The 72089-nt window shown below is 34.2% G+C and overlaps 6 protein-coding genes across 7 annotated transcripts; 3 read left to right on the top strand and 3 right to left on the bottom strand.

Annotated features, from left to right (window-relative positions):
* The first annotated feature begins 4789 nt into the window (after positions 1-4789).
* LOC116006255 (ribonuclease 3-like) lies at positions 4790-7305 on the top strand. The gene is made up of 4 exons (XM_031246558.1): positions 4790-4968; positions 5083-5244; positions 6572-6770; positions 6857-7305. The coding sequence occupies exons 1-4, from the start codon at positions 4858-4860 to the stop codon at positions 7087-7089; spliced, it is 705 nt and encodes a 234-aa protein (XP_031102418.1). The 5' UTR covers positions 4790-4857; the 3' UTR covers positions 7090-7305.
* Positions 7306-29189: 21884 nt separating this feature from the next.
* On the top strand, positions 29190-30787 carry LOC116006096 (ribonuclease 3-like). Its single transcript, XM_031246367.1, has 4 exons — positions 29190-29361; positions 29483-29644; positions 29934-30132; positions 30279-30787. Exons 1-4 carry the CDS (start codon positions 29251-29253, stop codon positions 30509-30511), a joined length of 705 nt encoding a protein of 234 aa, XP_031102227.1. The 5' UTR covers positions 29190-29250; the 3' UTR covers positions 30512-30787.
* A 3844-nt stretch (positions 30788-34631) lies between these two features.
* Positions 34632-37834, top strand: LOC116007454 (probable ADP-ribosylation factor GTPase-activating protein AGD6). The gene is made up of 3 exons (XM_031248128.1): positions 34632-35759; positions 35926-36015; positions 36943-37834. The coding sequence occupies exons 1-3, from the start codon at positions 34878-34880 to the stop codon at positions 37444-37446; spliced, it is 1476 nt and encodes a 491-aa protein (XP_031103988.1). The 5' UTR covers positions 34632-34877; the 3' UTR covers positions 37447-37834.
* A 567-nt stretch (positions 37835-38401) lies between these two features.
* On the bottom strand, positions 38402-42948 carry LOC116006313 (kinetochore-associated protein KNL-2 homolog). The gene is made up of 11 exons (XM_031246636.1): positions 42813-42948; positions 42625-42707; positions 42196-42340; positions 41561-41696; positions 40563-40861; positions 39655-39736; positions 39388-39551; positions 39196-39262; positions 38983-39041; positions 38836-38885; positions 38402-38723 (listed from the first exon to the last, which is right to left on the bottom strand). Exons 1-10 carry the CDS (start codon positions 42906-42908, stop codon positions 38838-38840), a joined length of 1179 nt encoding a protein of 392 aa, XP_031102496.1. The 5' UTR covers positions 42909-42948; the 3' UTR covers positions 38402-38723; positions 38836-38837.
* A 2274-nt stretch (positions 42949-45222) lies between these two features.
* On the bottom strand, positions 45223-51410 carry LOC116007665. 2 transcript variants are annotated; one of them, XM_031248402.1, is made up of 5 exons: positions 51214-51410; positions 49752-49959; positions 48012-48342; positions 46092-47069; positions 45223-45632 (listed from the first exon to the last, which is right to left on the bottom strand). In XM_031248402.1, exons 1-5 carry the CDS (start codon positions 51312-51314, stop codon positions 45514-45516), a joined length of 1737 nt encoding a protein of 578 aa, XP_031104262.1. In that variant the 5' UTR covers positions 51315-51410; the 3' UTR covers positions 45223-45513. The 2 variants fall into 2 exon arrangements, with proteins under 2 accessions (XP_031104262.1, XP_031104261.1); XM_031248401.1 differs by having other exon boundaries at positions 45223-45653; positions 51214-51407.
* Positions 51411-59340: 7930 nt separating this feature from the next.
* On the bottom strand, positions 59341-62112 carry LOC116006472. The gene has a single exon (XM_031246858.1). The coding sequence runs from the start codon at positions 61064-61066 to the stop codon at positions 59567-59569; it is 1500 nt and encodes a 499-aa protein (XP_031102718.1). The 5' UTR covers positions 61067-62112; the 3' UTR covers positions 59341-59566.
* Between the last annotated feature and the right edge of the window lie 9977 nt (positions 62113-72089).

The raw sequence follows: 72089 nt of genomic DNA, 5'->3' as shown, positions 1-72089 counted from the left end.
TATGTTGGTTTTTTTTTATAATTAATTGTATTGTATATAGTCAGTTACTTTTTCTATTAATTTTTATTTTAGTTGGTTAATTATTATTTTTCAGTCTTGGTTTCTTCCTTGTCTTATAAAAAGTAAGGACTAAGGACTGATCTCAGCCGTCCATCAAGGTTCAACATGTTTGAGGGTTTTACTTTAAAAAAAAAAAACATAGCCAATTTTATAATTGTTGAAAACTTTATAAAGTGGCATTCATTTTATAAAACTTGAAAGTTTAGTAATGGTAAGATCCTAGTCTTTGATTTGTCAAGATGGAGAGTGCGAATGTGTTCACACTTTTACAGGAGGAAGTGTACGTTCTCACATGAACCATCGCGCACACACAAACATATGATTGAGCATATTTGATGGATGAGATTTCTTAAGCATTGGTGGTAGATGTAGAGCTTATGTTTCTCAAGCTAAATATACACGTACAATTATGCTATTTAATTAATTGTACACTGCCAAATTCATATGCTGAAAAGAGAAATTAAAAATAATGATAGATATGCACAAAGAATTTTACTCACAAATTTGAATATTAATTAATTTGAGTTACATTTGAGCCAACTAATTCACTAGTAATTCAATCACTTTAATATATTAAAGTATGAAAATTTATCTATGAATAGATTTTTCCTATTTAGGCAAACTAATTCATTTCTTCACATTTCAAAGAAAAAAAATTCATTTCTTCACATTAAACTCACCAATCCATTGCTCACTTTTACAATTTATGTTTTCCTATTTAGTTACATACATGATGGATTATTATCACACCATGCACATAAGGAATGTTAATTAAGAGGTGTTTGCATAAGCATTTACATCAATTTTTAACCATATATTAAAATCCTTGCCCCTTTCTAGTAAACTATATAGAGACTTCCTATATAGGGAATTGAGAGAAATATGAAAATAAGAGTAATTTGAAAAAGAGATTCAGATCCAAGGCTTATATGGAAATATATTTTCTATATATTTTCTTGTGGAATTTGACCAACGGTTATTCTTATCTGAAAAATTATAACGTTGTTGCTTCAACGGGTATTCTTATTTGAAAAATTATAACGTTGTTGCTTTAACTGCTATTCTTATCTGGAAAATTATAACGTTGTTGCTTTAACGGCTATTCTTATCTGGAAAATTATAACGTTGTTGCTTTAACGGCTATTCTTATCTATCTGAAAAATTTTAACGTTGTTGATTCAACGGCTAAATGTGACATAATGGTGAAAAATAATACCGTTCAACGGCTTAATATTAAGTACCTGACGATAAATTCATACTTATTTCATGAAAATCCTACCATTGCTTGATTTGCAACGGCTAGATGTTAATTTATAACGTAATCGCGAAAATTCAGGCAATTGTTTTGATATCCATGCCCCCACACACATTTATATAAAAACGGCTACCCTATTGTTTACTCATCTGATCTAGGGTCTTATATATACCCTTCATTTGATAGGATCTTCAATTTTACAATCTAACATAGTGAGCTAAGCTAGGGTACAGTCAAGATGTGTCCTCGTCGTCCACCCCGAAATGCAAATCGTGCAGCTTCCTCCCCAACACAAGGTGGTTCCCATGGCCAATCCAAAGCCACCAAACGTAAGCGTGACCCGTCCTTCCCTTCGCCAAAACCTCACTACTATCGCCTAGACCCTAATGTGGCTCAAACCATAAAGCCCAGAATTTCCCCCTTATGCATTTCCAAAGCCATAGACCTTTTAGGGCCAAACATTGAGATTATCAACCCGAGTCCTGAAATCTCAATCGTCGATCATTGCTCTGCTGAAGCCAATCCTTTAGAAGTAGGTGTGCACTACAACTCAATCAAGTGCGGCCTTCGTTTTCCCCTACACCCTTTCGTCTCAGAATTCCTGAATACCCATCAAATCATACCTGCTCAGTTAGCACCTAACGGATACAAATTCCTAGTAGTTTTTCTGAACATTTGTAAGGAATGCGATATTCCTCCCTCCCAGTCTCTCTTCCATTATTTGTTCACTGTTGAAGCTGGCACAAAGGTTGAAACCCAGAGCTTTGTCACGGTCTCCTCCCGTCGTGGTCTTAAATTTGTGACGGGCATTCCCTCCTCCCATAGTGGCTGGAAAGAAAGGTTTTTCAAAGTCCGACTCCCAGAGTCTCAAATATGTTTCCCTAATGTCTGGGCCACCCGTGTTATCCATTTCCCCATGCCAGAAGAAACGCCTGAACTCTTATCCCAAGCAAAGAAAATAGCCAGTGTTCCTCGCTCCTGTAATATCTATGCCAATAAGGAGAAAATTGACATCCTATATGGGCTTAAAGAAGCTGAAGCTGATGAAGTTGTAGCAGATGAAGCACCAAATGTAGAACCCATACCAGTAGCTGATCTTATGGAGCCCAAACCCGAGGTTATTGAGGTTGTGGAGGAATCTACTAAAGAAATGGCTGAGAAAATCAAGGCTTTGGAGGCCCAAGTGTTTTTTGCTAGACAAGCTGGGGTTGAAGACTTCAAGAAGTCCAAAGAATTTGAGCAATCTGCACTACAGTATATGCATCAAAATGTGGAGGCGTTTGTGGGTTGGGAGCTTGCTGATGAGGCCCGTCGTGAGGCTTTTTTCAAAATTGTGGATGATCATCCTGCTTCCATAGAGAAGAAGGTCCGAGAAGAAGTAGCAGCCTATTGCAAAGATTCATTGCCATAAGTGTTAATTAATTAGCTTATGTTGTCTGTGGCATATATGCAACTCATGCGGCGAGCTGAGCTTCCCTCATTTTGGACATAGCCTTTTAGAAATTGTATTATGGGAGGTCGTTTAATTTAGTATTTGCTGCTTTAATTTAATTTATTTGTGTTGTTTTCTTGCTTATTTTCGATCCATTTCTTACCAATCACTAGGTAATTTAACTCTAATTTAACAGACTCTATCTTTAACTTTTCAATTTAACATAGTGAGCTGAGTGAGGGTCAAGATGTGTCATCGTCATTGAATGAATCCATGTTCGCGGTTGGTAGCCCGATGAACCAACGTTGGGGCCGCCCCCGTGGATAGAGAAAAATGCTCTACACATCATTGAATGTTTCAGTTGAAAAAAAAAAAAAAAGAAGCCAATTTTATATAATTGTTGCAAAATTTTAAGTTTGCAATATTTATAAACTAAACTTACCTATTTTTCCTTTATTTTTCAGCCACGTACCCTCAATCGTTGATCTACTTAGATGAATAGATCATATCAATCCTCACTTTTACGTGAGATCAGGTTCTCACTTGAACCCTCCTTTTGTAATGAACTTCTTAATGATTTTTGAAGCTTGAAACTAACAACATAGCTTATTTCATATCCCTCTGATAAGGATCCAACACATCCCACAAGTTACAACTGCCAACAAAATGAAATTATCAATTCTTTCTTAATTGATCGATCAACTAATAATTGACTTTTTAGGTGATGAATGAGGAAAATCGGCAGCCACAATACAAATGTATACACTAAGTAAACTTTACTTTTTGACTCTATTCGATAAAAAATTACAAATAAGTAAAGTTAGGTTGCCACAACTAACAAACTTTAAAAAAAAAAAAAACAAAAAACAAAAAACAAAACAAAACACTAATAATAAGCTACAATTGTCTATCAACAATAGTTATTGCGAGAATCGTGGTCCACACAACCATGTGGATCACAGTCCAAAAACAACATTATTTCGTGTAATATTTTTTACGAACTCACTACAACATACATTTTTATAAGACATTATGTACATTATTCTAATACATAAAGTATATTATTTTAATTCATAAAATTCAACGATATCATTTTGAATCCTGATTATACAACTGTGTGGATCAGAGCATTCACATTAGGAGTGAATGCACAATTATTTAGGAAATAATACCAACATGGCAAGTGAGAGAAGAGGTAAGAGAATGAAAAATCATCTCTTGCAAAACAAAAGTTCATGGCAGAAAAGTGAGTCCCACACAACTTTCGTGCGTGGCCATGGTTAAAAAATCGCTAAACGCTCCTCGGGCGCTCGGGGAGCGCCTAGCGCCTAGGCGGGAATTAATTGGTGCCTAGGCGCCAGTGTATTTTTTATTTTTTAAAAATTTGTTTTAGTATTTTTAATTTTTTAAAGACTAATAATTATAAATTATATAATACTTTAATAGTTAATACTAAAATATTAAATATTAACCTAAAAAATATTGAGAGTTTATACAATTTAGAGTTATTTTGCTCAAAACGATGTTATTTTAAGTGAATTAACTCACTAAAAAAACAAAAGAACAATAGTTAATTGGCCGACTAGACGGCCTAGGAGGTGCCTAGGAGGTCTAGTCTGGGCCTATACTAGGTGGTTAGCGCCTAAACGACCTAGCTAGACAGAGCTTAGACGGTCGCCTAGTCGGTCAGTCGCCTAGACCACCATTTAAGGTGATACGCTAGGTGGTCGACGGACGCGTAACGCCTAGACGGAAGTTAATCGAAGCGTAGGCAAAATTTTTACAACATTGTACATGGGTGTCACTTTATGCGCCCACGCGCATGCTCTCATAATTGGCCTTGGGTCAACCAATTGAATTATACAGCAGCATACTAGCGGCTATCAAACAAGCTACAGCTGGCAAGAGTTATGGTTGGATTGGTAAGAGGTCAAAACTGCCCGCTAATTTGGACCAGTTTGAAAGCACACGCATTATTGAATGCAGGGATATAGTTGGACAAACCTATAAATATAAGCCCCTACTACATGTACTCCAGCTCACTACTCGGCAAAATTTCAGTCTACTTTCTGCTTTTGCGATAAATTGAAGAAGCTAAGATAAGCTAAGCATGAACACATTTATCCCACGCTTTCTTCTCCTTACACTCTCTCTTGCTTCACTTTCGTCGCTCGTCTTCAGCGCTGAGACCACTCCCGATTACTTCTTCATCATTTTCCAAGTATGTATCTTCTTCTTTCTTTAATTTGAGTTTACAGTGCTACACAATACAACTAGCTAGTAACAATGGTGATTTATTTTCTTTATAATTACTGTAAATCTTGTGGTTAATCAGTGGCCAAAGTCAAAATGTGAAAGCAAAGAAGGTTGTTGTCTCCCCAAGAAAGGAAAGCCTGTGTTAAATGATTTCATCATTTCTGAGTTCAAAGGAGTTTATGCCCAAGAGGGGTCGGTTCCAGAAAATTGCACAACCACAACCAAATTCCAGCCATCTAAGGTAAACAATAATTCTTTTAATACTGAGCCTGGGTATGTAAATGATTTCAATAGAAGTATAATCTTCTTGGGTAGTATATTAAAATAAGAATTATTGGAATATATATATATAGGGAGGAATGATCAAATGAGAATCATTGTTCTTGTGTGAACTGCATAATTAGACTTTAAGGGTTGCACAATCAGGCACTATAAGTTGCACAACCCAAAATACAAAAGTAGTTACAGAAATGCGAGTTTCTAGATTGCACAATCATTTATTCATGAATGTACAATCAAGCATTTTAAGTTGCACAAAAGCTAGTTTGTATGTTTTCGCGAGAAGTGGTTATCATATGATCCTGATTATATTTATATGAAGAGAGGTGTCAGCATAAATAAGAATTAGTGCTTAAGAGAAAGCTAAAGAGCCATTCTAATCATCCATCTTAAAGGTCAATTGTTGTGAAGCAAGGAAAAGCATAATGAATATTTAGTAATTATCTCAAATTTTGAGTGTGCTTTATAATACTATTAAGTATAAGCGTCTTGGGTGTACGTACTTTACATATCATTAAATGAATTTGTAATTTTGTCAAAATGCATTTATGGAGTCCTAGATATTGAATATACTTGTACATGTCAAGAAATGCATTAGTAGTGTTGCCAAGTGCATGTTCCCACTTGATCGCAAACTTTGACCTGATTTGTATCATATATGTGTGTATGTGTTCACATACACGCGCCCCCGCGCGCATATATATATATATATATATATATATATATATATATATTGTATTTTTTGTCCTTAAGTTATATGGTAATTGTATGATTCGTCCCTACTTATTGATCGTGATGCTCACTTCTCATCCATGAGATATAATTGACATTGTAAATTTCTTCCTTTATCTAATAGGTTGTGCTCACTTCTCGTACTCTAAGCAATAACCGACGTTGTAAATTTCGTCCCTAATGTTAAAAAGATAAAGTTTACAATGTCAGTTATAGTTTAGAGACGAAAAATGACCATGACCAATAAGTAGTAACGAATCTTACAATTACCCTATAACTTATAGACAAAAAGTACAATTTTCCCTTTAAATTTGTTTTTTCCATCCTCTTTTTCAATTTTAAAAAATAAAAGCAAAATTTTATAAGGAAATGACTTTTGTTTTCATTTCTATATTATTTGAATTCCATTCTAAGGTACAAAAAAAATAATAAAACAAACAAAATAATTGAATCTAAATATGATACTAGCTAAGATTTAAAACTAAGGAACTAAAGTTGCCCTTATTTTGTTTCTTACTAAATCCAACTATTTCCTAAGCAATTGTAGTTTATTATAGATTGCAGATTTAGTTCCAAATTTGGGAAGGTATTGGCCGTCTCTCACCTGCCCTAGAAGGGACAGTAAGAAGTTATGGAAAGAAGAATGGGTGAGGTATGGCAGTTGTGCAGAATCAGTTCTTGATCAGCATGATTACTTTGCAGCTGCCCTTAGAGCACAAAAGCAAATTAATCTCCTCAAACTTTTGGGTGATGCAGGTAATTAACTATCTAATTTAATTAATTTAGAGCAAATTTACATTAAATCTCCAAGTCAATTATATACGATCCCAACTCAATTACAGGAATCATACCAAACGGAAAGTATTATCCAGGGGAGGCAATCAATGAAGCGGTAAGGAAAGCGGGATTAGGGGACGTGGCAGTAACATGCCGAGAAGACGAGAATGGTTTGAACACCATTCTGGACCAAGTCTTTTTATGTGCTACTCGAGAGGGCAACAAGTATACATGTCCCGGCGCTTTCTGGATTTGTGATAGCAGAAATGGCAATAAAGTCAAGTTCCTTAAACCTTAATTAATTACTTAGAGAAAATAAGCTATTGGTACATGGCTATTCAGCATGCAGTAGTTTTGTTGTACCATAGTGATGAAAATAAATCATGTACTACTACATTATTAATAAAGTTCGATGGGGCTGAGTTGACTTTATTATATAATTCGATAAGTTGTATTCATTTTTAAATGGATTCGAAGATCATTACTCTTTTGTACAAAATTGAGAGATAAAAAATGTTATTTTTCCTCTAACTATTCCCTGGATAAATTTCACTCTTGTGTAATAGCTTCCAAACCACATAGAAGAGGTAATCGCATTAGGAGAATGTCGCATTAAACTTCAGGCACTCCTGTTTAATAGCTCGCACATAAGTTCAACCAAAAGAGTGTTGGCAATAATCAAACTCGTAACCTTTAAGTACAAGACTCATGCATCACCTTGATCACCCCTTTTAGGTCAATGCCATTTTTTTTTTGGAATTATATGGAAGTGTATATAAAGAAGATTTTTAAATTTTGTAATGAATAATTTTATACTTATCTTATAATTTATTATTGTACCTTTTAACATGTTTTTATTCTTTATAATTTGTTATTAAAATTTATGATAACATAATTTCTTCTCCGCATTGCTAAAGTTAAAACAACACCAATTAAGTGAAACGGGAAATTAAAAATTTATCCTAGTAATAATACGTCTATGAGAAAAAAGGGCCGTGAATGTTGAAAAGTTTGGGTTGGAGGGTTGGATTTATCTATTTATATTAATGAAGAAAAAGTCCATAGAAATCTTGTTCGGACAGAGTCTATAAAAGTTAATGACTGTTTGAATACCAATAGACTTTTAAAGACTCTATAAAAGTTTGAATCGAATACCGGTATACTTTTAAAGAGTTTTGAAAAGTCTGGATCCAATACTGGTAGACTTTTAAAGAGTCCTTAAAAGTCTAAATTGAATACCACCAAACTTTTAAACTTGATAAAATTCTTTAAAAAGTCTATGAAAGTCATAATTGAATACACCCCCTAAGTACAAAATTTCTTAAGGAGACACAAAAACACACAACACAAGACACATACACATGTTATATATTTATTTATTCTCAAATCTGATTTATGTAGATAATATATGTCTTATATTTAGGCACATAATTTCATAATACAAGACATACATTCGTAAAATAAGACACAATATGTTGTGTGTGTGTGTGTGTTTTTTTAAACAAAAGGAAACTTGATCATATATTAATCCAAAATGTTCGAATAAGACAAGAAAGGAAAACAACTAGGAATAAAATCAAAATACTCAATAAACTCATTTAACGGACCACATAAGGACATCTTTGCCACCGAATAAGCATGTAAATTCCTTTCCCTATGCACAAACTAAAACGAAACCGAACCCAATTGATTCGAGAGGATGCGAATATCCCGAATCAAAGCCCCGAATGGAGTACGAATATCGCCCATCGCCACTGCTCTCGTCACCACTTGCGCGTCAGTCTCAAGAATTACTCTCTGCCATCCTTTCGTTTTTGTCCAACTCAACGCTTCCCGGGCACCCATAGCTTCCGCCTCCCGAACCAAGAAAAGACCCCCAACCTTTTCCATTGCTACTCCTTGCACCAGGCCGTCATGATCACGAACCACCCATCCCAAGCCCATATGTTGTGTGTTACACAACTGCTAATCTATTTTTTGTACAAAATCTATACATTATATTGTTGTGTTTATGCACACCTTCTCTTTAGGTATTGTATTTCTTTAACAGTGAAGCGTAAAGAAAGAGAAGCCAAATTGATATCCATCTATTGACATTATATGGTGTTGTATATTAAATTTATAAATGTAAAGCAATATAATTTTTAAACAATATAAATTGATGTTAAAGTTGAAAGGTCGAAAAATCTCTTTTGAGGTTTTGTGTGTAAATTAAATGATGAATCAGTATAACATGTTACAAACATATATTAACTCTTCAAATGCTTCATCAATTATAGTTTTAATTAAAGACAATACTGCTCTGAACTCATGAATGAAAATATATATTTGTGGAAAACTATAATGGTGATGCGAACTTTAATATTGATGTACCTCAATGTTTATCGCTACGCCAAAAACTATAACTAGTAACGAATGTACAACTTTATTTCCTTATACTTACTTGGTAGTGAGCGTCACAGTCTAATGACAGGATGTTGGACTCATCTCTTCAAGTCTCCGCCCAACACAAACTAAGAACTTTTCCAACTAAAAAAAATATGTTGAAGAGAATATGATCACTTTAATTCAAAGTTTTGGAAGAAAAAGATGCAACATCATCATATCATCCAAATGTCTAGAGTGATGTATTGGAAAAACACAACAAAATAAATCCTACCATGCCTGAACATAGTCAAAAACCCATACTACAAATTAAAGCCCCTTCACCACTGCAAGCTAAACAGACATACCAATTCATACATTACTACAACATAAATTAAACCTCAAAGCAAAGTATAACCACTGTCCTAGTGGTCCAGGGCTGGAGGGGTAGAACTAGAACTAACGTCCATTGCTGCGAGATTCCTGGGAATCTTCAGTCTAGTAGCGTAGGGGTCGTTAGGGTTGGGGATTAAGCCTTTTTGGAGGAAAAAGCATAAATGTTAATATTGACCAATGGATTATTGATAAATTTCATGTGAAGAGATCGAGATGAGTACTTTGCCTAAATAGGAATTGAAGTAAATGAATTTTTATATATTAAATGAAAACTTTTTCAAAAAAAAAAATATATTAAATGAAAATGAATAAAAACAGATACATATTAATTAGTATTCTTTACATGCATGTAACTAAAAAGAGAAAAAATTATAAATACAAATTGAGCAATTGATTAGTAAGTCTGAATGGAATCAAATTAAAGACACTAAAATATTTTACCATAAGGAGATATTAAATATCTATTTTGTCAAAAATAAAAAAGAATATTTCATTCTTTTTAAATTTATTGTAATGATGAATGGCCAACTCAACAACTTTATGAAAAATAGTCAAAAAAAAATTTTTGATTATAAATTTTTCAGATGTAAAATTATAATTGATACTTTTTATTCTTGTTTTCTAACCGGTTATAAATCATGTAAAAAACAAATATTGATTATAAATTATTTGCCCTTAATATATATATATATATATATATATATATATATATATATATATATATATATATAAACGATGTATTTTGTTCCTTTTTTTATACGGTAATAATATATATGATAATAACATGTTTTGATTATAAATTATATTATTCAAAAGTAAAATAAAAAATAATGCATTTTATTCATATTCTGTTTACGGCAATAATCTATCTATACTCTATATATACTATATATAAAAATAAAATCCTCCTATTTCATTTTCCCGCCCAAACTTTTGTAGTCAATTAATTAAATATTTTATTGGTCAAATAATTAATAAAGCTTATTTGGTAAGAAAATGTAAAATGAAAATTAACTAATATCTATTAATTGGTAATATTGTTTCATATTGTTTATATATTCACGTATCAATCAATCAATATTATTAATAAAAGTAAAATCATTCAATCAACTTTCCCGCACAATCTAATATTATTAATTAATTGGTAAAAGAATAATAAAGTTTAATTGGTAACAAAGTTTAATTATTATTTACACCAATAATAATAATTTGAATACTTATCTATACTTCTATATCTATACTACTATTAATAAAAATAAAATCATCCTTTGTGAAATTCTCGTCGAAACAATAGTAAAGATAAAATGGAAAAGAAAACTGATTTCACTAATTGATTGAAAATATAAAAAAAGATCCTAATGAAAAAAGAAACGGAAATTAGGCAAATTAATTGAAAAATGATATTACTAAATAACTGAAAATTATTTAAAAACTTAAAAAAAATAATTACACACTTTTAAAAACCTTAAATTATTTAACTTTAAAAAATTAATTTAACATGGGTTGTTAGATTTTTTATAATAATTATAAATTATAATTAATTTATTCAAATGTGGAGGATGAGGAAAAAACTAAATATGATATGGTGAAAATGAATATACTTAACGTATAAAAGTATAATTACACATATATTAGTGTAATTGACTAATAATAATTGCCTAATAATTATTATGGTAGTGAAGCTAAACATTGGTCGTTGAATTTATTTATATAATAATTATAATTAAATTATTTCTCATTTTTCCCATATTTATTTTAGTAATAATATAATTACATAAGTCATATTACATATCGATTTTTTTAAGACAATTGTAGACAAACAAGTTACATATTATTCAATTAATTGAGTAATACTTTTACACTAATTTTATAATCAAATAAATGTACACGTCCAATATTAAAATTTTTTATAATTTCATCTTTATTTTTATTATCTAAATATATTATAAAAAATTTATCCGTGCATCGCACGGGTAATTGGACAATTATTTGCTCTAATTCAAGGAAGAAAAATATCAAAAAACATAATCGATCCAACCAATTTCATCAATAACGCTATATAATTTTCGATGTTATAACAAATTCATTCCGTGTAATGCACGTGCGAAAAATACTAGTTTTATGAATACAAGTTTTGATTATAGATTATTCATCTGTAAAATTTTTAAATAATTTTTTGAAAGGAAAATTTTTAAATAATTTTATTGTGAAAACATATTTTAATGTGATTACTATGATTGGAATGTTTGGAGAATATTATTTTGAATGAAATTTCCATTTACGATCTCACAGAATCTGAGTCCATAATATAATTTGTCCACTCAGATTTGATATATCTAAATTTTTGATTAACCTAATTAACAATACTATTTTATGACCTAGGTCCATGATATGATTTGCTGGACCTAGCCTAAGGTTGGCTAAACCTCGTCATGGACCCTTCGCCTCACATTCTATTTTTGGGAATTTTTTTTTTTTTTTTGGGAATTTAGCTGTAATAAAAGTATATTTTGTTTAAAAATATATATATATATATATATATTTTAAAAAAAATTTACATACAAAGAACAATCAACAATAGGCTATATAAAATAAGAACGTGTCACAAAAATAAAAAAAAAAAAAAAAAAAAGCAATACGCTACATAAAATAAGAATGTGTCACACTGCACAAATTATGTCAAAAGTGGGCAGATTCCTTGTGCGGACCAGCATTTGACCATGTCTGCTAAATCATTGAATTATTGTGATTTACCTCCTTCTAGATGCTTTATCGGGCTGAAGCGTGAGAGGCCATTATAGTTGGAGATTCCACCCTTGGAAGAAGAAGTAACAAGTTACGTATTCAAAAAATCTAGATAGACTAGGATAAACTGTCAATCCTGTAGTGAAAATATTGTATTCAAGTGTAATAAAACACGGAGAAATGTTAGAAGCATAACACTTAAAGACGTGCAATAGATGGATTTTCCTACAAATTTCTTATTAACTTGTATTAGTAACATGGGTCTCAAACTCTCAAATAATGTTTTTTTTTTTTTTTTTCAAAAGATTGAATCTTCAATCCCAAAGGTTCTCATGTCCCGACTCGACAGAGCATCTAGGATGATGTAAATCATGGTAATTCAACTGAACACAAAAGTTAGAAATTTGTTTACTGTGCACAAGGAACCCCTTAATTAGTGATGAAAATAAATCATGTACTACTACATTATTAATAAAGTTCGATGGGGCTGAGTTGACTTTATGATATAATTCGATAAGTTGTATTTTTTTTAAATGGATTCGAAGATCATTACTCTTTTGTACAAAATTGAGAGATAAAAAATGCTATTTTTCCTCTAGCTATTCACTGGATTCTGATTAATTTCTGATTTATTATTATTATTATTATTATTATTATTATTATTATTATTAGGCAAAAACTTGTGTGAGACCGTCTCACGGATCTCAATCCGTGAGACGAGTCGGGTTATTTATTAAATGGGTCAACATGTGCATCTCACGCCCTCCTTTCATCATTTCTCTACAGTCGATGTTTCTCTCTCTATTTCTACTACAGGGATCATCCGCTCCTATCTCCTTCGCTCAAGCTCTCCGTCTCCGTCCATCTCCAATCCTCTGCTCAAGCTCTCCGCCTCCTCTAATCGATCTCCTCCAACTTCGGTAAGTATTGCAACTCGGCAAATGAAAATTTCACTCACCAATCTCACATCTCCGATCCTCCGCTCCCATCTCATCCGCGTCTCCGTATCCTTCCATCTCCAATCCTCCGCTCAAGCTCTCTACCTCTCATCTCCTCCATCTCCATTTCTGCCGTAGCCTCCAACTTCGGTAAGTATTACAACTCGGCAAATGAGAATTTCTCTCATCTCAACTATGCTTGAGTAGAAACTGCAATTTGTTCCAGAGTACATGTTTGGAAGCTTGTGAATAATTATTGTGATAATTTGAGTAATTCTTATTCCAACTTTAATTACATTTAGATTGAGGAATGCTCTGAAACAGAACCACTATGTTCACTTCTCCCTTGCCAAAAACTTCATATTGAATTTAATCCACATATATGCTCAATGATTACACATAATCTTATGTATTCTTAATATGACTCCAAGTTTTAGTCTTACAGAGAAAAACAATACTTTAAATAAAGAAAACGAAAACAACAACATCATCAGACAGATGTGGAAATAACAGATATAGTCAGGAAAGCAAGAATAATATGTCACTAAATGTTCACAGTATTAGATTTGTGCTAAAAAGGTATTGTGTTTGATGATTAGAGTATTGATTATTCATTTGTGCTATGAAGTACTAATTTAGGGTAAAAAGTGTTAGATTTAGTGCTTAAAGTATTATGTTTTATACGGGACCTTGTAGTCCAGTGGCATCAAACCCTTCCTTTTATACGGGAGGTAGTGGGTTCGAGTCTTGGAGGCAATACTAACTCTTCAATAGGTTGAGAAAGTAGTTACGAACAGATACTGCATTATAATAGAGTTAGTAGTATTCAAAAGGTTGAGAAAGTAGTTACGAACAGATACTGCATTATAATAGAGTTAGTAGTATTCAAAAAAAAAAGTATTATGTTTTATTCTTAAAGTTATGATTATTCATTTGCACCATAAAGTAGTATATTTGCACCATAAAGTATTAGATTTAATGCTTTAAGTGTTGAGTATTTATTTCTGTCATGAAGTAGTACATTTGTGTTATTAAGTATTGTGTTTGATGGTTAAAGTATTAGATGTAATGGTTAAAGTGTTGAGTATTCATTTGTGCTATGAAGTACTAGTTTTAGGCTATAAAGTATTAGGTTTAATGGTTAATGTATTGACTATTTATTTGTGTTTAAAAGTACTAGTTTTAAGTTATAAAGTATTCAATTTAATGATTAAAGTGTTGAGTATTCATTTGTGCTATTAAGTAGTATATTTGTGCTATTGTAATACCCTGATTTTTTACTATGGAAAATAATTATTAAGTTGGGAATGGTATTTATTTTCTTTAGCATAAAAAGAAAATTCTTTTTGTTCTTGTAGAGATTTGAACACAATCCCTTAATTCTTCATCTCAAAATCTTTACCATCAAGCCATCTCAATTTTCATATTTTTATTGTAAATTAGTATGTTGATATATTATTTTATGGTATATTTATTTAATANTATACTTGAATTATTTGGAAAAGTCTGATGAAGGTTACGTTATATTATTATTAAAAATTCTAGTGTACTTTCATTTATATATATGTATATGTATGTACGAGAGGTAGTGTGTATATATATATATATATATATATATATATACAATGAATGTGGATCCCATAGTGTCCACATTAATTCTACATGTGAATAATTTTGGTCAACCTAATCATCAAATCAATTTTCCACAAATTAAGCCTTTCCATAACTTTAATTTTCCTTTTCTCCTAAGGGTTACCAAGATTAGATAAAATCTCCTTCATTCATTCTTTGTTGGCCGAAAAGTTCTAATTCTTCCTACTCTCTTCAGTTGGCCGAAATTTCACTACTCATAAAAAAAAATAAAAAATCTCCATCATGGGTCAAGAGTGTTGAGGCTTTAATCTTTCATTTCAAAAGGTGGATTATCATGGGATCAAGAGTAGGTTAGCTTGAAGTTTTAAGGATTTCTAAGAAAAACAAGTAAGTGTTTGTGTCCACTTATTTCTTCTACTCTGTGAAATTTGCATTTCAAAGTTATAAAAGTTTATATATTTTTGTAAGTGGTTCCGCTTTATTTTTCCATCGTAAATTGTATGCATAAGTTTATGAAATTGTTAGAATTTTGAGTTGATGATGGATGTATGAATGTGTTCATGGATTATGAAATTTGTGAATTTATTCTACAAATTCAAACATATATATTTATATTGTCTACGTGAATTTTTGGGTTGATGATGGATATTTATATTTGATTTATGTATGTGATTGTCGTGATATAATAAAGCAAAGTATTCTGATTTTATTAAATTATTTATATGCATAAACGAAATATATATATATATATAGTGATATATGATCTTTGTTATGTACTGTACGTATATAAATTAATTTTATGTTTTTAAATATATATTATATATTATATATAGTATATATGTGAGGTATATAGATTTTAAAAATATATATATATATTTATATATAATATTTTAATTGTTTATGTCGTAGGATGTAAATTTTAGTATGCTAAAGTATAATAGTTAGTGTATTCTACCAATACACGAAAATATGAGTATATTTGGCATTGTGCATATTTTACAAATTTATGTAATATGTGTATTTAGTATTGTGCTGAATGTGTTGATGTGGACTATATAGTTCTTGATTTGCTACTTGGTGATAATGAGGTGATAGTGTACTCATGCATATGTGTTTGCGTGAATAAAAAAAACAATTAGTATTTTGAGTATATTACTCCCTTTGTTTCATTTTATCTGTCCTACTTACTATTCATTGGTCAAACCAACTCTTTCTTATTTGTTTATTTTCTTTATTATTTTTTACTTATTTTAAAATTTATTTTTTTGTGTTTAATAGTATTTTTAATGTAGTTTCTAAATATATAAATTTTGTATATTAATACTAAACTTAATATTATGAAAAATTGTATTAAAAATAACTTCAGTCAAGCCTCGTTAACCGAACCAGACACATAAAATGGGACGGAGGGAGTATATGCTAAGATATTTAAAAAAAATATTTTGGAAAATATTTTGGAGGAAATTATATTTTAAAGAATATATTTATATATATATTGTGGAGAAAAATAAAATATTTTGGAATATTTTAGAGAAATTTTATTTTGGAGGACATTATGTATTTTCTTGGAGAAAATTATGTTTTGAAAAACATTTTGGAGATTTTTGGAGAAAATTATATTATGGAGAAAATGTAATTTTTTGGAGGAAAGTACTTATCTATGGAGAAATGATTTATTCTATAGAAATCAGTATATTGTGTGGTGTTCAGTAAAAGTGAATTACTGTTCACTTGGGCCAATTACTACTCATTGGGTTTGGAATCCCATGAGGGTGTATCACATAGGTAATGATCCAGTTTCTAATTTTATAAGGGTGAGGTAGCCAAAAGTAGCTCATTGGATCATATACTACCTAGTGGCTTAGAATCTACTAGGGGTGTACACAAAGGTTTTGGTTCAGTTTCTAAATGGATTTTGAAGAGATGGTTGATTCTCCATTTATAAATATTAAATTCTCCGTGTATGTATGGAAATTGATTTTTGAAAAGTGTATCTCCACATATATTTTTGAAAGGTATATTATTTTGTAAGGTTACAAAATAATCTCTTTTGAGAAATCTACTATATTATTTTAAAAAAAAAATCCAAAACTTATTTTACAGGGTGGAGTGAACCTTACTTAGCAATGTTTTGCTAACCCCGTTTGTTTTTATATGTTTTGAAAATTATATTTTGTTCAGGTAATAATGGTTGATGAAGGATGAGAGCATGGATATAAGATTGATCAAAGTGATAGATTTATTTCAAGGAGAAAGATTGAAATTGTAATAGATAGATATTGGTTTACTTAGACAATATTTGTTTTGTTTTATTACCCTGTGATGATTATATTTTGGTTTAGCCTTAGCACTTAGGTCTGTTAGCTGCCTAAGTGTGGTGGTAATGCCCTCAATAAGATAAGCTTCCGCATTCTAAGTTCTGTTTTAAGAATTACTTAATTAATTGGTGAAAATAAGAAAAAAAAAAAGGGCCGTTTTTGGGGGTGTTACAGCTATTAAGTATTGTGTTTGATGATTAAAGTTATAAATATTCATTTGTGTTATGAAGTAGAATATTTGCAGCTGCTAGGTAATGGAATGGAATAAATTGAGAATGGAAGTATTGTTGCATTAATGTGCAATGTTGATTTAACATTAATATGAAATTCTGAAATGCTATGAGCAATGGTAGTGGAGATATGCTAACAGTAGGTGAGTTTCATCTAAATACTGTGCTTGCTGCTGGTTTTAATAATGCTTTAAGATAGTGGATCTCTTTGTCTGCTGGTTTTAATAATGCTTTAAGATAGTGGATCTCTTTGTGGGCTGGTTTTAATAATGCTTTAAGATAGTGGATCTCTTTGTGGCTGAAATTGTGAATCTAGAATGGTTGCTTTAAATAATTTCTAGAATTGGAGGTCATTTGATTAGATGGGTTTAATGGTTTATATGGCTTGAATGTGCTTGAAGTTGAATGTTTGTTTTGCTGCTGTTTGAGAGGCAATACAGTGTGCTGCTACTGGAAAATAAAGGGCAGTAATTTGCTGATAGAAGTGTGTACAGTTTAGTTTGAAAATTCAATATTGAATTATTGTTTGAGATCGGGTTGTTTTAATTGTAAGTACTATGGCAGTATAGTCTGCTCGAATAGAATAAATTGGATAACGAAAGTGTTTGAGAATGGTTGAGTTTGATTGGGTTGAGTAAGGAAATTATGAGAATAAAATGGGGTGGCAGTGGGTGTTGCCTTGTTGCTGCAATTTAATTGAATTTCCATAAAATTGCCTGCAATCTAATTGAATTTGTTTTTTGGATTATGAATATAAATTGGATGATGAAAGTGTTTGAGAATGATTGAGTTTGATTGGGTTGAGTAAGGAAATTATGAGAATAAAATGGGGTGGCAGTGGGTGTTACCTTGTTGCTGCAATTTAATTGAATTTTCATAAAATTGCCTGCAATCTAATTGAATTTGTTTTTTGGATTATGAATTTGAGGCTGCGGCGGAGATGGGAGGAGTCAGAGACAAGGAAGCGAGACGTGTTGTGAGATGCAGAGGGGTGAGAAGAGTGAATAGCGTTGATGCAAAGAGAGAAACATAAAATGACACATGATATGCACATGTTAACCCGTATACTTGTGTGACCCGACCCGTCTCACGGATTGAGACCCGTAAGACGGTCTCACACAAGTGTGACCCTTATTATTATTATTATATGGGCTGGATTTTTTTTTTCATAAGGCTTAAACAATAGGGTGATTAATTTATATCGTGGATCGGAGTCCACATAGCATTGTGGATTCATATTTAAATTAAACTTAACAGATTTTGTAATTTCTCATTTCTCATGTCTCAACACAAATTTTAATTTATTATAGGTACAGATTTTCATAACGAGACATAAAAACTCACAACGCAAGACATATACACATGTTATATATTTATTCTCAAATCTGATTTATGTAGATAATATATGTCTTATATATAGACACATAATTTCATAATACAAGACATACATTCGTAAAATAAGACACACAATATGTTGTGTGTGTGTGTGTGTGTTTTTTTTTTTTTTTTGAAAACAAAAGGAAACTCATATATTAACCAAAATGTTCGAACAAGACAAGAAAGGAAAACAACTAGGAATAAAATCAAAATACTCAATAAACTCATTTTTGCCACCAAATGAGCATGTAAACTCCTTTCCCTATGCACAAATTGAAACGAAACCGAACCCAATTGACTCAAAAGGATGCAAATATCCCGAATCAAAGCCCCGAATGGAGTACGAATATACCCATCACCACCGGTCTCATCACCACTTGCGCGTCAATCTCAANAACAAGACAAGAAAGGAAAACAACTAGGAATAAAATCAAAATACTCAATAAACTCATTTTTGCCACCAAATGAGCATGTAAACTCCTTTCCCTATGCACAAATTGAAACGAAACCGAACCCAATTGACTCAAAAGGATGCAAATATCCCGAATCAAAGCCCCGAATGGAGTACGAATATACCCATCACCACCGGTCTCATCACCACTTGCGCGTCAATCTCAAGAATTACTCTCTGCCATCATTTCGTTTTTATCCAACTCAACGCTTCCGCCTCTCGAACCGAGAAAAGACCCCCAACCTTTTCCACTGCTACTCCTTGCACCAGGCCGTCATGATGACGAACCACCCATCCCAAGCCCATATGTTGTGTGTTACACAACTACTAATCTATTTTTGGTACAAAATCTATACATTATATTGTTGTGTTTATGCACACCTTCTCTTTATGTATTGTAGGGCCTTTGCACAGGGTCCTCATATTTAAATTTTTTTTTATGTATATAGGGTATATAAACAGATGAGTCTTTTTCCTTCGGCAGTTAGGCGCAACCCTTGGCTAATTAAGTAATTGCCTAATTCCCTAATTGACTATTATTACTCCTATTCCTATTAGTACATAGTACCTTAGCTTTGAATTCTTTGATTCCTTTCATTAACCAACATTAGTACATTACATACTCAGCTTATATTTAGTTTATTTACACAAATCTCACAATTATAGCCTAACTAGGTGTCTAGGTATTAGGTAACTTTCTAATTGATGCAAGCATCAATCAACAGACGATAGAGACGCAAATACGCAAATATCAGCCGGCAGTAGTAGCACGCAAATACGCAATTAGAGCAAACAGTAGACGGCAGACGCAGCTCAACAAAATTCTTCAATTCTTCTTGATCACTCAAGTTCTTCAATTCTCATAACAGGTAATTAAAATTACTAAATATTTCACAATTCTTGTTTATTATTTTACTTACATGACTTAATAATTCTAATTTCAGAATAATATATTCAAGAATTTGCCTGGGCGTGTAATTTTTTTTTATTTTAGTTTTGTAACTTTTTTTTTTCCTCCACTCTCATTTTCTATTTCCTATTGATGAAGGCATTAGGATTTTATAATTATGTCTTCTAGAAAATATTCATCCGGTTTGACACAACTTTTTGAATTAGATGTATTTTTTATATAATATTTATATTTTAAATTTTTAACCCAACTTTTTGAACAACAATTATTATATATACAAATTACTTAAAAAGGAGTCCAATTTAAGATATTGCACATAACCCCAATTTTTATTGGAACAACCCCGTGTATTGTATTTCATTCTTTAACAGTGAAACGTAAAGAAAGAGAAGCCAAATTGATATCCATCTATTGACATTATAAGGTGTTGTATATTAAATTTATAAATGTAAAGCAATTTTTAAACAATATAAATTGATGTTAAAGTTGAAAGGTCGAAACATCTCTTTTGAGGTTTTGTGTGTAAATGATGAATCAGTATCACATGTTACAAACATATATTAACTCTTCAAATGCTTCATCAATTATAGTTTTAATTAAAGACAATACTGTTTGAACTTATGTATGAAGATAGTTGTGGAAAAATATAATGGTGATGATGTGAACTACTTTAATATTGATATATCCCATCCAATGTTTATCGCTACGCCAAAAGTTATAACTAGTAGCGAATATGTAATTTTTATTTCTTTGTACTTACATAGCAGTTAGCGTCACAGTCTAATGGCAGGATGCTAAACTGATCTCTTCAAGCCTAAGACCAAGACAAACCAAGACCTTTTCCAACGGAAAAAATGTAGAAGAGAATATGATCACTTTAATTCAAGTTTTGGAAGAAAAAGATGGAACATCATCCAAATGTCTAGAGTGATGTAATGAAAAAACACAACAAAATAAATCCTAGCATGCCCAAACATAGTCAAAAACCCACACTACAAAACCCCTTCACCACTACAAGCTAAACCAACATACCAATTCATACTTCACCACTCAACTCCACAAAATTTTTTATCATCCACCCTAAAAAATGGCCAGAATAGACAAAATAAAAGGCAAAAGAGGCCAAAAAATTATATTTAAAATTAATAACAAGACAAGAAATGCTTGAAAAGTCATGTTGCATTTAGATTGTACCAATTGTTATTCATGAATCACCTCACTATCATGTTTATTGTTTTCACAAATCGCTCCTTCAATCCTAAAAGCTCAAGAATCTCATCTCTTTAATACTATATTCAACACCAAGCCCAACAAAATAAACTAACAATTCCAAATCAAACATAGCACCAAATCCATTCTTATGCATTACACAAAAATCTTTATTGTCAAGAAACCATGCTCAAACTCGTAACTAAAAGAAAAGAGATAGTTTAAAATAATAATAATAATAAACATTGATAAAAAGATATAAAGTGAAAAAACCAACTATGTTTCCAAGCACGACATCCTATCTCTACATATTCACAATGAAACTGCACAATTTATTATGAACTTGCAAGAAGGATTGTGTAGGTTTTATAGAAAAACATACTTATTTAATAAATAAAGGACAATACATTACCAATATATATTTTTAATCCCTATATGAAAGTCACATATGCTAGACGGTTCCAACGGGATTTAAGGATAAACCTCAGCCAAATTGCCCAAAATATCCATCGGAATAGTTCACAATCTTTTGAGAATATATTACTACAACATAAATTAAACCTCGAACCTAAGTATAACCACCATACTAGGGATCCAGGGCTGGAGGGGTAGAGCTAGAACTAACGTCCATTGCTGCGAGATTCCTGGGAATCTTCAGTCTAGTAGCGTTAATGCCATCAAATTCCACCATGAGGCGCTCATAGTCATAGATCGATTTCTGCATCTCCCATTTGCGTTTGAAATAGTCATCGGTTTCTAATTCGTCTCGGATCTTCTTTGCTATCCAAGTAGGATTAGCATTCAAAGCTCTGAAAAAAGCCTCTCGTCGGGACTCGTCACAAAGTTCCCAGTTCACAAACGCCTCTAGATTGTTATGGATGTACTCCAGTGAAGATTGCTCAAATTCTTGCGACTTCTTGAAATCATCAACCCCAGCTTGTCGAGCAAAGAAGAGCTGGGCCTCCAAATCTTTGATTTTCTCACGCATCTCTCCCACAATCTCAAACCCAGGAGGAGGGGCAACATGATTAGCCTCCACTGCTTCCACCTGCTCAATAGGATGTGAGTAAAGATGAATAGTAGAGAAAATTATGAGCATCTCAGTTGGTCAGTCCCTACCTAGAGTTGATTAAGTTTGACACAAGGTTGGCTCAGTACACACCCTGCGGTGGCAACCTATTAGGTTGATTTATCTTTATTAGTCAATTAGGGTTACAAAGGCAGTTGCCAATTAGGGTCACAAGGCGGACTCAGTACACACCTTGTGGTTGCAACCTACTAGGTTGGTTTACCTTCGTTAGTCGATTAGGGTTACAAAGGCAGTTGCCAATTAGGGTTGCAAGGCGGACTAAATACACACCCTGTGGTGGCAACCTATTACGTTGGTTTACCTTCATTAATCGATTAGGGTTAGAAAAGTCGAATTTACCGTATACACCTTCAGATAGTAATAGCAAGTATGCTGGTCACTCAAAAAAATTAGGGAAAAAAGGGAGATCCAACCTTAACCGCCATAGGAGCTTGATGAATTGGAATAAGTGAGTTATCAATATGAGGAAGAGGAACTACGGGTGCGGCAATAAACCCATATAGGATGTCAATTCTCTCCTGGCTGCCATAGACCTTACAAGAGCGAGAAAACATGGTTATTTTCTCTACTTGGGACTTGAGTTCAGGTGTTTCTCTCGGGGTAGGGAAACACATCATCCGGGTGGCCCACACATTATGAAAGGACATTTGAGATGGTGGGACTCGAACTTTGAAAAACTTATTTTTCCAACTCATGTGGTTGCCTGGAAGATCCGTCACAAATTTAAAACCACGACGAGAAGAAATGGTGACAAAGCCCCGATTTTCAGGAGCTGTGGCAGGTTCAACATTCCACAGGTAATGGAAGAGAGTCAGAGAGGGAGGAATGTGACATTCCTCACAAACATTCAAAAAAACCACCAAAAATCGGTACCCATTAGGTGCTAATTGAGCGGGTATAATCCTATGGGCATTAAAAAATTCTGACATGAAGGGGTGTAGAGGAAAACGAAGCCCACACTTGACTGAATCAATGTGTACCCCCACATCAAAGGGATTGGCTTCCACAGAGCAATGATCGGCGATAGACATTTTAGGATTTACCAGGACAATCTCAACCTCCGACCTTAAAAATTTTTTGGCTTTAGAAATGTTGGCAGAGGACACCTTGGGCATTATGGTTTGAGCAAGAGAAGGCTCGAGGTCATAGTATTTAGGTCTTAATAACGGAGGGAAGCAAGCATTACGCCTCCATTTGGGAGATACTTGAATTTGAGAAGCCATAGAGAGTTGAGATATGAAAATAAGTAGTAAGGATTGTTCACTTTATATAGGGTTTATACAAGTGTGAGTGAGGGAAAAAAAATTTATCCAATCGGAGAAACACGTGTTCGGGATGAACTGTTGCCTAAGCATTACCCATTAGGCCAACATGCTTTTTTTCATATTTCTCTGATCTCTATTATCGAGATGAGTAATTTGCCTAAATAGGAATTGAAGTAAATGAATTTTTATATATTAAATGAAAATGAATGCTAAAAACAGATACATATTAATTAGGATTCTTTACATGCAGTGTGGTCCATTATTGTATATGTTACTCGAAAGGATAAAAATTATAGATACCAAAACAAATTTGATTATTAATTATTCAAAAGTAAAATATAGATGATCCACTTTTATGGAAATAATTTATACTAAAAAGATATTTTGATTATAAATTATTCAGATGTAATTAATTGATACTTCTTATTCTGATCTTGTTTTTTGACCGGCTATAATTCATGTAAAAACAAATATTGATTATAAATTATTTGCCCTTAAATATAAATGATGTATTTTTTTCTTTTTTTTTTATACAGTAATAATAGTTTATATGATAACATATTTGATTATAAATTATTCAGAAGTAAAATAAAAATAATGCATTTTATTCATATTTTGTTTACGGCAATAATTTTTATGAATACAAATTTTGATTATAAATTATTCATTTGTAAAATTTTTAAATAATTTTAATTATATTCTTGTTTTAGTTAATAATATATAAGAACGTGTCACAAAAATCACCAATAAAAAATATAATAGCAATAAGCTACATAAAATAAGAACGTGTCACATAAGCTATGTCAAAAGTGGGCACGCAGATTCCTTGTGCGCACCAACATTTGGTCATGTTTGCTAGGCCATTGAGTTATCATGATTTACCACCTAAATTATTTGTCAAGCTAAAGTGTGAAGGGCCATTAGAGTTGGAGATTCAACTCTGGGAAGAAGTAACAAGTGACGTATCCATCTAGACAAACTAGGAAAAAGTGTCAATCCTCTAGTGAAATTATACCGTGGACCGTGGACCATGGATCATGATTGATACTGCAGTTGTGTTAAACTGATACTGTAGTGATGTATACGTATACGTACATGTATATGTATACATATACATACATGTATATGTATACATATACGTACATGTATATATGTATACATATACGTACATGTATATACGTATACATATATACATATGTGTATACATATATACATACGTATATATATGTGTATATATATATATATATATATATATATATATATACTTATTTATTTATATTGAAAAAAGTGTATCAGTAATTAGTAAATTGTATAATGCATTCTGTATTTGATTATATTTTAGGACTTATTATTTTATTATTTCTTATTATCTTAAACAAATTACAAATGCATTAATATATGTTTAAATTATTTAAATTATTTTAGTATACAATTATTGACTTTTTATATTATTTGTATTTAAATTTAAAACTTTTAAACTTTGGCGCCTGCGAGTCTAAAAACTTTCGTCAAAAATATCGATTGATACCCAAAGTCTACTATATTTCAGAATATTCATTGGATACCCAAAATCTATCGTTTGGGAATATCTACAAATTTCCAAATCCAAATTCTATTGACTGTGATATTTGTTGATTCAACGAACTTTGCCTAAATTTTTCACAAGCATAATATATCACTACATGAAAAATCAAATTTACTAATTAAAAATTTTGTTGGTAAATTATTTAAATTTATAGATATTTAATTTATCAAAGAATTTCTGTAGGTAAAATATTGAAATCTATAGATATTTAATATGTTATTAAATCTATTAATTTTTTTAGTGTATTAAAATCATGGTTAAAAAAACCCTAGGCGTCCGTGCATTTTTTATTTTATTTTTTTAAAAAAAATTGTTTAATTTTTTTAATTTTTTAAGATTTGGTAATTATAAAGTATTTAATACTTTAATAGTTAATGGTAAATATTAAATATTAACCTAAAAAACATTTGGAATTTGAACAATTTAGGATTATTTTGCTTAAAACAACGTCATTCTAAGTGAAATAACGCATTTATAAAATAAGGGAACAATAGCTAATCGGCCGACTAGGCGACCTAGTCGGTGCCTAGGTGGCGCTTAGGCAGCCTAGACAACCGATTATAGTGATACGCTTGGCGGCCAGCCAGCGCCTAGCGCCTAGGCGGGATTTAATTTGCAGCACTGATATAAAAATAACTTATTTGCTTATGCTTAAAGTTAGACATTATTCACATTATCATAATTAAAACTTGAATTTTACAACAAGCTTTAGATTTTGATTGAACTCAACATATTATTGGTTTGGATATTTTTATTTATGTTATATCGTAATACAAGTTTAGTCTGTATATCGAATATTGAAATTTCACATGTATTAAACTTTAATGTAATTTTCAAAAAAAAAAAAACTTTAATGTAAAAATTATATATATACACTTCATCCAAATGAATAATATATTCAAAAATATTTTAAATATTAGTTTAGAACAAAATTGAAAGAAGAATTTACCAATTAGCCGATTGCTATCAACTCCTCCGAGAGCCTTCAATGATCCAAAATTCTTGATTTGAAGATGTGTTTGAAAAAATCGGATTCATATAGATCTGTAATGCTAATAATCTCATTATAATCTCTACAGTTATCCTTAATAGTTAGCTTTCTTTTTGCTAGGTTTATGAAATATTGTTAATGGATGCCCCATCTTCTTTATGTTTGGACTATGTATTTCTTAATTATCATACTTAATTGGCTCATTCCCATCCATTCTACCAAAAACAAATTTTTTTGTGTCATTTTCTGTAACAGCTTCATATTGTGCATTAAAGCCAAAAACATGTTAGTTAAAAAACGAAGACATAATAGAGTGATAGAATTCAAGTGTAAGTCTGTCATTCTGTTTTTGTTTTTGTTATGCCGTTTATTTTTTAATAATGTTTACTTTCGTTTCGTATTTCGTATAACTACACTACAAAATCAAGCTATTTGGAAACATCAAGGAAAACAAAATCAAAAATATCAATGTGTACTACAAATCTTAGAGCTATAGTTAATGGCATTCACTTGAGAGTCATGGAGTAAGCACTCTAGTGTCTATTGGTTGACTATAGAACGTGGATATTCCCTGGACAAATAACAATGCATTAGCCAGAGCCTTATACAGCTTTTTCTCGTCTTGGCGGATAGGCCAGAAGTAGAGACAAAAAACAGACCCCATTAGTGAAAGAACAATATTGTTGTTTATGATTTGAAGAATCGACAGAAAAGTATTGTTGTTTATAATTTGCATATTCGAAAGTATTATGGGGAGGTTTCGATTTGCATTTTTATACGAATTGGAGTAATGACGGAATAATATTGTTGAATAAGAATATGAATTTTAATATTGTTGTATTGTATTACAAATAGGAATTATAATGTAAATTTGTAGTACTAATAGGAATAGGAATAATATTGTTGAATTGGAGTAGTGACGGAATAATTTTATTATTTTATTTGAAAAAAAAATGTTATCATGCCTTCTAATTTATAATGATTGACATGGAAAATTTTACTACAATATTTTATAACATTTGCAATTTAACATGTTTTTTTTAATAACAATTTAATATAGTTAATTACATGATACAGAGTATTTTTTTTATAATTTTTCAATTTTAATGTTGTATTGTATTACGAATAGGAATTTTAATGTAGAATTGTAATACGAATAGGAAAGTAAAAAATATATATATATTCTATTAGGAATTATATGGAACTATATGTTTTACAATATTAGAATGGTATTTTAATGTAGAATTGTAGTACGAATTTAAAAGTAGGAAAAAATATATTCTATTAGTAATTGTATTACACTATTTTACAATATGGGTCACACTTGTGTGAGACCGTCTCACGGATCCTTGTTCGTAAGACGTGTCGGGTTGGGTCAAAGCACCATGCAAATGTCATACTTATATGCTCAAATATAACACTAATCAAGAATACAATTTTTGTTATTTATAAGAGAAAAAGTAATACATTTTTCATAATAAGTAATGTTGACAAGTGTCCCTTATTTATAAGGGCAAATATAATATTTTTGAGAACAAATGTAAAACTTTTAAATCGAAATGTAAAAGTATTGTATTTTTCCGTAAAAGTATTACATTTACCCATATAAGTAACAAAAATTTTGTTCCTGATTAGTATTACATTTGAGCATATAAGTATGACATTTGTGCATATAAGTGTTACATTTGTATCTTGACCTGACCCGACCCGACCCGTCTCATGGTGAGACGGTCTCAAACAAGTTTTTGCCTTACAATATTACGCAAATCTTTTTGGGCCGGAAGTTAAAATTGATAATTTTTTTTATTAATAGTATAGATATATATAATTAGACAACTATTTGCTCCAATTCAAGCAAGGAAAACATCAGAAAACATAATCAATCCAACCAATTTTATCAATTACGCTATATAATATTCGATGTTATAATTTATATAATTGTATATCGATCCAAATATTCTTAAAATATTATAACAAATCCACAGACGAAAATACTAGTACAAAAAAAAAATAGAGAACAATTTTCTAAAGTAAATAGTCTCTGTTTTTTTTTTTTTTTTGAAAATTAAAAGTGTGAATTCATTAAGAATTTAAGAAAAATGAATACAAGAGGGGACATAGTTAAAGTTGATCGGGTGACCAGACTAGAAATCTACCGCCCTAGCTAGAGTATGCGCGAATATATTTGATGATCTATGAATATAACAGAAGAACACTAATTCAAAGTGTCTTATCATTTTTTGAATTTTATCAATTGCATAGCCTGCATATGAAATATGAATAGTCTTGAGCCGGGGAGTTTAGCAATTGGCATACGTTCAGGCAATCCATTTATAAGATGACACGTTGTTTCCCATTATTTTTAAGCCAAGACAACGCCTCCTTTACTGCCAAAGCTTCCGCCAAATAAGGGTTATCCATGATTGCTCCTTTGAAATCCTTGGACCCGGATAATACCATTGCGCGCCGAAGGAGGCTCGAGTGTTTGCGTTGAAGACTGCCAAGTAATTAACCGTCCCTTTAATTCTCTCTCAATTGTTCAACTAATTTATTTTGAGTACTATTAACTTTATTACATGATAATATATGTTTTATACTTTTTCTATGTGTTACAATCCAAAGAATCAGTATTTCACCATTAGAGTTCGATCTTGTTACCTCCCTCCAACGAGAGTAAAGGTGTTTTCGAGCACAAATTGCTTGACAACTATTCAACTAATTTGATATACTACGTGATAGTATATCAAACAAGCCAGATAGGGATACTACGTAGTACGTACTATCAAACAAGCACTACAGCTGGCAAGAGTTTTGATTGGGGTTGGTAAAGGTCAAAACTGCCCACCAATTTGGACCAGTTTGAAAGCGCGCATTATTAAATGTAGGGATATACTCGGAACAACCTATAAATATAAGCCCCTAGTACATGTACTCCACCTCACCAGTCGGCAAAATTTCAGTCTTCTTTCTACTTGTGCGATAATAAATTAAAGAAACATGAACTCTTTTATCCCACACTTTCTCCTCCTAACACTCTGTTTTGCTTCACTTTCGTCGCTCGTCTTCACCGCCGAGACCACTCCCGATTACTTCTTCATCATTTTCCAAGTATGTATCTTCTTCTTCAATTCCAGATTACACTATACACAATACTAGCTAGCTAGCCACTAATAATGGTGATTTGTTTTGTTTTATTACCCTAGCTAAATCTTGTGGTTAATTTAATCAGTGGCCAAAGACAAAATGTGAAAGCAAAGAAGGGTGTTGCCTCCCCAAGAAGGGAGAGCCTGCGTTGAATGATTTCATCATTTCTGAGTTCCAGCCATTTTATGCCCAAGATGGATTGATTCCAGAAAATTGCAACACCACAACCAAATTCCAGCCATCTAAGGTAATTAATTAAACTTGTTGATATGTTTCTTATTGCATCGCCTCGGGCCCACATCCTGACCTGATAGGATCTGTGAAGATTGGTAAATCATAGTGACTCAACCATCATTAGGTGGAAATTAAAAACCAGTGTCTGGTGTTCACTGAGTGTAACTTCCACATTATGGTTTGACAGGGCTTAGTCTATGCCTTTACCTATAATAATCGGGCACCTAGGAATCATATGAGCTATCTATGCGCGCTTGTGGAGTTTAGCTGTTTCCTAAGCAATTGTAGTTTTTTTTTTATAGGTTGCAGATTTAGCTTCAAGTTTGGAAAGGTATTGGCCATCCCTAACCTGCCCTAGTAGGGACAGTAAGAAGTTATGGAAAGAAGAATGGGTGAAGTATGGCAGTTGTGCAGAATCGGTTCTTGATTTGCATGATTACTTTGCAGCTGCCCTTAGAGTACAAAAGCAAATTAATCTCCTCAAACTTTTGAGTGATGCAGGTAACTACCTAGCTACCTTAGCTTATTTAATTCATTTAATTTCACTAATTTTACTTTAAATCTCCAAGTCAACTGTTTAAATGAATTTATTACTTTTTTTAGAAGAAATTAGGTTGGTAAGTTATAAGTTTGGATAATGATTGCAGGAATCAAACCAAACGGGACGTATTATCCAGGAGAGATGATCAATAAAGCGGTAGAGAAAGCAGGATTAGGGGAAGTGGCAGTTACGTGCCGAGAAGACAAGGATGGTTTGAACACCGTTCTAGACCAGATCACCTTGTGCGGTACTCGAGAGGGCAACAAGTTTCCATGCCCCGGCGCTTTCTGGATTTGTGATAGTAGAAATGGCAATAAAGTCAAGTTCCTTAAACCCTAATTAATTACTTAGGGAGTTAGGGGTAATATAATAAACTAGCTATTGGTACATGGCTATTCATCATGCAATAGTTACATTGTACCATAATGAGAAAAAAATTAAAACAAGCATTATTGTATACTACTATATATAAATAAAGTTCGATAGAACTGAGTAGATATAATTCAATAGTAAGTTGTACTCTTTTTTTTAATAAATGGATATAAATATCTTGTTATTGTGGATATGTCGAATTGGATGTACTAAAGAAATGAACAACGTTTTAATTGTAGAAAACGATGAGACAGAGTAATAAGAGCAAATGGATTTGAACATCATTAGCCTTGTCATTGTCGATTTGTTAGATAGGATGCACTAAAGAAATAAATAAAGTTTGATTTTGTAAGTGGCATAATAATTATAGAAGACTATGAGATAGAGTAAGAGGAAACAAATTAAAAAGCATGCATTTTGGAGCAGATTTGTGGTCCTTGATGCTAATGCTTGATATGATGCAATTAATATTGGCTTCAAAAGCAATCTAGTCAGTGGTGTGTCGGCTGGCATGAATTGACAGATTCTGTTTAATTTAGAGCAAAACATATAGGGAAAATTGTATTTGATGCCAGTTACAAATATGTCAATTATCATTATTATTTTTGAATTATTAATGGTGTAAATGTTTTCTCTTAATTTTTTAAAAGGTGACATATATTGTCCTTCCAGGCTTCCACTGAATTATTAGTGGTGTAAATGTGGTTACTCGAGGTTTTTTTATTTGAAGACCACAGTTTTTTTTCCTCCATGATCTAAAGTAGTTTGTCAATGGTATTGGTTATTAATTAATTGTGTTATGACCCTAGAAGTTAAACAAAAGAAGAGGAGAAGAATCCAGATAGCTTAGCAGCGAACGGTGTCGTTTTAGGAGTAGTCTGGGAATGGTTGTGGCGGTTGCTGGGTTTGTTATTAGTTTGTTATTTGGAATAAATTCCAGTAAGTAGGAGAACTATAAACCAGAGTAGGTTTTGTAATTAGGGCATGCTTTTGGAATTGAATACAACCTCTTAGATTTCTCTATCTCCCTCTTCGCTAAACCTCTCCCAACTCTTTGCATTTCTTCTCCAATTTGTACCGTTCTCTTCTCTCTTTTCTGCAACTGCTCTCTTCTCTACCTCTCTTTCGATTGTACTTTCTTCTTCATTATTGTAAATTATCAGGGTTGTGACATTTGGTATTAGAGCCCTCACCAGCCCAGCCATGAAAGATCGGTTGCATAGGTTGGAGGCTCAAGTGTTGGAACAAGGCAATAGGTAGACAGCTAGGTTGTAGACCATGGAGGACTCCATCCAAGAGTTCAAGGACCAAATGGAGGCATTGAAGGCTGGGATCATTGAGCTGTTGAGACTAAACAAATCCCCCTATCTGTTATTGATCCATCCTCAGTTCAGGGAAGGGCTCACACATACCCACCAAGTCCTGAGGAGGGGGGCTCTGTACCTGAAAAAATACCTGACAAGGAACTACCTGACAAGGCTAGGGGGAGAGCACTCATGTCTTCCCAATAGGTCCAAGGGCTACTGAAAGAGGTTGGGTTACTAGGATGGCCAATCTGGAAGCCATGCAACTAAATCATAACTAAGGAGGTGACTACCTTATGAGGTATAAACAAGAATTTCCTCTCTTTGACTATGAACACCCTAAGTTGTGTATAGTGAGGTGTGAGAGATTTTTTATGCTTGCTACCTAAGTAGTGAGTGTGTTATGTGTGAACTTGACTGGAAAGGTGGAAAATTTTCAAGCTCAAGATATGACACGTTTGATGAGTTGCAGCTGAAAGGTCAGTGATCTGCTCGCCGACTTTAGATGTCATTGATCAAATTAATCAGTACATGTGCGACATGAATATTGCAAAAGCACGAACACATTTAAGTTGTAACTCTTTGTGTAAGGCAGAACCAGACGATGAAAATCTATTAGAAGTACACACTCCTAAATTCTTAAATAGTTTGAGATTGTATGATTTTCTTAATCATTGACATTAATTAAAGGTCGGTGCACCTGTTATGTTATTGCGGAAGATAGACTATTATCTTGGTCTTTATAACAGTCCGCGACTCATCATCACAAGATTGGCAGATCACATTGTTGAAGCAAGAATAGTTAATGGGACACATGAATGAACCAAAGTTCTTATCCCTCGAATGTCTCTCACTCTTTCTGATACGAGATTGCCTTTCAAGTTCCAACATAAATAATTCTCATCGATGCTTGCATATGCCATGACTATCAACAAAAGTCAGGGCCAAACACTATCTCACATTGGGTTATTGCTGAAAAAAATAGTTTTTAATCATGGTCAATTGTACATGGCTTTCTCTCGAGTCACTCATCCTGATAGCCTGAAAGTGTTAATTAGTTCTAGACGAGGATGGACAAGTATGTGTTGCTACTAGGGATGTCAACGGGGCGGGGCGGGGCCGGGGAATGGGGTCCCCGTCCCCGAAATCCCTCCCCATTCCCCATTCCCGTCCCCACGGGGATTTTTCGGAGACGGGGAATCCCCGCGGGAAACTTTTTTAAGTTATGTCAATTTAAAAAAAAAAAAAAAACTAATATTATGAAAAAGAAATAAGTCTTGAATCCTTAAACAAAGTTCAAATTCAACCTACATAGATTAATAAAATTAAAATATCCAAACTCTAAGATTACTACAAATATCCAAAGTTTCAAATTTTCAAACAAAATACATAATCATATATAAAATGTCCAAACACTTTAAATTGTTTCAAACTCTTCCAAAGTCCAAAGTCCAAATATAAGTACATAACAAAACAAATGAACTTCTAAGGTTTTAACTTTTAATTTCTTATATACTTAATATCCATATATCTTATTCTGACCATATTGTCTATGTTGCATGTTTCGAAATAAAATAAAATCAAATATGGTTGCTCAATTCAATGCATCAATTTTTGTATATAATGATGATTGAATCAAATGGAATCACTGTGTGCATATATACTGTTACATACGGAGTACATCCTAAAGCTATGAACATTCCGTGACGTACGTACTGTTAAATATATATAATTTATATTACATGATTTATATAGTATATGATTTGTCACTTTTAATAAATATAAAATATAATATAATAATATACGGGGAATCGGGGACGGGGCGGGGATCGGGGATCGGGGTCGGGGTTGGGGTGGGGAATACCCTCCCCGTCCCCGTCCCCGGCGGGGATGAGGAATTTTTCCCCATCCCCGCCCCCGTTCCCCGAAATAATTTCCCGAACCCGCCCCCGTCGGTGAGGGGATCCGATTTCCCCATCGGGAACGGGTTGAATTGCCATCCCTAGTTGCTACTACCAATATTGTCTACAAAGAGATTTTCAATAACTGAATAACTAGAGAACGAGCATATTTGCCCAATTTATAAAAATCCTAAACAATGATATATAAAATCTCTAAAGTTCCAGCACCGCATGCGTAAATCTACACATTAGCTATTAATTAAGCAATTATTTGCTGGAATTCAAACAAGGATAATATCAGAAAACATAATTAGTCCAAAACATATCTTCAATTGCACTATATAATATTTGATGTTATAATTTATATAATTATATATCGATCCAAATATTCTTAATATATTATATCAAATCCATTCCGTGTATAGAGTGAAAATAATAATAATAATAATAATAATAATAATAATAATAATAATAATAATAATAATAATAACAACAACAATAATAATACTTTTATCACACTATACATTCTATACTTTCAATGCCACTAGATAGGTTCTCGAACAAAAATTAATACTTCATATCTCAAAACATGGCTATAGAGAGATATATATTTGTCCAAAATGAATGACCACACATTTAGATACTTTTCTCATTGGTGTTCATGCATCTAAATCTCCCCATAAAATCCAACCATTAATAATAACATACGGTATTGGAGAAACTTTATCACACTACATGTAATTTTGTTGCTTCATCTCTTTTAATTTGTACAATTTTTTTTAATTTCTCTTAAAAATCTATTTCTTAAAAAATAATAATAATAATTAACTTGTTTTACATCGTGCAGTTGTGCACCGGCCGTGATTTGACATCACTCGGTTCGGCCATCCTCTTCCTTTACCCAAATAATAAATAATTTCTACCTTTTTTATTTATTTTTCGTCTTTTCTTTTCTTTTTTTCTCATTTCTCAATATGATTTGATCTGATCGATATTCGATACACATTTTATTTTTCTTCTTTGCGTCGCGATCTTGATTCATTCATCTTTTATCATCGCAAAAATCCGATTTCGCGACGCGATACGAGCCCTAATCTAATCGGAATTTGATTGATTGATTTATTAAGCATGGCGGCATCGCGGCGTCTCCGGGAGCTTCAAGCGCAACCGGGGAACAGAATCTGCGTGGATTGCTCTCAGAAGAATCCGCAATGGGCGTCCGTCTCCTACGGCGTCTTCATGTGCCTCGAGTGCTCCGGCAAGCACCGCGGCCTCGGGGTCCACATTTCCTTCGTGCGATCCGTGACAATGGATTCCTGGTCCGAGATCCAGCTCCGGAAAATGGAGATGAGCGGCAATGACAAGTTCAATTCCTTCATCTCTCAGTACGGGGTTCCTAAATCCACCGATATTGTTACCAAGTACAATACCAAGGCCGCCTCGGTTTACCGAGATAAGATCCAAGCCCTAGCGGAGGGGAAGCCGTGGCGGGACCCTCCCGTCGTTAAGGAAACTCTCACCTCCAATTCCAATTCCAATTCCAATTCCAATTCCAATGCCAATTCCAATGGTAAACCCCCTTTGAGCGGCGGTAGGAAAGCGACCTCGGACTTTGGTGCCGATTCCGGCTGGGATAGTTGGGATAACTACGATGATGTAGGCTATAATAACACTAATAATACCAACAACAACGACAATAATAGTAATAATAATAATAATAATAATATAAGGAGAAATCAGACGGTGGGGGATTTCAGGAGAGGCGGCGATGGTGGTGGTGCTCCATCAAGGTCGAGGTCAACAGAGGATATTAATAGGGCGCAGCTGGAAGCCTCTGCCGCAAATAAAGAAGGTTTTTTCGCTAGGAAAATGGCGGAGAATGAGACCCGGCCTGAGGGTCTTCCACCCTCTCAGGGAGGGAAATATGTTGGGTTTGGATCTAGTCCTTCCCAGATGCCTAGGAATAACAATTATGCCCAAGGGGGGGATGTTCTTTCAACTGTTTCTCAGGTAATCTAATCTATACTAGAAATCATAATTCTTTTAATGTTAACATGATCACATGCTTTTTTTGTAAACTTGATTTCTATGTGATATAAAATTGACACCTCTTTTATATGGGCACATGATCATATGCTTCCATAAAGCTTATGAGAATCTGGAATGGTTTGTGTAGGGGCTCGGTAAGCTATCAATGGTAGCTGCTTCAGCAGCCCAGTCAGCTGCAAATGTAGTTCAAGCAGGGACGAAGGAGATTACTACAAAGGTACTCTGCTTCTTTTTAATTGTGGAGTACTATATGGAACATAATTTTGTGAAGTGTCATGAGCCACCTATAGATTGAAATTAATTAATGGAGTGCCTTAGACTTCTGTCATTGTCTTGCTGTCATAGTTTACCTGCCCAATACATAAACTGTTTGGAGTCGTTTAGCCCAAAATGGATTTCTATGGGGATTTGATCCCAAATAGATGGTCTCTGTGAGGCCGATTAGTTCAAACCCCTCAGTATGATCAAGGTTATGTGTCCCGAGTGTGATGTTTCCTGACATAGTTTAGTCCCATGTTTGGTTTACGACTTTATGGACTAATTTTTCCCCAAGAAGCAACCTTATTATTGAAATGAAATTAACACTATAGTTAAGAAAATCTGTATAGACACCAAATAATGATGGTAAAAACAAATTGGCCAAACATTAAAGAAGGAACCATCACTAGACTTAGCTAGTTTAGTTATATTGGTAGAAATTGTTACACTGTTGAACTTCAGAAACTGTTACAAATTTAATTTGAAGTTCAAACATATATTTGATAAGTTTGTCTTTTAACAAAGGCATCCTCAAATTAAGTGTTTTTAATATAAAGAGGGCAATCATAAATTGAACAAGTTAATGATTAAAATAATAAAGTACAATGAAACAGTGAAGTAAAATAGAAAAAAGTGGAAGGTGCCAATCTTGAAATTGTTACCACTTGTGACACTCATCTACTCTTTCCTTTTCTCTTCATGATGTTGGTCTTTTGGGCAATGGTGGGAGTGAACTAGTTTTCCGTTTCTCCCTTAAATTTATTCAAATTTGTTGTCTTGATATTTATAATGCGTGAAATCTCAAATTGTTGTGTTTTAATGTTACTGAGCCATGATGGCAGTGCAGGTATAAATTATGATGCATGTGTTAACCGTTTCATTACAGGTGATAGAGGGAGGTTATGATTCAAAGGTGAATGAAACAGTCAACGTTGTTACAACAAAAACAACTGAGATTGGTCATATGACTTGGGGTATTATGAAAGGGGTTCTGGCATTAGCTTCACAGAAGGTTGAGGAATATACTAAAGAGGGGGGCAATGATAACTGTAAAAATGATAATTGGCAACAAAACGATAACCAACAGAATGGCTATCATCCGGAGTTTAATCAGGACTCGAAGGGATGGAGTTCTTCAGGAGCTGGGCAGTCTTCATCTGTCAATGAAAATTCTGTCAGCTCAGACTCCTGGGATGATTGGGGTAGTAAAGATACTTGGACGGAGGAACCTAAGAAGGATGCACCAGCTAGTAACAATGATGAGTGGGCAGGCTGGGATGATGCTAAAGATGATGGATTTGACAACTTTTACCCGAGTGCATCTGATGATAAACATGTGGCTTCTAATGGAAAATCAGATTCCAAGTGGACTGATGGAGGGTTCCTCTGAGGGTTGCAATTGCTATTACTTGAACCTTCCCTAAAAAGTTTTCCCTTCTAAATCTAGTTATAATGGCGTAACTTGCTGGAGGAAGGGCTTGTGAGTCCAAACATCGGATGTGTAAAATTGCAAGACAGGGAGGACTAATTGCTTCCTCCCAGTAAAAGAAGAAACCTTAGAAAAGAAAGAGCTGAATAGTTTGTTTTTTCTCTTTTTTTCTTATTTCTCTTTTTTTCTTTTTTCTTTTCCAGACCATTTTTTATGTAATTGAAATTCAAACCACATTGGACATGTAAGATGATAATTGTTTTTTTTTTTTGTTTACTTTTTTTCATTTCGGTTGGAATTTATTATTTGTTTATTATTCCTCAAGTGTATATAAACTTTTAAAACTCAACTTGCTGTTTTTCCCTTCTTGCTTCTTGCTTGAGAACAGCCACTGGAGACTGAGTTCAAATTTCTGGTACTCTGATTTTTTACTTTATGTTGATGTGGCGTGTGTGTGTGTGTATATATATATACACACATAAAATTGCTAGGCGCTCGGAGAGCATTTAGCGTTTAAGACGTCTAGGCGGAGATTAATCGGGGCCTAAGTGCGGGTGTATTTTTTTTATTTTTTTTAAAAAAATTTGTTTAAGTATTTTTAATTTTTTAAAGACTAATAATTATAAATTATATAATACTTTAATAGTTAATACTAAAATATTAAATATTAACCTAAAAAATATCTAGAGTTTGTACAATTTAGTGTTATTTCACTCAAAACGATGTTTTGATTGAAATAGTCCATTAAAAAAAAAAAAAAGTTAGTTGCCCAACTAAACAGCCTGGTCGGCGCCTAGGAGGCCTAGGCGCTCGTCGCCTAGCCGGCCAGCTGCCTAGACCACCACTTAAGGTGATACGCTAGTCGGTCGACTGGCGCCTAGCGCCTAGACGGGAATTAATCTGCGTGTAAGCGAAATTTTTGCAATACTATATATATATATTCTTTTCTTTTCTTTTCTTTTTACACCAATAAAATTTAGATGTGACGAAAATTTCACTCTCCCGTATACACCTTATTTATCATCCCCTTTCAATATAATCACACGTGCTACCAAAGCTTCTATATTGTAACTTAAACCTTGTCTAATGTAACTTAGTCTAAACAATCTAACCTACTACTATACATTCATGGACCATGGTCAATTAACATTTCAATCTCAGACCCAAAAACATAGGCTTCATTCATAATTCATGATTTCATTCTTCCTACCTTGCTCTCTGCAGCTCAGATCCACTCGCTGCTAATACAAAATGCATGAATCAAGGTTGGTGTACTCAAAACATTTCACTGATTAAGGATTGTTCACCACAGCATTATAAATGAGCTCTCGAAGGTACAGATTAACAGACCTCTAGATGGTCGCATCTGGGTCTTCCACAATTCCAGTGACTCTACGGTCCTGAAAATGAGTAACATATAAGGTCACCAATAGGAAGAATCATATATAAATCCAAAATAAATGGCAAAGGAAAGCAAAAAGTAATCAAGGTACAAACCGCATCATATATTGCTCTTTGGTTCTGCCAAAATTTGAGAGGAGGCAGAAGCAATCTCCCTGTAGAATATAAAAAACACATCAGCCTATAGTTTTCTTTGGAAGAAATCCAACAGCATGAATGGAGTTTACAATCATGGTGTGCCAATGAGTTTAAGTTGCAGTATTCATTGAATTTTGCAGAGTGAGAGTTTGCTAGCTCAGATAACCTAACCTGATCTGGATCTTTTATAACTCAGAGACTGTGGAGAGGTGACAGCTGAAACTCCATTTCGCCTGTTCTGTGCTACAGAAGATTCCAGTATTAACAGCAGCGAAGGTGATTTCATTCATATGTAATAAAAATTGCAGGAATACAATTAACAAATGAGTAATCCATACATATGCAATACTTGTCATTCTTTACCTTTCCCGGTGTTGCACTACGTGCACAACCAAAGTCAACAGATGACTGGGCACCTTTACTCGTATTCTTTTGTATGATAACCTTATTAACACCTCCATCTTTCTGATTCTCCCCCTTAGAAGTTTCATCTTCCGAGATTCCTCTAAGATTGTTGTCAATTATTTCTTTCAGAGATACATTCATGTAGCATCAGAAGCAGGGAAGTTAGCTACAACCCTAACAACAAGAATAGAGAAGTAGCTTGCATTAGAAGTGGAATCAGTCTACCTGATCTCAAATCATTGGAAGTTGAAGGTTCAGCAGATTGAGCTGAAGCCTCCCATCTTCCATTCTCCAATAAAGGCTCTTCCTGAGTAAATGAAACGAAACACCAAAAGACAGATAAGAAATGTTCAATCTATTCTAAGAGATGATCTTAACAAAAGAGAACATGTTAAAAGGACACCTATTTGGTACACATAAGGCTACTTAACTTTTCAAATTCAACTGAAATATTAACAAGAATTATGAATGGAACTGATTTTCTTTAACAAATTACTAGATTATAACTGTTGATAACCCATACTAAAGCAGTATATAACAAAATCTTTCACATAGTTTTTCTTTTTTAAAATTATTCTTCTCTTCCACAGAAAATGAGACAATAACTTCCAAGTGGTCCATATGAGTGAGTTCTTTGCTAGCATAATCCACAAATAATGGCATTTATTCAATAGTGCATTTACAAAAAGGACAGGATGCGTTAATAAGCATAAAAGACTAAGGAAAAACTCATCAAAACAGATTACAAACATCTAATTTGAAAGAGTTATTAAAGCACACAACATAGCTTTGTTAAAGTGCATAAAAATTTTCTCATACAATCATTTCACGGGGATTGTAGTCTGAATGTATATGGCCAGATTTCTGTCAATAAGTTATTAGAGATTAAAGTATGAACCAGTGAACTAAGATAAAAATAGTAAATCTTCCCACAATACAATGGCTCCCTGAAACAATTAAATTTAAAAAATAGCACCACTAGGATACATTCTGTCAAATCTCACAAGAGAACAAGAACCATTATTCTTTCAGAAATTCACAACTTATAGCTTAAATAACCCAGCAAGAAGCAATCAAGAAGTGTATATTAATATATTTATAGGTGTGTGTGTGTAATATGAAAGCTTACTAACATATGACAATTTTCTTTTTGCCTTGCTCCCAGGTGTACTTGCAATTTTACAATCAATTAATGTACCACCCTCTGAAGTTTGGTTCTGTTTATTGTAGCAAGAACGGAACCTTTGGGAAATCCTGACTGCTTTATTCGTGTTCTTTTGCAGACATGCCTTATTTTGAGTTTCTTCACTTCGGTTGCCCTTCTTTGAACCAATTTTTGTTTTCGAATTCTTTTTACATTCTGGTCCATGTGTTTCTGCACTACTGGCATCATTTTTATTCTTCCTTGTCGTTTTTCTAAATTCTGAAACACCTTTGAAGTGCAGAAAAATCACAAGTATATTTAGGATGAGCAAACATTAAAATAGAAATTTGAGAAACACAATAAACATTAAATTTTTATTCTTCCTATCTTTTTATTATTGTTATTTTTTAAAACAATAAACCAGTTTCTAAATGGGAAAAGTGTTCTCCACCTGAAAACAGGGTATTCGGAAAAGTAAATGGAAAATATTTTTCATTCATTTTGCAGAATAGAAAAGGCACACATGAACTTTCACCCAAGACCACCACCATCCATCAGCACCAAACCATAGTTACCGCTGCCAACATTCACCTTCTCAAAAACTAAATTCTGTTTTCAAATTTGCTTTTTAGGCCACCTCAAATATTTGGATATCTGCAATAACTGAAAGTCCTTATCTAACTTGATGCACACTCCTACTTACTACCCTTGCCACATTTCAACCACATTGTTATTCTTATATAAAAAAGAACAAAATTATGACATGTTTTCATATTTCTTTAAAAGGTGAATATGTACAATTTTAAAACTAATGAAAATGTTTTATAATTTCCTAGTAGAATATGAAAACTTGAAAAGTTTTATATAACTGGAAACAGCAAAAGGAAAACAACTTCTGTAGCAAAACAAGCCCTAAATTATTACAGACATGAGGTCTAAACTTTTTGGCAACGGATTATTAATGAACTAGAGTTTAGTCAAACTTACTTTGTGAGCATGAGGATGACTTCTGCAGACCAATGGCAATCTCTGAAACAACTTTAGGTGGAGATTCTTCCCATGAATCTTTAACAGCAAAGCTCTCCCAATTAGGGGGAAAGCCCAACAAAAAATGGTCAAACACCTGTTTAAGTGTTTGGCATATGTCAGATGTAGGTTGCTCACGTTCAAGCTAATGATACTACTTTTGGCATCAAAGGTAAGGCAAGTGAAGAGCATCACAATACTTCTAGATGTTTAGTCAATTAAATGCAACAATGGACAGTTGCAGCTGCCTTCAACCATCATTAGCCGTATATCTAACAGAATAAGCAGTAAGCACCAATGGGCATCAACATTGAACACTCTAGAGTTCTATTACAATAGTCCTCAAATCTTACTTTCCACTCTTTTCACAGTTACAGTTAAATTTCAACATATATGATAGTTACCTGTTGGCAACGCAACAGTATAAAAGAATTTTACTTCTTAGAAAGAAATTAAACAGAATTCTGGAAATGGCTTTTATGGATGGTTTAAATTTCTGTTATGTGGAATCCATTAAAATATAAGCATAATCCTTCTTCCTAAGAACATGATATAGCACTATAATATAATTTGGCGAAACAAAATCAGGGACTTTCCTTGGATGGAAACCCATTCTCTCTGGTACGAGTCTTGTTTATAAAGCCCTTGAGGAGAATGCATATGCCATCCATTGTCTCAAGCGTGAAGACATCATACACCTTCTCAATCGGTGCAGAGGAGAACTCTTGCCTCACATTATGCCTGTGACCAAAAATTCAGAAACAGAGGTATAATAAAACTACTGACTAAACAATTCCATCACCAAAGTGTTAAAAAGAGACAATGATTCAGACTATCAATTACCAACGTTATACACTAAAGCAATAAAATAAGAATTCACGCTTTTCATACATAGATTAGTCTGCTTAATCAGCTGTTTATAGAGCTTCGGAATCAAAAAGACAGAAACTAATGTTTCGACGTTATCGGGTCGCCTAAATTCCATTCGGGTATTTATGCACAGCTTGTGGTGAAGAAGGGCTTACCGTAAAGTGAAACCACCAACAGCGAGTCCCTTCCCGCGGGAATCATTCTCCGATTTCACTAGCCACCAATCCGTCAGGCAAACCTAAACTCGTTACGAAATAGGGAAAAGTAAACTAAAAGGAAAAAAAATGATGTTTGAAGAGAAGAATTTTAATAAACGATTATCAAACGTAAAGAAAATATTCACAGCTTTCTGGAAGTAGGACTTGGATCCGCTATCCATTTCGCTGATATCACCGTCGTTTTCATCGGCGGCATGATTTGTAGTCGGAGAAGAAGCCATAATAGCATTAGCAACAGAGAGTATTGGGTGGCAGTGTTGAAGAGCGGGAAATGGCAATGTATTCCTCCATTTTATTTTAGTAGCAACGGGTGTTTAGTTTTGTTTTTTTTTTTTTTTTTTGGTTTTTTTTTTTTTGGATACATTACCATTTACCATATTAAGTTTTCAAGTTTGATTAATCTTAAATCTCTAGAACTTTTGCTTAAGAGTCCTAGGAAGGAGGTAAATTATGAGTTATCTAAGTAACTTCTCTGTCAATTTTTGTGATCCGTGTTTAGGTTGTAAAATGTGAGGTATGTTCAATATTTCTATCTCTAAAATATATCTAATCTAAATTTTAATATTAGTCAATTAGTTCTTAACTGGAGTGAAATTTGCGTTTGTAATATAAATTTTGAGTGGATGTCAATTATTCCTGTTACCGGTGGGGATCTCTGATCCCCGTCCCAACGGAGGACAGTGATAGGAAAAACTACGGGGAATGATGCCGGTGATGTTTTCAATTCCTCGTTTTGGGATGGGGCATGGAGGGGTATCGGATTGTAGATATGTTGTATTATTATTATTATTATTATTATTGTAGATATGTTGTATCATATTTAGATATTGAGTGTGTTATATTTTGTATGAAAATTATTTAAAGAATATATTTGATATTTTGATTTGTTATTGAAAATTAATGAAGATTTAACTATTCTAAGATTAAAATTTTAATATTTAAAATTTTTTATGTAAATATTGTGAATTATACTAGTTTGACTATTATTTAAACCAAAAAAAAAAAAAAAAAACTAGTTTAATTAAAGTTTGACTTTGGATGGGGATTCACCGTCCCCAAAAATTTACTGTGGGATGGGGATGGAGAAAGATTTCTCATCCCTGATAGGAATGGGGACGGGGATGGTGGATATACTCCCTGCCTCCGGCCCGACCTCGTTGACATCCCTAATCGTCAAAACGAGTTTAGTCGTCATAGGCTCTAACTCCAATGATGAGACTTAAATTCTTTGAGTTGAAAATGTTTGAAAAAAGTATATGACAAATACTACCTACTAAAGAATTACAAATATTGCAAAAAAAATTCATTTTTTTTAGTAAGTGTATAATTTTTATCCTTCAAATATAATGATAATTCCAAATTTGATTACATAGCTTCAACTTTGATGTATTTCATAGCATAAGTTCCAAATCATGATCACTGATTGCCCACCATGGTCAAACTGAGAACGATGGTTCTCAATCTTGACCACAATAGCTCTTCATTCATATCCTCGCCTATTGGCTATTGCCTTTGGGCTTTGACATCCTTGTAGATGCCTACGATGGCCAAGTGCTAAAGTTCTATGGTTTATGTTACACTTTTTATTTATTTTATTAAGTGTATAATCTTTATTGGCTTAAATTTATTTTAAATATTTTTATTTATGAATACATTATGTTAGTTATTCGGTTATAGTAAAAGATGGACTTCACGGGACTATTTAGTTGAGGAAGGCAAAGTAGAAGAAGAATATGATATTCACAACCATTACAAAAGAAGTAAAAGTTATGAAGTTCACAATGTTAATGAACTTCACGAAGCTATTTAGTTGAAGGAGGAAAATATGGCATTCACAACACTTAGAAAAGACAAATGGTAATGGACTTCATGGAAGAAGAAGAAGAGCTATACACTAAGAGCATCTATAGTAGTTGAGATTTTTTGTGGTTTTTTATGTGCCAAGTAGGAGAGAGATGAAGGAGAGAGAAACTTTGATTCAAACAAACTTTGAAGGAAAGATGAAATGACATTCTGTTTGGGCTTGGCCAAACTACATCTGAACAAACTTTGATTCAAACAAAATATGGAGTAAGGGGTAAACCAGTTTGCAATTCCTTCAAGATAAACACCCTAAAGCAAAATCTCCAAATTCGACTTCAAACTCTGAAATTGTGTAGTTTTTCACATAATTTATACACACAAAATTTCAACCACCAATTAAGTCTCACTCTAACTAAATACTCAGACATCCAAAGCCTTGCTTCTAATCTCAACGGAAGTCTTAAATACTCAAGGAAACATGAAAACCACAGGGGTCTCAGGCATGAGCATGATGCATTGACACTAGAGTCTAGACTATGCTTTTCCTGACCACTAATTCTAAAACAAGTGTTAAATTTCTTGTGTGTCAAAAAATGATTTGGACTTAATTATCCAATCAAATGAAACTGCTAAATTCCATCAGTTCTAACAGCAGGACTTGTTTGTAACAGACACATTTGTCAGTAAATTATAATTATGATATATGATTGTTGTTTGTGAACATTCACCAGATCACCATCATCACCATTGTTACTTTTGGGTGCATTAGAAAGAAACTTAGCAGTGTTTAGTTATAATGTAGTTTCTCTAGAGAAGAAGTGACATACATTTCCCGTTCCTAGTTTTACTAAACCAGGGCAATCTCCAAGGAGCAGAAATAGACAACATCTAGCAGCATTAATTTTGTCAACAAGTACATATAAACCTTCATAGTTCTAAGTTAATCCATAAAAGAAAAAAGTGATGTGAAGTGCAAAGTTGGGTGGGCAAGGAATTCACCTTCAACTTCTCTTACATGGGAAACTAAAGCTTCATTTGAGAGCGAGTCTGGAGAGTAGAGTTAAGACGAGGAGAAGACCTCAACTGCTGTGCTGTCGATGCAATTAACTTCCTTTTTAAGCCCTTGTTTTGTTTAGCATTGCCTGCAAAATTAATTGAGATACCTGAAACAATATCAATTTTATTGTAAGTTCTAAGAATAGCAAAAGAAATCACCTAAACTATCTATGGTATACTAATGAGTATATTCTCTGCTACAACGTATGGACACTTGACCAAGGCATAATAGTATCATATTGGTGAACTTCTCTATTTTAGCATGTTACTAAATGAACAATGATATTTGTGTATGCCCTAGGACCACCGAAAAAAATATGCAGTAAATCTGAGTGCACAATAGAGCATAATATTAGTATAGAAAAACTCTGGCATTCATTTAGAAAGTGCAGCAAAAGCAACAGGGAAGAATTGCACATAGTAAGATTAATGAACTGGAAGCAGATTGTGATATCGAAATTCATAAATAGGATGCCAAAATAAGTTGATTAAAAAAGACAGGTTAAGATAATAATCAATTGAAAATGAAACCAAACTTGACATACACTCATCTGCTTCAGTTTTCTTTGAAGTAGCGTATGTTTGATTTATCTTATTCTCTTCTGCAGCAGGAGGAGACTGAACCTTAGTAACTGTGGAATCAGAGTTTGATTGGCTGTGGTCATATAATTTGCTTTGTTCCAAACTTATGCCAGAATTCGGGCCAGTCTCTCCACGAGCTGCTGAGCGTGTTAGCCTTCTTGTACTGCTAATATTTTTCACATTGATCTCTTCTGTGGAGGTTTTCTTCATATGAATATTCTCTTTATTCATTTTCAGTTCATAAAAGACACATTTATCTTCCTCAGTGGGGAGTGGCACAATCCCTTTGTTCATTGAAGAGCCAACTGTTTTCTTGCCTTCCTGAACAAAGTCGCATTCAATTTGCTTAGCTGACATATTTCCTTGAGTAGCAGTGTCAGCTTCAACACTCTCAACTTCTTGATTATTCTTAAGTGCCAAACGGGTCAGCCTCCGTTTGGTTGAAGGCTCTACCTTCACCTCGTCATGACTAGTCACTGCAAGAGACTTATGAGAAACTTCATTTCCTCTTTTTGATGCTGATCGAGTCAGCCTAACCTTTCTTTCTGTTGGTGAACAAGTAAAATTAAAAGGTGCATCTGAGACTCGATGCGTTTCTTCAGAACTGCTTGGAACTAATGTTGCAGATGCAGCTTCTGATTTTGATGAGATTCCATTACGTGTAGTCAAATCATCAGCCAAACAGAAATGCCGAGTTATTGATACTAATGAAGCAAGAGCTGCACGAGCTGCAAGAGGATTTAGAGGAGATCGGCTTTCAACACTCTCATCTTTAACAAGCATGAAAACATCAGGTGATGCTTCAGCTTTATTATCTTTATGCAGCTGATTCCTGTGCTCAGAATACCTTAAGTTATCAGTGACAGAAGGAATTTGAATATGCGTTTTGCAGACTTTATATGTGGCAAATTCTCCAGACTGGGTTTGTCCTTTGAAATCAACTGCATTAGATTTTGGGCAAAGTTATGCTTAAATCATAAAGTATTTAAATGTGGATAAACTTTGAAAGCATGTACTATAACTCAATGGAGATAAACTCTGATTGAAAGAATTGTCTAAATCAGAGCAAGGAAAAGCAATTCTCAAGTAAGGGGAACTACAAACAGGAAAAAATATGTTTTAAAGATAAGATGCACTAGACACCTTAGTGGATTGGTTAGCATAGCTGTCATTCAATTCCAGTCAAGGTGTGAAGGTAAGATTTCTAAATTTCAGGATTACAGAAACTAACTCTCTTTACTCAACAAAGTCACTGGACTGAAAATCATGGAAATTATCAAATTAGTAGCCACAATTTCCAGTATATGGAACCTTTCTTTTTTTTGAATACTACTAACTCTATTACAATGCAGGATCTGTTCATAACTACTTTCTCAACCTATTAAAGCACAAAAGTCAATATTGACTCCACTGAGACTCGAACCCACCACCTCCCGTATAAAGGGAAGGGTTTGATGCCACTGGACTACAAGGTCCTTGGCCAGTATATGGAACCTTTGTTAAAGCTGTGCATTGAACTTCTATCCAAAATCAAGACATCATGGAGTCTGTTATTACTATTGACATAATATTAACACTTTATTTTAATATTTTCATTCATTATAAGATTTTTTGAACAGTTTTTTTTTTTTTTTTTTTTTTGAAACAAAAAAAACAGTTAGGGAACAGTTAAGTTGAACAGTTAAGTTGAAGGTGTTACATTTGCCCCCACTCCTTCATGTTTTATTTACCAGTTAGGGATTCTAGACATGTTAATTTTATAATAGATCATTTATATTACTATGTACTTTACCACTCTAGTCTTTTACAGTATCTGGCTTTTATCTCTTTAATGTGAGTGAGTGACAGACATGCTAATGCATTTCATTGATGTTTATCTTTACCTCCAACCAGAGTATCCCCTGAAATTTTCTTCTCAAAAAAATCAGAAGACCTTATCTTTCCAATTCGTGCCTCTGGAAACTCATGAGTTTCCATTCTGCTTTCCGTGCTTCCATAAATAGTGGGAAATGGCAATTTTGTAAAGCAATTTGAGCTATCGAAGGATTTAAAGAAGGCACAAACTGTTGGATGAACATTAATACTTTCAGTAGTCAATTTCATGATTGCGCAAGATGGAAGGACCAATACTTCATCTCCAAGGTCTTTGTGAAGCCATTTGACTCTAAAAGTGCACCTACAGTATGTCCTTGCTGAGTGTCTAATGCGTTGTGCCTGTCAATTGTGGAACTGGGAGGTCAAAATTAATTTGATTGGAAAACAAGAGGCACGCAGGAGTAAGTAATGTTACTTCAGTTATTCCATTTTCTTTTCAAAATGTAGTACATGTAATAATCACTGTAGAACAGTGAGAAAACAATGAAGCTCAAGTCATGACTTTACAAACAATTAGATAAAGAATTGATAGGTGCAAAGTATAGGAAAACCATACTGCAAAAACTAGATCATATTGCTTAATAGAGCACACATATTGTTGACCATCTGCTAACAATGATTTAATATCTTGAACCATTAAACTTATTACTTTTGCAGTTCATCTAGGCTAAAGCAATGTGATTAGCTATGGCACCTGATACAATTGGGTCAAAACAAAAAGCTATTTTAGAGTAGTACCCTACACCTAGGGGAATTCAAATCCTCACTGGCCACTGTCGCAAGATCTACAGAAGTACGATCTCAGTTATTATCCTGAAACTGTTAAGAGGATATAACAAACAATAGTTTTGTCACTAGGTTACAATAACTTATACAGTTATACTAGTTCTGAACACCAACCTATTATGCTTATTTCCCTATAGGAACAGGATGCATTTATAGAAAAATATTACCAGCTCAAGGCATCAAATCAAGAAAAATTAAGACAACTGATTGTAAGTGAGAAGGATTGATTCCAAGCATCCTTGATTGAAGATTTGATTTGATTTTATTTCCTTTTATTTGTGGTTGCTGATTTTATTTTCCGGGAGTTGGGCAATTTCTATTCTTTTCCTTTTATGAAAGTTGGATGCTTGTCATTCCTAGGTCTATAAATGAGAATTTGGAAGTTAATAAAGTAAGCAAGAAGTTAAATAAAAAACAGAGGTGGGAAAACTCTCAAAACATTTCCAATATTTTGTTCTCCAATTACATTCAGGTATTTATCATTCTTCCCTCGATTGCTCAGTTCATCACTCAACATCCAGTAGTGTCAATCACCCTCTGATGCATGTGTTTGCCCATGATCATAACAGAACAACTATCAATGTCCAAGCTCCTGCACTACTTTTATTATGGATCTCTTTCTTGAAGATTTCTACTTAGTTAATGGCTTCCATGACACTTGGCAGAACTATCCAAATCCAAAACTAGCACATTTACATGATTTCATAAAATGTGTTCATATTCCTAAATGGTTTTAAACATATAGATGAATATATACTGTGTAGATATTAAAAAAATCGAGTAAAAATACATTATAGTCACAGACTGTACTAGAGAATGACATGAAATATTGCAAAATTGCTATACAGCCCACTCATGTTAAGTGTTAACCACAGAATATGCAATCTCCATATATTATACAGATAGAAAAGATTCAGAAGGAGGAGGAGCTTTGATGATGTAAATTAACTATAAGGGCATACCTTCTCTACTTCAGCATCGAAGAAGAGGCTCTTCAATTGTGATTTTTTGGTAGCAAGAACATGATCACCTTCCTTCACAAGAGAGCAGTCAGATCCTTGAAGAGGAGAAGAACGAATTCGAAGCCGTGCAAGTGCCACTTCTTTGTCCTCTATTAAATCTTCCAGGCAGTCATCACCATACTTTATAACCAGACCATTCCCATTTGGACTGCACAACAAAAGAAGCTCAGGTAATTTACGGAACATCTGCAAATTGATGACAAAGAGCACACTCCGTGGGATGGCTTTTCGACAGACCAGACATTAAGGTACAACTAGCATGTGTTGCAAGCTTGCAACAAGGGGCATGAAGAATCGAATTGCCTAGAGAACAGCTTAACATGACTCAACTAAGTTTAATCCTAATTTAGTTGATGGGGAGTTGTCTACATGGAATAAGAAAACTAAAAAGCCTGAAATCTACAATCTCCAATATTAAATTAAACTTGTCACAATTTCATATTAGATATTAATTCATTATGAGCATAATTCTATAATAATCATGAAACGAGCAAAAATTTCCAGAAAGAACAATAGATATTAAAATGAAACTTTTGAGATCGCATTCAACACTAACAGAGTAAAGATTAAGGAAATGAATTTATAATAGTGTTGGATTGTAAGAAGTAGCTCATTAGGTTCCATGAACAGTGGCATTTTCCTTCATCTCAGCTGACAATCTTACTGCAGTTAAACTATGAAAATGAAACTGAATTTCATGAAAATGGATTTTCTCAATAAAAAGGAAGCAAGTTGATAGGATGAATTGACTTGAGAAAACCAAAGCAGCTTCATAAAAGTTAAATAATTATTCCCAATACATTTGCAAGATTATGTCAAAGGGCATACTAAGTTGTGATGGTTTTTTGACAGATCAAACAATAAAATGCAGCTACTATTAGTTGGATGCTTGCAGGAAAAAAAAAAAAAAAAAGGAAGTATGAAGTTGGAACTGTCTGCGCACAGCTCAACTTGACTCAACTAAGCTGGACACTGATATAGTCGACGACTGTTCCCTATACAGACAACAACATTCTTCAATCACCAGCATTTAACTCAAATTGTCAGAATCTCCTAACAAGTACTAGTAATTAAATAGGAAGCATAAACTTAATTAAGTATAATCACAAAAGTAACACAAATATCCAGAAAGGAACAAAAAAAAAAAAGTAAAACGAAGATATAGCAATCAAAACTAACATAACAGGAACGAAACTGTAATAGTGCGATTGGAACAAGCAGCTCATCTGATTACATTAACAGTGACATTTACCCTAAATAACATCAACTTTATTAATCACGAATCATTGACTCAGCTGATAATCTCATCAGAGTTAAACTATGAAGAATCAAGTGAAATCAATGAAAATGCATATTATGGAAATCAAAATTAGGAAAATGGAATCTATTAACAGATGATCACCTGATAGAGACCTGACAAGGATGCCACGAGAAATCATCTTCGCGCATCACTTCGAGCTCGACAGTAGCGTTAGCGGTGTGATTGCCACCGTGCTCAGCCATGGATTCGATGCCTACTGAATGATACAATGCTAGATGAAGCACTGCAGACTAAGGCTTTTGGACTGGGTGAGTCGAAAACTCGGAGTCGAGTTTGAGTAAAGTGTATGGCGCGTTAGTCAACAGAGACCAGAGTAAAGACATGGCGCGTAATCGCATTTCTCGCGCGGTAAAACTCTTAGGGGTGAACCATGATGGAGCATGGTATATCTTACCTTGTCGAACTTGTCCAAAAATTATGTATTTATTTTTTTTGAAAACAAAGCAACCACTTATATTAATGCAAAAGTGCAGAAATAGAGTCAGGAGGGATAGTATTCCAGTACAAAGTGTTTGCAAAAGTGAAAGCTGTAGAAGCTAGGGTATGAGCAACAATATTTATACTTGATATATTATGTAGTTAATTATTTATGTTTATGTAAATAAATTAAAGATACATAATATATTATAACTACATACATATAACATGGTCATTACATACACATAATATGTTAACTACGAACACAAAATTTTAACTGCAGACACATAATATGCTGCAATTAACATATATTATGTGTCTGTAGTTACCATGTTATGTATATGTAGTTAACGTGTTATATATGTTTAATTTATTTACAGACACAAACGGTCAACTGCAAGTACAAAATATATCAACTGCAGACACATAATCTGAAAGTTATTTTGAATCATGGTCCACTACAAGGTAGATCATAGTCCATGGTATAATTTGCCAAGCAAAATCTAGATCCGTCAAAACAGGTTTTGCCGCTGTCCCATCCCTACTCAGATACGAGGTGGCCAATTTCGATTTTAGACATGCTCCTAGTTTGGCCCACTGGCCTGGAGGGTTCAGGTAATAATACCTCTCATATAAAAAGTATAGGCACATCCACACTTCCATTCTGAGAAATCAAAAGTTATGATGTTACAATTATTAAACTTTCAAGTTTGCAATAATTATAAATCAAACTTCACTCTTAAAAATTTTCAATAATTATAATATATATATATATATATATATATATATATATATATATATATATATATATATATATATATAGAGGATCATATGAGAACAAGTTCGTAAGAGAAAACTAAAAGCTAATCACAACTTTACATATGGAAAAATTAAATGCACTATAGATCAAACATTTTTTTTAAAAAAAATGTAGTGGTAGCTTCGTAATTATCACCAACTTTACTATGCAACGTGAACACAAAAATCTGTAGTTTTTAAACTTTTGTAGGGTTGCACATTTAGTATTAATGTTTTGCACATTTAGTGTTAACATTTTACATATTTAGTATTAATTAAAAGTTTGCACTTGTAAAAATAAAAAAGTATATTGAAATTACGGTTTTGATTTTAGAGTTTTATGACTGATTTTTTATTTTATTTTTGTGTTAAAGTTTGTACAGTGGAGTTGATGATAATTATGAAATTGACACCGCATTTACAAAAAAAAAAAAAAAAAAAAAATTTGATCAAATCTATTAAATTTTTGTAGATGCAAGGTTGAGGTTTCTTAAATGTTGCTAATGGCATTAATTGCTCTTATATGTTGCTAATCATATCATATTGGCATGTTCATGGTCTTGGGCATTTGGATTTGGGTAGAGCCCTCGAATATATAAGAACGGTCGGTAGTTGCTTGAATTCCTTCGGTGGATTGCACATTTATGTACACAAATATGTTTCTTTATGTGTATAAGTTGGAGAAATTAGGTTGATAATGTGAGCCAAAGAAGTGAATTTGTTGCTATTGGTGCAAGCTCACAATAATAGCGTCGCCCCCAATAATTAACAAAGCAATTCCCGTCTCCGTACACTCTAAATAGGGATTGTTACTTACACACCATACTCAGAGTAATAATGGAACACAAGAAAGAGATAAACAATCTTGTCTAATATGATATAATAAAGTTCTTCCTTTAAATACTATAAGCTTAGAAGATATAAGCCACATGCAATCAAAATATATTCTGACCACCCACCAACTTGTGGTGAATATTAAATCGGTAATAAATATCAGGATAATAGAGAACCGCAAATATTTCATGGCTTGCATTTTTCCCAACACAATTAAGTTGATTACTTTTGACGGGTTTTAAATAATATGTGAGCATTCGAACTCATGAGCTTTGGCATGAAGTTTGCTCTGATACTAAATTGAAGCATATGTTTTATTTGAATTAAAAATCTAAACTGGTAATTGAATTACACATTTATGTATGTCAATATACATAATACATATGCTCAACATACTGGATGGAAGGAAAAAACACAAACATACATTATTGTAAAGTTTTAGAGACCAAACATTTTCAAAACAAAAAAATACTACTCTCATCGTATTTATTATAACCTACACTTTACAAGAATGTCTTCTTAGGTCTAAGAGATGTGTATACTACTACCATTCTTTTTCTTTTTTTATTGTATATATATAATTGTTGGAGTGCATTGGAGGATAAGAATAATATTATTTTCAACCTTTTAATTATCTAGACATCTCGAGTCTTCTCAGCCATTTCATCTTCAGATGCTATTATATATATATATATATATATATAAGTGGTATTGTCACAAACCATACTCAACTCATTTTTCCCCTTAAGAATTGTTCTCTTCTCTTCCCCCTAATTCTACTATACATTCAATATGGCAACCCAACCTCTATTGCTCTCTAAGAGAATACCACTAAGGAGGCAGCTTAGCATGTTGAAGGGAGTATTATTAGGGAGCAGGTTTTGTACTGTCCACATACAATTATGACTTGGTTGAGCATATAAAATATCTTCATTTGGACCTGCAACAAAATGAGTAAGTAGTTTTCATCCATAGTGAGAAAATGGAAAAAACATCTTCATGAAATTGTACATCCTTAGCTTGGATACAACTAACCACCACTCTTGTCTTTAGATCAAACAACTTTCTTGTATCCTTTTAACTCCATAACAAAATCCAATAAATTAAACATGGACTTTCTGGCCCAGCCTAGGACCAAATTTGATGAAGTGGCATATGGTTCCCACACACAACTTTATATTCAAGGCTTCCAAGTTCCAAACACTCTGAAGTAACCATATTGAGGTTCTTTAATTTTGAAAACACAGCCTAATAATATAATAATATAAACAACATAATAAAGTATACAATCTCCCAAAAAAGTCTAGATGGATTATTGCTTGCTACTTTAATGCCCTTGTGACAGTAAAAATTAAATGTCTATTAGAAAGGGACAAATTATACCTTCGACCAAGATCTATCCTGTAAAACAGCATTCAAATTATGTACTTGCGGATAACATAATGTGTAGTTTCAGTTAATAGATTATGTACTTATAAATAAATTAAATAATGTACATAATATGTTAACTACAACTATACAATTCATTAATTACATATACATAATATATTAATTGTAATAGTTGTAATAGGTACATAATTTATTAATTACAAGTATGTAATATATGAACTGCAGATACATAATATGTTAATTGTAGTTTAGCAGGTTCATATTTTATTTATTATATGTTTTTTTGAAACCTTATTAATTATATTTAAATAACTAGAAAGTGTCATTGGTGTCTGCTGTATTGAATATTGAATAATAGGCGTTCGTATTTGATAAAAATAGATATTGGAGAATGTGATCATATTTTCTCTCAACCATACTATATATTCTGTTGTGGTGTATGAACACATAACTTTTGGTGAATTATCCATTTTTCTTATAAAAATTATCTTCCCATAAACCGTACATTGCAGTTGAACTCATTGATCAGTTCACTTATTGTAATCAAGTTATATTGCAAAATATAGTACACAACCTCTAAATTGTGAAAGTATATTAATACTAGTCTAAATTCATTTTTTTTTTCAATGTAGAACACAGACCCTCCACAAAGCCTTTCGAAGCTCCTTTTTTTCCAACTTCATGAGTACATTTTGAAAGTTAATTTCTTATTCAACCATTAACCATTTTTTAGAGTATAAATATACCAAATTCATTTTCACACATTAGAGAATCTTAATCCATTTTGATCTGACTCAAATTGGTAGTAGAAATCATTCAAATTGCTCACATGCTAATTTATGTCCATTTTTCAACAAGGTATAATCAGTGACAATTTATATCATGGATCAGGGTTCACATAGTATTATAGACCCTAAATTGAAACGACGAGGTACATACTTGTAAGATACATCATTTTATAACACAAGACACAAAAAATGACAACAAAAGACACATACACATGTTATATATTTACATATTTTTCAAATATGATTTAGGTACATAATTTGTGTTCGTAAGCATATAATTTCACAATATTTCATAACACAAAACACAAAAAGAAACTTACAACATAAAACACATACATATACATTAGAATTCACAGTGCACTGTGTTCCATGATATAACGATTGATAATCAGTAAAACCATAATAATTGCACACTGGTTCTGATTTTTTTATTCCAATTATTGGTCGATCGACCTTTTTCACTAAGCATTGTTATTATGTGAAAACTTGGTAAGAAAATCATGTTATAATATTTTATTCTACAATTACTGTGGCCCATATATTATGTGACCGCAAATTATGCTGTGGATTCAGGTTCACCTTGCAAAGTGGACTTGGGTCCAAAATTACGTTGTTTTTTTTTTTAATTAGTAAACATATTGCTGAATATAGAGTTGTCCAAAAATGTGTGAATGTAGAGGTTTCAAAGTGTGAATGTAGTATAGAAATCATGAATGTAGACTTATGATTGTGTGAATGTAGAGTTGTCCAGAAATGTGTAAATGTGGAGGTTTCAAATTGTGAATATGGAGTATAGAAATCGTGAATGTAGAGTTATGCATGTGTGAATTTGAAATAGAGTTAAGAAGTTTTAGCAACTTGTAGCCCTGTAATGTATGAATGTGGAGTTCTCAAGTTGTGAATATGGAGTATAGGACCTGTGAATATAGAGTTTTGAATGTGTGAATGCATAACAGTGGTAATATAGTTACTAAACATATAATCCTATAATGTGCGAATGTGGAGTTAACAAATTATGAATGTAGAGTATAGTGTATGTGAATGTAGAGTTTGTGTTCCACATTTCAGGCCAATATGTTTAGTAAAAAAAAAAACGGCGTCGTTTTTGGACCCAGGTCCACCTTGCAAGGTGGGCCTGGGTCCAATACGACACCGTTTCACAATTTTTTTTTAAATAAAACAAAAAAAAAATTAACGGCGTTAACGGCTCCTCATCGCAACAAAACACAAACTCTAAATTCACAGATCCTATACTCCATATTCACAATTTGAAAACTCCACATTCACACATTACAGGACTATATGTTTAGTAATTATAATACTACTTTTATGCATTCACACATTCAAAACTCTATATTCACAGGTCCTATACTCCATGTTCACAACTTGGGAACTCCACATTCACACATTACAGGGCTACAAGTTACTAGAACTCTGTTAACTCTACTACAGATTCACACATTCATAACTCTACATTCACAAATTCTATACTCCATATTCAAAATTTGAAACCTCCACAAATATATAAAAAAATTTTAAATAATATTTTTACAAAACTTCGAATATTTTTTTTTTGAAACTTCGAATATTTCTTTACCAATAAATCTAATATCTACTATGGAGTATTAATTTTTGGTAAATTGAACACAAATTATATGAAAAATAAATAGATATTATTAATATTATGTACAATCAACGCGTACAATTCTTGGCCAGCCACGTATTACTTCTACAACCGCAGACCTGCTCTCTCTTTCCCCCTGTACCATTACGTATACGTACCATATATTTCTGTGATTTTTTTTTTATGTATAAACAAAATAATTAAAATGTTTAATTATATCTGCTTATTTTTCAGAAAATAAACTAAACACAACAGATTTTTGAAATGCAATCAAACACTGAAAGGCAAATATTTTCTGATTTCCAAACACACTGTAAGATTATCTCGACCAAGTAACTTGTAACTCAATGACACATCTGTAGCTCTCTCAAATGATAGATCACAAACGAATTAGTAATACTAAAAAATATATATATAAAATTGATGCAACATTGAATATTTATATATTTATATTTAGTTAAAGATCTCAAATTCTCAATAAAATATACTCCTATTACATTAGTTCTTGAATTGAGTTATAAATTAATTCTTTACACGAAAAGTTTTTTTTTAATATATATTATTATATTCACAAGACTGAAACTCAAAACTTTACTTAAAAAGAAATCAAGTTGTTCTTGCTTGAAACTTTGTTAAAGAGAAATCAAATTCTTTCCCCATCGAATTCTAATTTGTTGATGCCACCCTTAGACCTTAAAACTTTGTTAAAGAGAAATCAAATTCTTCCCCCATCGAATTCTAATTTGTTGGTGCCACCCTTAGACCTTAACAATTGAAAGGTCAAACTTCTAAAAATTAACTAAAACAAGAGAGGTGAATATTTTGACCAACTTTTCACTAATATCATACACATTCTAATGTAATCATATAATATTATTAAGATGTTAATCGAGCTGATTGAAATTAAGAAATCATAAAAAGATAAAGTAAATACAATTGACTTTGATATTTAGTAATTACGATAATTCTTTAATTGAGTTAGACTCTAACCCTTTATATATAGAAAAAATTTTCTATTATATGTTTTATTCATAGCAGTAAAACTTAAGACATTAAAAAATCAAACTACTTATACTCAAGAGTTTGTTTAAGAGAAATCAAACTCTTCTTCCTCAAATTCCAATTTGTTGGTGACTTGGTGCCAACTAACCTTTGATCATAACAATGGAAAGATTAAAGTTCCAAGAGCAACCTTGAAGATTTATTATTTATCTTCTGATCTAGTAAAAAATCTCGATATTCAGTAATTACATATGCGTGTTGTTATATTCACATGACAAACTCAAAATTTTACTTAAAATAAATCAAATTCCATATATTCGAGACATTATTTGTGAAAACCTAAATTTTTCTCTATTACATTTCAACTTTTTGGTATAAACAATGAAAAGATCAAACTCTCAAAACCATGAGAGTAATAGAAAATAGGAGATGAATGTTTTGACCAAAATTTTCACCAATATCAACTTACTTTGTTTATTACACGCAAATGTAAGAATCAATCCAACAACAACCCTTCATTTCACCTAAGGAAAACAAGACAATGACCTCAACGAACTCCCATTATTCTAATTCATGAGTGGCTGAAATGATGCAGACAAAAAGTGGTCCCTAACAAACTGCTTCAAAACACTTTGACAAATATCATATGGCATCAACATTTCATGAAGGAACCACTATCATTCATCCATCTATCCTCATCTTCTCCACCCTATCAAGTTTGACATTTCCAAGTGCAACTTTTCTTCCTTTTTTTATTTTTATTTTATACCCTAGGTTTTCAGCTTGCGTCAAACTAGCCCTAAGTCTCCAAAACCCCTACCCAAAAACTATTAGAGATAAATCATGAGTCACTTTATTAGTTCCCAGTTTGCCACCCCTTGCATGTACAATGAGTCTTCATCACCTCTGATCGGTCAAGGTCTCCCAATGACTCCAAAGTTATTTATTTATTGAGAAAATTGTAATTTTTGCCCCTCCATAATATGTCAATTATCAATGTCACTCCTGAATTATTAGTAGTGTAAATGTTGCCTCTCAATTTTTAAAAATGGTACATATATTGCCCCTCCCGTACCGACAAGAGGGCAATATTTACACCACGGTAAGGCAATATATGTACTGTTTCTGAAAATTGAGGAACAATATTTACACCACTAATAATTCATGGGTGATATTGATAATTGGCATATTATGGAGGGGTATAAATTACAATTTTCTCTTACTTATTTTTTCCATCCAAATCATGTATTGGAACAAACTCCACTAAATATTAATCATGTGAAAGAAAGCAGTGCTTTATAAGAAAAGTTGGCACACCACACTTCAATAATGCATTTCATAAGCACACAAGCAATCAAAGAAAATCTAAGGCTACTACTCCACATATATTATTAAACCAAAGATTCATATTTCAATAGTAAAACATTGCTACAATACCCAAACAACCAACAAACACACCATCTAGGGGGTGTGAAAATGGAACATTACATAAGACATGTGCATTTTCAGGCTACACAAACATATATATTGTAACATTTTAGCAACAATGAAGAATACCATCATAATCAACCACGATTTGCCTCTAGTTCAGAATAAGATCATTGCCACCGAGGTGGGGATGAAGGCATACGCGTACCTCATGTTCTTCTGACCCTTCTTGAAGTTTAGGCACCAGAATCTCGAGCACCGTCCCTGATCCATCGAAGTAGGCTTCTATGTTAGCGTCTTCAGGAATGCGGGTTGAAAGGGGGATTTCTCTGACAAATTCCCCGGGAGGGCAGTGTTCAGATGATGAATCTGCGAGTTTGAATGTCCTTTTCTGTCTCTTGAGGAAAGGCATGCGGCATATGCTAAAGCAAGACACCTTGATTATCCCGTGTGTGAGTGTGTTCCTCCAAGAAACCTTCACTCTCTGGGGATCTACAAAGGGCAAACTGATTACGATCAAATAGCCTTCTTTGTCTTCGTAGATACTTTTTGCGGCTGTAACGGGCCCGTAAACCTCACGCATAACTCCGCTAAATTCGTTCAGCCAGTGTGGCTCATTCGGGTGAACTTCTGAATCTGGAACTCGATCGGGAGGATTTACTTGCAGATAACACTCTTCTTCGGGAAACAAGTCCTTTCTCCTTTTGCTGCTGTCGGGTGAGAGATCCATTGCATCCCCGTTACTGTGGTTGGATGGTTGAGTTGACAAATTAAGCCCGTTGCACTTGAGTGACTTCTTAGGATGGGAATGGTGATTAGTTTTGATAGGTTGAGGCGGCCTCTCGAGCTCAAAGTCAGTGTTCGGCAGGTTTCTCCATGAACTATAATCGCTTGCTTCGGGAGGGATGGTGAAGTTGAGTTCCCTTCCAGTAAGCTCCGCCCATCTTTTCCGATCCTCTTCATCTAAAACCTTGAGATTAGGAGACTGAACAACCTCGATCCCATGAACACACTGAGGATTCGACAGGCCCCTATAATGTTTCCTTTGCATCCGATGGGATCGAACGAAGCCTTTATCAACACTAAAAGGAAAGGGGCGTTCTCCTTGGCGAGAGTGCCCGTTCATATAGCTTCGGAGTTGCATCTTACCCAATGCATTATCAGGCCTTTCCTTGAAAACCCACATGTACATGTTCTCCATATCATGCTGAACCATGAAAACATCAAGATGGAGATCAGACTTATCAAACCCCGAAACCCCATTACTGTCTCGCACAATTTTCGCCTTCGACTTCCCGCTGAACACGGGCCTGAAATAAAAGCTAAAGAAGAACCACGCACCCCAGATGCTGTCAACCCGTTTTGCACATTTCCTACCCACCTTGGGCACACTGAGGAAGCTTTCGGTTTCATATACTTGGGTCCCGAGCCCAACATCAAGAATATCACAGTGTTCGGAGTTCCATGATTGGGGCGGAGGGCTCTGCTCAGCCGATAAAGGTAAATTGATATCAGGTGGGCGGGTTATGACAACTTGGCGATTCATTTCGAGGTCTAATTCATCATGTGAAGAGGAGGCACTCGAATCCATGGACAATAGGGTCGAAGGGTGATGATTCTCCATTGACAAGGCTGTTAGAAGAATATCTCCCATCTCATTAATTCTCCCTTAATATTGGGACAATTTCAGAAGCTGGGCTCAAAGTTATCAACCCAAAGATTATCCAAACAAAAGGCTAATCTTTACAAACACACATCCTCATACTAGTCCCAACTACATCCCACAATCCACAAAAACCACAATCTTATTCCCCAATTGAAATTATCAACTATCAAATAGTTCTATAGCACTGTCAGAAACTTTACCCTCACCAAAGAATGAGATTTCCAGAGAATGAAACTACTACTAGAAACAGGAACCAATAAAAAGGAGCAAATTTTATGCCTACCCAAATGAAGAAAAAGGCTAGATGAAGACCATACACAGCCCTAATTCAAGAATCTCCATACACCCTTTAAACACAGGTGGGAGATACTGAATCAACCCTACTGAATCCATGGTCCCTTTCTTGAAATCCTATAGAAGTAAGTCCAATAACAAAAACAAATATATCTAGATCTCTAAATATTTTTTTGTGGGTGTATATCTAAGATAATAAATATAGATATGGGTATAAGAAATAAGAGCAACACAGGATATTACCAATCTATGAAGCCAAGCCCCAGGAAAAGCACCAAATCAGAGGGGATCTTGGAAGAGTACCCCTTTGGATAAGCTTCAACAACCAAGAATCCACACAAACCCGGGCACTCCGAACAATCAATGGCACTCACCATCCTCATCTTTTCTCAACCTTCAAAGTCCTCACCTTTATACTTTCCCTTCACACTATGACTTAAACACAGAATTACCCCGTCTTACACTCCTCCAATCCAAGAACTTTTGTCAAAGAGGACCACATGCCCACAAGCCCACAAGCCCAGACCTGACACGGAATGGGAAATCAAGAAAACAGGGGGGATAGCAAGAGAGACAACCTGTGCACCACGCGTTTTCCTCCCGTGCTCTTTAATGGCTTTGGGTTCCAAGAAAATGCGTATCTGTAGGCTCGAAGCAGATATATATCTTTAGGTATGGAAGAAATTGAAGGTAGTTTGGAGAATGGGGGAAAGGGAGTTTGGTGGGTGACCTCTCTTATCATTTATATGATTGAGATTGAGATTTTATTTCTTTCAAGATATTGTGATTAGGAAAAAAGGTGGGTTTTACCTACACTTAATCTTTTGAAAAGGGTATAATTTGCCATAAAGCTATATACTTCAAACCCCAATTGTTATATGCTTTATGAATGTCATATTATCATTGGCCCCTTTCTATTAGTCTTATTTTTGCAGACAAGTCAACAAAAGTGTACATAAAAGTAAAAAATATCACAAAATAACATATAAATTTATGTGTCACGGACCATCTCACGGATCCTTATTCGTGAACCGGGTCGGGTCGAGTCGAAACAACATGCAAATGTCATACTTATATGCACAAATATAATACTAATCAATAATACAATTTTTGTTACTTATAAGAGAAAAAATAATACATTTTTCATAATAAGTAATGTTGATAAGTGTCCCTTACTTATAAGGACAAATATAATACTTTTGGGGAAAAATGTAATACTTTTAAATCGAAATGTAAAAGTATTGTATTTTCCTTTAAAAGTATTACATTTACACTTATAACAAAAATTTTATTCCTAATTAGTATTACATTTGAGCATATAAGTATGACATTTGTGCATATAAGTATTATATTTACATCTTGACCCGGCTCGACCCGACCCGTCTCACGGTGAGACGGCCTCACACAAGTTTTTGCCTAAATTTATATATTATATTATGTTCACAAAAAAAAAAAAAAAAAAAAAAAAAAAAAAAAAAAAAAACGAGTATCAAGAGATTATTCTTAATGTTTAAGTGATAGGAGTCGTGAGTTTTATAAAAGTTTCAAACAAGTTATAGAAAATAAAGTGTACATGTTACAATAAAATGATACACGCACCATGTTATTAAAGTTTGTAGACTATATGTAGAGTCATATAATGAATATAAAAGTTCTACAATATCATATGTAACAGCGTTGTGAAAAGTTCTTCATTAAGAAAAAACTTGGTATGCTTTTGATTTCTCAACTATAAAGATACAGCAAATTATGTCCTTCAATTGTTAGTGTTACCACCTTTTACCTCCTATTGACATCTCTCGCAAGGTTTTTACACTTTTAGTTGTCTCTTAATAAAGTAAAAAATGTATAAATGTAACTATATAACTTGAATAGCATGATTAATGAATGTATAAGCTCAAAGGCTCAATCTGGACTCTTGAAAGTTAGAGGAAATGAAAGAGACTATGAATGGTAATTTGTTCATGGAGCATTGAATTTAAATCTAGATCAAGAGAAGTTATTTACTATTGCTCAACTTGAGTTAAATGTTCAAAAAAAGAATTGTGTTTTTAATCCACAAATTTGTACAATCAACTTATTTAATAATCTCTCATAATTTACATTTGTAAATTGATCTTTAAATGTGTCAAATTAGTGTAAATTTAGTTTCTTGCACTAACAACTTTGTTAGCCGCCATAATATTAAGGGATATTATGGTAAAAACATTGACATGTGAATTTGATAAGTGTATGGAATTGACGTATAGCATTTAATTTATAAACCCTAACGTATTCTAATGCATTGAACGGTTGAACCAGAGATAAATATAATATGGTACTCAATACTAGCTCATATTGATCATTAGGAATCTAATTTAACCATAAAATTGAGATAAGGAAAACAAAAATAAACTATGTGCAATTGGCATGATGAATGGGGTGATATTTTGTTAACAATTATCAACTACCAAAAATTGCACTAATGAAATTAGGAACATTAGTAATATGCTAATAATTTTACCCCCATAGTGAAACAAGTAAGGCTAGCCAATAAACACACAAGTAAGCCCTTTTGAATTCACTACTTTAGGAGAACAATTACAAGTATAACTACTATCACTACTGATACAATAACTACCTACTTTCGCGTGCAAATCGAAGTGTTCCACATATAATCTCTACTACATTGAAATAACAATTTGTAGGGTACTCCATCAATCACTAACTATACAATTACTATCTTCCTACGTGGGTTGGAGATTATAGGTGTATTCAAGAATGTTTTAATGTAATGCATTAACACCTATTGTAGCACAACATGACAAAAATGCATACATCTTTATCAAGGTGGCGTGGTACTCAATTTTTATTGCAATACAATACTCACAGCATACACCATGTAGTTGAGTCACTCTCATAGTCACCCAACACCCATGATATACATATGACAATACCAAATAAATAAAGTGTGTGTCTATATATATATATATATATATATATATATATATATATTACGGGTGATAATAAAAGATTTAATCCTAAATTTAGAGAGCCCTAGTGCATTGATGTTTGTAGAGAGTAGAGGATAGAGTGTTAGAGAAAACCCTCTCTGACAATCGGAAATACAAGAAATTGGAAAACAAAACCAAAAACAAATTACAAGGAAATTATAATTCATGTAGGATTAAACAATTACAAATGATGAAGGTACCACGCTGCGTTGAGTGGTCTTGAAAGTTGACGGGTGAGCTGTATGGACTTCAAGGTGGTTGGAAGCACGAGTCGTGTTGTCACTAGCCTTAAAACCTTATTTACCGCCTCTCGGGGTGCTGGAGCTTGCGGCCTAGGTTTCCCAGGATAAAACGTGCTACGATCCGCCGTTTGAGCACACAAACTTGGACCCGGCGAACTAAAACCGTGGGATGAACGCAGATGGCTTGAAGGAAGGATAAGCAGAGTTTTGAGGGAGAAAGTGTTTCGTAGGTGTGTTCTGTGTAGCTTGTATCAAATCAACTGCTTACCAACGAATATATAGTGAAGGATGGGATCATAGCATTAAATCTGGCATTTAATTCCCATTCGTAACCTTCACCCACTAGCAACCTATTTACACCCACTACTAATCCATTTAATCAAGAAATAAACTAGCAACCTATTTACACCCACTACTAATCCATTTAATCAAGAAATAAACTTTGAAATAATGATTGGAATTAATCATATTAATTCCGTAATATTAAGAGTCATTTCTGAACGGATCCAGTAGGTGAACGGTCGCAATCGAGAGGTCACCAAAGTCGCTGTTCGAGACATCGTTCATATCTGCGTACCTTCGAGACATAGCCCGTGCCGCGAGACGTCGAGAAGTGCTAGCTTCGAGACATCGCACTGCAACGAGACATCAAATTGGTCCGCGAGACATCGAACGCGCGCGCAGACCCGGGCTGCGCGATATCGCCCTCGTACGCGACTTGGTTCGAGACATTGGACTACTTCTCGAGAGGTCAGTTCGTTTGATGTCTCGAACTGGGGTCAGTTCGTTTGATGTCTCGAACGAGAGATCAGTTCGATCTCATGTGGTCTGAGATGGAAAACTCGTTCTCATGTGGTCTGAGATGGAAAACTCGTTCGAGAATATGGCATAACGGACGACATTCGTGCCCACAGGTGCCGGCGCACACGAGTTCAAGCCTTTCGAACTCATTTTGGGATTTGATTTGCACCCCCCCCCTGCGCGCAAGAGAGAGCATCTATGCTATACAAGTTAATTAGTCATAAAAAGACTCTTGTATATATAGTGGTGCAAAGGTTCATTCCAAACCAATGTGGGACAAAGCTACTTAAGCTTTTCCACACTTGAATTCCAACTCAAATGGGTCTACTTTGAGAATCAATTTCTCATTTACCCATTATCCATTTTGAGCGTATAATATATCGATATCTTCGTCTAAGAACGAAGAACCCGAATCCACTTTGACCCGACCCAAAATCGGAAGTGGACCCACATATATTTATACCACAAAATGGCCACTTAAAAAAATGCCATTTTTAGTGCTATTTTCCAACAATCCCCCACATGAATGAAAATGATTTTCAAGGGTATTTTAGAAAACGGAAACAACTGCGTTCAACGGTCGATTCCTGCATAGCAAAGGTAGGTGTAACCCTTTGAACCTTGCCTCATGAGATCTATGTACTCTACTAGCTGTACGGTAGAACGCGATGTCTTTGAACCGACTGTCGTTTGTGTAGACATTGACAAATCTCACACAGGAACCTTCCAACCACGTTTTGTTCTCATGACTGTGCCCATTTTGGTCGTGGGACACCGTTCCTGGTTCTGCAAGAGTTTCTAAAGAATTAAGCCCCTTTAATTCTCCTTTGAAGCGACCCTCACTTCTCTCTCACATAGGTGATTCTTTCTCGAGTTTCCCGCAACTCAACATATGTCCATTTGACATTGCATACATAGCATAAGTCAGATGACAATCGAATCATTAAAGCACTAGTGTGTTATCCTCTATCGGGAGTCACTGTTTTAACGAGGAGTGGTGGGGAGTCCGGGGACCCCCACACTGTTTTAACGAGGAGTGGTGGGGAGTCCGGGGACCCCCACAGTGACACGCTATTCCATAATTTAGTTGTCCCATTGAACCTAGGTGACACGCTATTCCATAATTTAGTTGTCCCATTGAACCTAGGTGACACGCTATTCCATAATTTAGTTGTCCCATTGAACCTAGGTGCCAGCTAGGTTGATAATTTAGTTGTCCCATTGAACCTAGGTGCCAGCTAGGTTGAGTATCCACTATGGAATTTTTAGTCCAAGGGCTTTTGACCCATTCCTCGTGCCAATTTCTCGACAACTTCTTTGCTCAACCCTTTGGTTAGCGGATCCGCTATATTGTCTATTGACCTCACGAAGTCAATCGAGACAACACCAGTTGCGAGGAGTTGTTTAATGGTATTAAGTCTACGACGCATATGTCTAGACTTACCATTATAAATCTGACTCTTTACTCTCGCAATTGTTGCTTGACTATCACAATGCACACAAATTGGAGGTACAGGTCTTTCCCAACTAGGAATATCTTCCAAAAAATGGCGTAGCCATTCAGCCTCTTCACAGCACTTGTCCAAGGCAATCATTTCTGATTCCATTGTGGACCTAGCTATTACTGTTTGCTTGGAAGATTTCCATGCAACAGCTGCACCGGCTAGTGTAAACACATAACCACTCGTGGATTTAGAATCCTTAATGTCAGATATCCAGCTAGCATCGCTATACCCTTCAAGTACAGCAGGATATCTTACATAGTGCAGTCCGAGATCACGAGTATACCTCAAGTATCTCATAACCCTTACTATTGCCTTCCAGTGAATCACACCGGTATTGCTAGTATACCTGCTAAGTTTACTAACAGCAAAGGCAATATCCGGCCTTGTACAACTCATAAGATATATCAAACTACCAATTACCCGAGCATATTCTATTTGAGAAATACACTCTCCGTGGTTCTTGGTTAATTGAACGTTAGTATCAAACGGTGTATTAGCCAATTGATTATCATCCTTGTTAAACTTTTCAAGGATTTTATCAACATAATGATATTGGCTCAACACAAGACCATCAGATCTTTTAATGATTTTAATCCCGAGGATTAAATCAGCCAAACCCATATCCTTCATGTCAAATCTTGCATTTAACATGTTCTTGGTAGACTTGATCATTCGATCATTACTGCCAATGATGAGTATATCATCCACATATAAACAAAGAATGACGTAGCCATCTACCGTTTCCTTAACGTAGATACATTTGTCACTTTCGTTTATTTTGGACCCATTAGTTAACATCGAGTGGTCAAACTTCTCGTGCCATTGCTTAGGCGCTTGTTTCAAACCATAGAGCGATTTAACTAATTTACATACTTTCTTTTCTTGGCCTGGAACCACAAACCCTTCGGGTTGGTCCATATAGATTTCCTCATCTAATTCACCATTTAAGAAAGCTGTTTTCACATCCATTTGATGAACTTCCAAATTCCGCAATGCGGCTATGGCAAGGATCATCCTAATGGAGTTTATTCTTGTCACAGGAGAATACGTATCGAAGTAATCAAGGCCTTCTCGTTGCCTGTAACCCTTGATTACAAGTCGAGCCTTAAACTTCTCGATGGAACCATCCGGTTTCATTTTCCTTTTAAAGACCCACTTGGATCCTAAAGGTTTACATCCTGGAGGAAGATCAACAAGTTCCCAAGTGTGATTCTGTAGGATAGAATCCACTTCACTTTTGATCGTTTCCTTCCACATTGGACCCTCCGTAGAAGTCACAGCTTCTTTATAAGTCCGAGGTTCGTTTTCAATCAAACAAGAGAGAAAATCTGGTTCATTTTCTATCAAACAAGTTAGAGTATTCGAATCATACTCTAATAAGTAAGTTAGAAAATTGGGACCAAATGATTTTTCAACTCTCGCCCGTTTACTACGTCTCGGCTCAAGCTCGGGTATTTCCTCAGAATGCCCGACACCATGGTCCATAGCAGCATCAACTTCTCGAAGTGATGTACCTGGTTCGTCCATTTCTCGAAGTGACATAATCGGTCCGTCGACCTCTCGAAGTGACATACTAGGTATGTTAACCTCTCGAAGTAACGTACTTGATCTGTCGACCTCTCGAAGTGACGCACTAGGTCTCTCGACCTCTCGAAGTGACGTGCTTGGTCTTTCATTAGACCTATAAGGAAATACATTTTCAAAGAAACTTGCATTCCTTGATTCAATTATAGTGTTCTTATGTACATCCGGATTATGGGACTCGTGTACTAAGAACCTATAAGCACTACTATTGTGTGNAGGATTTTATCAACATAATGATATTGGCTCAACACAAGACCATCAGATCTTTTAATGATTTTAATCCCGAGGATTAAATCAGCCAAACCCATATCCTTCATGTCAAATCTTGCATTTAACATGTTCTTGGTAGACTTGATCATTCGATCATTACTGCCAATGATGAGTATATCATCCACATATAAACAAAGAATGACGTAGCCATCTACCGTTTCCTTAACGTAGATACATTTGTCACTTTCGTTTATTTTGGACCCATTAGTTAACATCGAGTGGTCAAACTTCTCGTGCCATTGCTTAGGCGCTTGTTTCAAACCATAGAGCGATTTAACTAATTTACATACTTTCTTTTCTTGGCCTGGAACCACAAACCCTTCGGGTTGGTCCATATAGATTTCCTCATCTAATTCACCATTTAAGAAAGCTGTTTTCACATCCATTTGATGAACTTCCAAATTCCGCAATGCGGCTATGGCAAGGATCATCCTAATGGAGTTTATTCTTGTCACAGGAGAATACGTATCGAAGTAATCAAGGCCTTCTCGTTGCCTGTAACCCTTGATTACAAGTCGAGCCTTAAACTTCTCGATGGAACCATCCGGTTTCATTTTCCTTTTAAAGACCCACTTGGATCCTAAAGGTTTACATCCTGGAGGAAGATCAACAAGTTCCCAAGTGTGATTCTGTAGGATAGAATCCACTTCACTTTTGATCGTTTCCTTCCACATTGGACCCTCCGTAGAAGTCACAGCTTCTTTATAAGTCCGAGGTTCGTTTTCAATCAAACAAGAGAGAAAATCTGGTTCATTTTCTATCAAACAAGTTAGAGTATTCGAATCATACTCTAATAAGTAAGTTAGAAAATTGGGACCAAATGATTTTTCAACTCTCGCCCGTTTACTACGTCTCGGCTCAAGCTCGGGTATTTCCTCAGAATGCCCGACACCATGGTCCATAGCAGCATCAACTTCTCGAAGTGATGTACCTGGTTCGTCCATTTCTCGAAGTGACATAATCGGTCCGTCGACCTCTCGAAGTGACATACTAGGTATGTTAACCTCTCGAAGTAACGTACTTGATCTGTCGACCTCTCGAAGTGACGCACTAGGTCTCTCGACCTCTCGAAGTGACGTGCTTGGTCTTTCATTAGACCTATAAGGAAATACATTTTCAAAGAAACTTGCATTCCTTGATTCAATTATAGTGTTCTTATGTACATCCGGATTATGGGACTCGTGTACTAAGAACCTATAANAGGAAGGTTTCCTACCTTTCCATAGCTCATAAGGAGTCTTATAGAGCTTCTTGTGAGGTACCTTATTCAAAAGGTAATTACTTGTCAAAATCGCCTCACCCCACATGCTTTGAGGTAGGCCCGAACTTATAAGCATCGCATTCATCATCTCTTTCAATGTACGATTCTTACGTTCGGCAACACTATTCGATTGAGGTGCATAAGGTGCAGTACGCTCGTGTACTATTCCAACACTCGCACAGAAGTCACCGATAGGTACTTCGTACTAACCACCTCTATCGCTTCTAACCTTTTTAATCTTTCGATTAAGTTGGTTTTCCACTTCATCCTTATAAAGAATGAATTTTTCCTTAGCTTCGTCTTTGCTCTTTAGCAAATACACATAGCAAAATCGTGTGCAGTCATCGATAAACGTGATAAAATATTTATTACCACCTCTCGTTTGAATCGATCTAAAATCGCACAAATCGCTATGTACCAATTCTAGTGGCTCAGCCTCCCTTTCAACCGATTTGAAGGGAGCTTTCGTTAGTTTTGCCTCAACACAAATTTCGCACTTATTTGTATTAACTTGAAAATTAGGGATATGGTTCATGCTAATTAATCTACGCATAGAATTAAAATTAACATGACCTAGTCTACCATGCCACAAATTGGAAGACTCAAGCAAGTAAACGGAATTAACTTTGCTTTTATTGATAATCGGCATTACATTGAGCTTAAAAAGCCCGTCGGTTACATAGCCCTTACCAACAAACATCCCTAACTTTGACAAAACTACTTTGTCAGATTCGAAGACCATCTTGAATCCATGCTTGTTCAACAACGAGCCAGAAACAAGATTCTTCCTAAGGTCCGGAACATACAGCACATTGTTCAATGTTAGTTCCTTCCCGGAAGTCATCTTCAGAATCACCTTGCCCACGCCCTCAACATTGGACTGAGCAGAGTTTCCCATCTAGACCTTCTCGCCCTCAACGGCCTCAAAGGTGTTGAACATCTCCCGGTTGCAGCATAGATGCTTCGTTGCACCGGTGTCGATGAACCACTCACGCGGGTTGGAGCCCACCAGGTTCACCTCCGTGACCATAGCCGAAAGGCTAATATCAGCCACTTTTTGGCTCATATCACCAACCATGTTGGCTTCAGAACCCTTGTTCTTTTTCTTTGGAGTCTTGCACTCCATGGACTTGTGGCCCGTCTTGCCACAATTGTAGCAATTCCCTTGGAACTTGCCCTTGGAAACACCACTTTTCGGACCCAGCTTTTTCTTACCCTTCTTGGCCTTCTTGGAGCTTTGCCCGTGCTCCACCACGTTGGCTTTGGCACCTCCCACGAGAGGTCCTCTTCCATCACTGGTCCTATTCCCCTCCTCGACTTGGAGTCGATGGATCAGGTCCTCCAGGCTCATCTCCTTCCGCTTGTGCTTCAGGTAGTTCTTGAAGTCCTTCCATCCCGGAGGCAACAAGTGGATCATGGACGCCACTTGGAAGGATTCACTAATTGACATGCCTTCGTCACGAATCTCGTCAAAGAGTAATTACAACTCTTCAACTTGACTCAACACGGTTTTTGAATCCACCATCTTGAAATCAAACAACCTGCCAACAACAAATTTCTTGGCCCCGGCATCCTCGCTTCGGTACTTGTGGTCCAAAGCTTCCCATAGTGCCTTAGCCGTGCCAATTTTACGTTAAACATCGTAAAGGGAGTCAACCAACCCATTCAGAATGTAGTTGCGGCAAAGGAAGTCAGAATCCTTCCAAAGCCCAACAGCCATTACCGAGTGAGGGTCTTGTTCCTTAACCACTGGAACCGTCTCGGTCAAGAACCTTGACAAGCCGAGAGTAGCGAGGTAAAACAACATCTTTTGCTTCCACCTCTTGAAAAATGCTCCCGAAAACTTGTCCGGCTTTTCGGCCGAACCACTTGGTACCGTAGGTACCCTCATCGTGGGGATATACCCCTCCGAACTGACACCCCCTTGTGAACCTACGTTCACTGGTGCCTGGGATTGTGCAACATTGTTGTTGTTCCCACCGCTGTTGTTTTCGACAACATTAGGATTTTCATCCCCAATGTTGGCTACTGGCAACACGTTTTCCATTTCTTTTCAGAAAT

This window comes from Ipomoea triloba, chromosome 15 (genome assembly GCF_003576645.1).
Source record: "Ipomoea triloba cultivar NCNSP0323 chromosome 15, ASM357664v1".
Classification (NCBI taxonomy): domain Eukaryota; kingdom Viridiplantae; phylum Streptophyta; class Magnoliopsida; order Solanales; family Convolvulaceae; genus Ipomoea; species Ipomoea triloba.
The sequence above is the reverse complement of the archived record's forward strand: the minus strand, read 5'-3'. Positions and strand labels throughout refer to the sequence as shown.

Excerpts from the sequence above, each read along its gene's own strand:
- LOC116006255 (XM_031246558.1), top strand. The coding sequence starts at position 4,858 with ATGAACACATTTATCCCACGCTTTCTTCTCCTTACACTCTCTCTTGCT. Across the intron at positions 4,969-5,082 it reads ACTTCTTCATCATTTTCCAA|TGGCCAAAGTCAAAATGTGA; the intron begins GTATGTATCTTC and ends GTGGTTAATCAG. Across the intron at positions 5,245-6,571 it reads CCAAATTCCAGCCATCTAAG|ATTGCAGATTTAGTTCCAAA; the intron begins GTAAACAATAAT and ends AGTTTATTATAG.
- LOC116006096 (XM_031246367.1), top strand. The coding sequence starts at position 29,251 with ATGAACTCTTTTATCCCACACTTTCTCCTCCTAACACTCTGTTTTGCT. Across the intron at positions 29,362-29,482 it reads ACTTCTTCATCATTTTCCAA|TGGCCAAAGACAAAATGTGA; the intron begins GTATGTATCTTC and ends TAATTTAATCAG. Across the intron at positions 30,133-30,278 it reads CAAACTTTTGAGTGATGCAG|GAATCAAACCAAACGGGACG; the intron begins GTAACTACCTAG and ends TAATGATTGCAG.
- LOC116007454 (XM_031248128.1), top strand. The coding sequence starts at position 34,878 with ATGGCGGCATCGCGGCGTCTCCGGGAGCTTCAAGCGCAACCGGGGAAC. Across the intron at positions 35,760-35,925 it reads TTCTTTCAACTGTTTCTCAG|GGGCTCGGTAAGCTATCAAT; the intron begins GTAATCTAATCT and ends TGGTTTGTGTAG. Across the intron at positions 36,016-36,942 it reads CGAAGGAGATTACTACAAAG|GTGATAGAGGGAGGTTATGA; the intron begins GTACTCTGCTTC and ends GTTTCATTACAG.
- LOC116006313 (XM_031246636.1), bottom strand. The coding sequence starts at position 42,908 with ATGGCTTCTTCTCCGACTACAAATCATGCCGCCGATGAAAACGACGGT. Across the intron at positions 40,862-41,560 it reads GTCATCCTCATGCTCACAAA|GTGTTTCAGAATTTAGAAAA; the intron begins GTAAGTTTGACT and ends TGCACTTCAAAG. Across the intron at positions 39,042-39,195 it reads TTATAAAAGATCCAGATCAG|GGAGATTGCTTCTGCCTCCT; the intron begins GTTAGGTTATCT and ends TATATTCTACAG.
- LOC116007665 (XM_031248401.1), bottom strand. The coding sequence starts at position 51,314 with ATGGCTGAGCACGGTGGCAATCACACCGCTAACGCTACTGTCGAGCTC. Across the intron at positions 49,960-51,213 it reads CCTTGTCAGGTCTCTATCAG|TCCAAATGGGAATGGTCTGG; the intron begins GTGATCATCTGT and ends TTTGTTGTGCAG. Across the intron at positions 47,070-48,011 it reads AGGGGATACTCTGGTTGGAG|TTGATTTCAAAGGACAAACC; the intron begins GTAAAGATAAAC and ends AATCTAATGCAG.
- LOC116006472 (XM_031246858.1), bottom strand. The coding sequence starts at position 61,066 with ATGGGAGATATTCTTCTAACAGCCTTGTCAATGGAGAATCATCACCCT.